At 43.8% G+C, this 72,089-nt stretch overlaps 5 protein-coding genes and 2 long non-coding RNA genes across 7 annotated transcripts; 2 read left to right on the top strand and 5 right to left on the bottom strand.

Annotated features, from left to right (window-relative positions):
* Nucleotides 1-2,511: 2,511 nt before the first annotated feature.
* On the bottom strand, nt 2,512-4,097 carry LOC107279016 (U-box domain-containing protein 21-like). The gene has a single exon (XM_015757893.3). The coding sequence runs from the start codon at nt 4,040-4,042 to the stop codon at nt 2,660-2,662; it is 1,383 nt and encodes a 460-aa protein (XP_015613379.1). The 5' UTR covers nt 4,043-4,097; the 3' UTR covers nt 2,512-2,659.
* A 10,082-nt stretch (nt 4,098-14,179) lies between these two features.
* Nucleotides 14,180-14,725, bottom strand: LOC136353801 (uncharacterized). Its single transcript, XR_010737237.1, has 2 exons — nt 14,671-14,725; nt 14,180-14,551 (listed from the first exon to the last, which is right to left on the bottom strand). It is a non-coding gene; the product is annotated as an uncharacterized lncRNA (long non-coding RNA).
* A 4,052-nt stretch (nt 14,726-18,777) lies between these two features.
* On the top strand, nt 18,778-25,392 carry LOC4348005 (phosphatidylinositol/phosphatidylcholine transfer protein SFH3). Its single transcript, XM_015757518.3, has 15 exons — nt 18,778-18,927; nt 21,404-21,471; nt 21,744-22,026; nt 22,111-22,210; nt 22,328-22,594; nt 22,677-22,754; nt 22,849-22,950; nt 23,037-23,086; nt 23,170-23,263; nt 23,363-23,464; nt 23,576-23,692; nt 24,127-24,232; nt 24,319-24,677; nt 24,871-24,945; nt 25,193-25,392. Exons 2-15 carry the CDS (start codon nt 21,426-21,428, stop codon nt 25,208-25,210), a joined length of 1,797 nt encoding a protein of 598 aa, XP_015613004.1. The 5' UTR covers nt 18,778-18,927; nt 21,404-21,425; the 3' UTR covers nt 25,211-25,392.
* Nucleotides 25,393-27,426: 2,034 nt separating this feature from the next.
* Nucleotides 27,427-28,825, bottom strand: LOC4348004 (acyl transferase 15-like). Its single transcript, XM_015758269.3, has one exon. It carries the CDS (start codon nt 28,772-28,774, stop codon nt 27,506-27,508), a length of 1,269 nt encoding a protein of 422 aa, XP_015613755.1. The 5' UTR covers nt 28,775-28,825; the 3' UTR covers nt 27,427-27,505.
* A 6,450-nt stretch (nt 28,826-35,275) lies between these two features.
* Nucleotides 35,276-36,927, top strand: LOC107279170 (uncharacterized). Its single transcript, XR_010737155.1, has 3 exons — nt 35,276-36,042; nt 36,134-36,274; nt 36,852-36,927. It is a non-coding gene; the product is annotated as an uncharacterized lncRNA (long non-coding RNA).
* Nucleotides 36,928-40,408: 3,481 nt separating this feature from the next.
* LOC107275489 (acyl transferase 15) lies at nt 40,409-41,674 on the bottom strand. The gene has a single exon (XM_015758012.3). It carries the CDS (start codon nt 41,672-41,674, stop codon nt 40,409-40,411), a length of 1,266 nt encoding a protein of 421 aa, XP_015613498.1.
* A 23,631-nt stretch (nt 41,675-65,305) lies between these two features.
* On the bottom strand, nt 65,306-67,394 carry LOC4348003 (UDP-glycosyltransferase 91C1). Its single transcript, XM_015757856.3, has one exon. The coding sequence runs from the start codon at nt 67,301-67,303 to the stop codon at nt 65,825-65,827; it is 1,479 nt and encodes a 492-aa protein (XP_015613342.1). The 5' UTR covers nt 67,304-67,394; the 3' UTR covers nt 65,306-65,824.
* Nucleotides 67,395-72,089: the final 4,695 nt, after the last annotated feature.

Genomic DNA, 72,089 nt, shown 5'->3' with positions numbered 1-72,089 from the left:
AATTTTCATAATATAGGTTAAAAATATTACTATTTTTTTACAAAATTAGTTAAACTTAGAGTATTTTGACTTTGACCAAAGTCAAAACGTCTTATAATCTAAAACGGAGGGAGTATAAGAGCAGGTACAATAGCAGGCTATAAGCCAGCTGCAAACGTATTTTAAGGAGATAAATGAGGAGAGAGAGGTGCAGCGGGCTACAGATTTGTAGCCAGCTATAGTACGGACTCCAAGACGCAGTGTGTGTATGACAGGTGGGACCAGTTATTGATAGTGTAGTATGTAACTATTGTATGAATGAGTTATTAGATTGGCTATAGATAAAATGGAACTAGTAGTTGGCTATAATATTGAACTTGCTCTAAAGCAACATTCCAGTGGTAACTCGGTAAGTAGTATTAATTGTTTTCCACTTCAAAGATTTTAGCAATCATCCTTAAAAGTACCAACATGTAGCATATAGCATTCACAAAATGCATTGCCCCTACTTTTGAAGCAAACAATATATCTCTTAGGGGAATTAAGCAGAGTTTAGTTGTCCTCCTAAATGATATAAAGTACCGACATATCATACATAAACTTGGAACTCAGACGCTTTACAGTCAAAAGAATTCAGTTATGTTGTGACTTTATTTGGCTTTGAGCCTACCACATTGGTAGGAAGAACAGTTATCCTGCTTTGTTGGCTCTTTCCAAGTGGTTTTTTGCAGAAGCATGCAGCACCAGTGTTTTGACTACTACTATTATGTGCTTCTAGATCCTGATCTTGATCTGTCATGACAAGATAAATGCAGCTCACGTTGTATTGAGTTTTTCTTCCTCGTGGTGAGCTAATGCATCAATTATATCATTCAGAAGTTTTGGGATGATCTGAATCATCTGCTGCACTTTCGCGATGCGAGTTAGAATAGAAGCCTACTAAGTTGGATTATTCTGAAGAGAGGAATGATGCATGTCTGGTTCTCTGCAACTTGTCTAGTATTTTGTAATTCAAACATGGTGATGGCTGGAGCAGCACTCAGCTATTGAATTATTCAGAGAGTGAATAAACAGTCCGTCCTTTAGATAAACATAAGAGATAAATCATGTTCAGCTGACTAGTTAAGATTATTATTTTGTTCCCCTGATGATGTTGTCATTGACTAGATGTCTGGATTGAAAGATTAATCAAAGTGCAATAGTTTGAACGATGAACGATCGCTATCATATTCCACAATTTTGAATGCATAAGATAGATCATGGACAATAGAACGATCATGTTTAATGGAAGACATTGAAAGGATGGAAAGGAAGCTGACAAACACACAAGCTCACAGTGATAATGGGCAAATGGACACTAGACTGAGCTCGAAGCATACTCAGACTGAACTCTCTGTGTGCAGAAAAATGGGAATATACTTTGACGAAATGTTGTTGATCATTGTTGATATGTATGAGGAGAAACTAACAACATGTCAATATCTTTGGTCCCATATATGATTAAGACTAAAATACGTCCTTAAACATGGATCAGAATGCTGCTTAGGTCCATAATCTTGCAAATTGCTCATTTAGGTATATAATTGGTTTAATGTATCATCCAAGGTCTAAACACCCTTTGACGAGTCTGTGGCGCTTAGATGGTTGTGCACGGTGAGGCTAAAATGCAAAATGGTTGCCACCCAAGACTAGTAAAAGGTGCTTTGGACCTTAGTGATACAGTAAATCAAGATTACATATCTAAATATGCAATTTATAAGATTATAGACCTAAGTGACCACGATCTAAGTTTAAGGACTGGACATTGATTTTACTCTATGTTTAGTTACCTACAATATAAGACTGATAGCAATTAGGCAATAGAAGTTGGTGTGCCAAAAATAAGAAACCTAGAGCATCCTGGCATGAAGCGTAGCCATAATACGGTGCCTAATTCTTGATGTAGGATTTTGGCTCACTGTTGGATGAGCAATTTGCAAGATAATCATAACTCTTGTAGAGAAGCTGTATCATAACTTTTTTGGCAATCAACACATGACTTGCTCGATTCTGGCCACTAAGTTTGAATCAAAAGATTTATTTTTAGTTCTTTAGATAATGAAGATTTTTTTTTTCATAAATCCCTCCAAACGTTCAACTCAAACTTGTACGAAATTTGGAAAGTCGTATTTGTTCAGACTACCTAAACAAATAAGAAGTTAACTTCAAGCTAGCACATCAAAATTTTTCAGGAGTGACGAATTCTTGATGTAAGATTTTGGCTCACTTTTGGATATGTAATTGATGCATAAATCATTCAAAGCTGGCAGCTATATCATAACTCTTGTAGCGAAGCTGTATCATAACTTTATGATCTACGATGTCCCTAGTCCCTTTGAAATCAAGAAGTCACATGCTCGACTCTGGCCACTGATTTTGGAATCAAAGTTTTTTTTTCACACAGCGCTACAAATGTTAAACTCAAACTTGTATGAAATTTGGAAACTCGTATATGTTCAGACAAACAAGAAGTTACCTTCAAGCACATCAAAATTTCACAAGTTACCAATTTGATCCATAACTCATTTGCTGGACAAAAGACAAAAGATTTAAAACTTTTGTACATTTCCTAGCTAAAAACCCTCTCATGATGTAACTAATCTAAGTCATATTATCATAATTACAAGTTAGTTTTTAAGATTCAAGAAACCCTCTTGAGCCCTCTGAAATCCATGGCGTCAATGCAGTGAGCTCCTCCTCTAGTTTCATACTTGATCATCAGCTTGAGCAGCTCAGTCGCCTTCTCCTTGGTTGCATCCCTGCACCCAACCTGCAGCAGCATCATCACCTTCTGGAACGCGCCCACCTGCACCGCCTCCACGACGGCGCTCCGCCTCGCCGCCGGCGACCCCACCTCGTCGTCATCACCGTCGTGCCATTTCTTGCAGATGCGGTGGAGCGCCGAGACGACGAGCTCGGTGGCCGTGTCGGACACGCGGAACATCTTCTTGACGAGCACCGGCACGGCGAGCGCGTCGGCTTGGGCGCGCGCCCTGCCGGCCTCGGACGCCAGCGTCGCGTCGAGCGCGGCGAGCGCTTTCTCGGCCGTGCTCCGGTCGCCGTCGATGAGGAGCTCGACGAGGGACGGCACGAGGCCGGCCTCCGCGAGGCGCGCCGCAGCGTGGCCGTCGGCGAGCGCGAGGTGGTACGCGGCGACGAGGGAGGCCTTGGTGGCCTGAGGGGAGATCGGGTCCCGGATCGTGTTCACCAACACCTCGATGATCCCGTCAAGGTTGTCGCTGAGATCAATGGCGGTGGCGGCGCCGCCGTTGCGTGAGCAGCAGGAGGACAACGCGACGATCTCCCTGATGACGACCACCGCCTGGAGCCTCCTCTGCAGGTCGCCGTGCTTGGCGACGTTGGCGAGCAGCGCCACCGACGCGGCCGACGAGCCGATGGCCACGATGGCCTCCTCGTCGAGCGGCATGACGAGCACCAGCGCCGCCAGGACGTCGTCGAGCAGGACCGACGACGCCGACGCCGAGTCACTCGCCGCGGGGAACGACGCGACCGCCGCGGCGAGCGCGCGCGCCGCGCCGGCGGACGCGAGGCACCGGCGGTCCCGGTCGGACTCCCGCGCGAGGCGCCCCACCTCGCGCACCGCCGCGACGCACCTCGCCGCGTCGCCCGCCCGCGCGGCGGCCTCGACCTCGCCCAGCACCTCGCCCGCCTGCGCCGGCGTGACGGGCACCCGCGGCGTGGGGATCCGCTCGACGCCACGGCAGCGGTTGGCGACGCACCACGCCTGGATGACGCGGCGGAGGGCGTGGTTGGGGACGAGGTCGTCGGCGCGGAGGTCACCTTTGGTAACCGGGCACGTCGACGACGCCGCCGCCGTCTTCCCCGCTCCGGCGGCGAGCAGCCACGCCTCGATGCCGGCACGGTCGTAGGTGATGCCGGTTGGCCCCACGACGGGGTCGCGCATCAGCTCTAGCGATATCGGGCACCGGAACTCCGGCGGGACAGGCAGCTCCAGCTCCGCCGTACTCCGACGAGACAGCAGCGACGGCGAGGACGACGACATGGATGGATCGGGGAGAGATTGTTGAGTTGCTTGAAGAGGAGGAGATCGATTCAATGGAGGAAGAAGAAGAGAGGTGAGGTTTTATATAGGGTTGGAAGGCAACACGGCATGCAAGGAATGGAATTGAATGTTTGACCGTTGAATGGAGAAGGCCAGCTTTGAAAGCGCGGGAAAGATAAAGAAATGGCATTATTTATCTTTTATGGCCGGTAATTAATGGCAGTTACGCTGATTCGGGTAGGTAATTAATGGAAAGATAAATATTGGAGCCATCATTTCCCTTATTCGTGCAATAAGCAAAACGACATATTCGCAAGCAAAAAGTAATTTTTGAGTAAAATTTTTATATACGTGTTCTTAGCGATCTAAAAGCAAATGCTGAAAAATAAACTTCGATAAAAAACCTCAAAATCAGCTTCAAATTTAAGGTTGAAAATTTAAATTTTAGCTGATAAGTATAAACATAAGTGAAAATATTAGGCCCTATTACCCCTAAGCTTCGGATAGAACGAAAATGTTTCTTAATGTTTTTTTAATGGAGTTATTTAATTTTGAGAAATTTCGTGGGGATTGAATTGATTCGTACGAAAAATCCCTACTTTTCAATACAACTATTATTTAAATTGTGCATACATGCATTTGTTAAGCCGTTGTTATGCCCCTATATGTGAAATGAGTTTGTGGGATCAACAAACAGATTTTTTACTAAAAAAAAGGATAAAATATTTGAACATGGTAACTGCGAGTAATGCACCACTACTCCATCTACTTTCCCAATACTATTTCCATATCTACATAAATATCACAACAGGCTAACCATAATTGTACATTGTATTAGAGAATAAAAAAAATTAAGAGCCAGCGTCTTGTAGATGTAGATATGGAAAATGTGTTTCGGGAAACACGGGTGGTATGATGGTTGGAAGCTAACTTTTTTTACGACCACCTAACTTGCCAAAAGCATGAGAATGCTAATTCGCGCGCGCGTTGTCGGCGCGTATTTCCAGCCCACACAGCCTACGCACGCGTGCGCACGTTTCTTTTCTCTTTTTTCTTTTTTTTTTGCGCAGTTTGCTACCGCCGTTTCTTCTTTTTTCCTTTTTTTTTCGCAGTTCGCTGCCGCAAGGGTAGGAGAAAAATTCGTAATTAGTTTACTAGTGATTAGTTTCCTATTTTTACCAGTGATTAATTCACTAGTAATTTTTAAATATTTACTTAAAAATTTTCAAATCTCAAGTTGAAAGTTTTCAAAATTTTCAAATCTGGACTTGAAAGTTTTCGAATCTCGAGTTGAAAGTTTTCAAATCTCAAGTTGAAAGTTTTTTTTTCAAATTTGGACTTGAAAATTTTTAAATTTCAAGTTGAAAAGTTTTCGAATCTGAGTTGAAAGTTTTCAAATATCGAGTAGAAAGTTTTTTAAAATTTAAATCTGACTTTAAAATTTAAATCTTAAATCGAAAGTTTTCAAATCTAACTTAAAATTTTTTCGATCTGTTAGTAAAAAAATCTCAAAAAAAGAAAAATCTTCATAATCTTTCCTAATTACTGTCATGACTGTCAAGTGTTAACAAATAGAGGTAGTTAAGCAGGAGTGCGCGCTAGCGGCACGCGCCAGCTAACCACCTGACAAATCATACAAAGTGTAGCCAATTAATAAATGGCCTCATAGCAATATTTAGCTATAAAATGAGTCTGGCTATGCTTAGGGAAACTTACGATTATGAGAAACTGTTGGTGAGAGAAGCAAACTTATGAGAATATAAAAAGGCTGAGTTTCTTAGCTTCTGACAAAGTTGATTTTACAGAATACATAGCTATAGATTCTCATAATGTGGACGATAATCTAAACTGTTTGAGGAGCTTATGTTAATTGAAAATTGTGATAGAAGTTGCAGCTGCTAGAAGCTTTTTGAAAAGGACCTATGATATGCGGAGCAACGAGCTAGTAGAATGGGAGTTATCATACTTATAATAACGAACCAAACACTAACCTAACAAAATATGAAAGTGTGACGCATCTGGCATGTAACATGACAAACTGAACCAAACAATAAAAAAAAATTAGTAATAGTAGCAAGGGAGCATGCCACCGTGTAATACCAAAAAAAAAAGTTCGATAAGATTCATGACTGCTTAAACATTTTTTCTCGGATTCTAGAAATTCTGTTATCCATACAAATGCTACTCCCTCCATCCCATTTTAAGCGCAGTCATGAGTTGATCCGTATCTAAGTTTGATCGTCTGTCTTATTTGAAATTTGTATATAATTAATTTTTTTTGTTATTAGATGATAAAACATGAATAGTTCTTTATGCGTGATTTATGTTCTTTTATTTTTTAAAAAAAATATTTTTAAATAAAACGATAAATTAAAGTTGGACACGAAAGTCATGGTTGTGTTTAAAATAAGACAGATTGAGTAGCTTTTAGAGTGTACCTGCGAGTCATCAGTACATGACATGATCACAATATGTGTGGTGTGCAGTGCAGTGCAGGTAGGCACGTTCGTGCCTATGCGATGCCACCACGTCCAAATTAAAATCAAAAGTACTCTTAACTGACGACGACGCATCTCGTGTTAATTTGTTGATGAGGCCAAGCGCCATGCACGTGGAACGCGTGCCATTTCTTTTTCATTAACAATTCTCTCCTTTTTATTTTCCTTGTGCTAATTACGTACTCATTTATAAGCAAGTGTCGACCCAGAACAAAATACAGTACTTATCTTTTTTTTTTCTTATCTGACATCTATGGGAGAATATATAGTTTCTTAATTCTTAAAGATTTCGACTTAGGCACAAAAGACGATGAGCTGTAGCATGAAACGAGTGCAAAAGTTCAAGTCTACGCAACGACCAGACGCTGATCATACCAGCAGACTTGCCGAAATCAACAAATTCTGTTTGAAAGAAACAGGAGCTCCTCCTGTGCTGTTATACCGTAATTTGCAACTGTACGATAAGAAGATGAACTTGTAGTTATAGAGCTTAAGATTAACATCCTAAGGAAAATGTTATGCAACGGTGCAAGAAAAAAAATGCTTATATCTTTATGACTGTCACTAATTTGTCACTAGCATGCTAGCCTATGTGAAAGTTTTTACAAGTTATGCGACCCCCAGATTTAATTTTACAAGACAAAAACAGTAATAACAATATACTATATCACAAGTACCCTCGTGATCATCAGCTGATTTTATTGTCCCTGGACAACTCCCAAAATTTGATGACCAGTACTTAGAGTGCAATATATAATGCAGTAGTTGAATATATCAAGGTAAGTCCTGTACAGTGTTACCAATAATTTCAGCTGATTTTCACGTGTATCAGTATAAAACGTCATGCCAATCAACAACATGCCAACATTAATGGCCACCTCAGTATCTTTTCAAAAAAAAAAGAAGAAAAAGGCCACCTGAGTTTGCTCATTACATCAACTGGAAATATGTTTAGAAAGTGATACCATTGCTACTGTTTCAGTGCAAAAGGAAGCGTTGCGTTTCTAAGATTTTTACACGTATGGGGAACACCAGGGCTACAAAATTTGTGACAAATTAAGTAATTGTATTGAAGCTTTGCTACGTGAATCCGAGAAAAAGAATGGAGATACTGTAGTTGACGTACGTACCCAATATGCCAGTGCAAGGCCCAGCAGATCTCAGAGTATATATGTGCTGATATCATCCACCGCTGGTGGTGGAGAGGAGATGGTGCTAACAAGATGTCTCCTGTGGCGTCGTCGAAGCCCATCGACGCCGGCGGCCGCGTGGAGCCGAAGCCAGAGCCGCCGTTCTGCCCGTAGCCTCGTGCTCGTCCGCCGATGAGCCGGACGGACACCACCAAACACGAGAAGCCCATGTCGGCGCTCGCATTCAGCCATTCACCAACCCCACGCTGACGTACGACGATGAGTCCATGACGCCGCCATCTCCGTCCCAGCAGCTTCCACCCAAGATCCATCTCTCCCCACCGCAGGCACAGCCACAAGTGACCACCGCCACCGCCTCCTCCGCTTCCCCGCCCACCCGCCACCGCCATCGCCACGCCTCAACACCGCCGGCAAGGTTTGGGCTGACACCGGCGGTTGTCGCCACGGCCGCGACAGCGGCGGAGGTGGCATCGAGAGCTCCTACTCATGCGTCGCCTCCGTCCTCAACGTCCTCGTCTGCTCCCTCCGCAGCTCCCGCTGGAAGACATGGGGAGAGAGAGAGAGAGAGAGGGGAGGAAGAAAGCACCTACAACTGATATATGGTCCTACGATGATTCAATTTGTTATATCAGCTAAAACCGGACATAATACAGCCTAGGATTTAAAATAAATAGGAGTGATCCTATTTGTAAATTGAGGGATTCGTTATCTCGTATTTCGGTTAGGAGTGACTTTCAGACTTGACAAATTCAGGGACCTATAAAGTGAATTATTCGTTTATATAGCTCAGCCAATCACACGATCTCCAACTCTGGGCAGGATCTCGGCCATCAGGCCCAATAATACCGGCCTCTTGGGCCTCCTACTTCAGGCCTTGTCATGACAAGCACGTAGTTCAACTATAGGCTGCGTTGTTGCCCTGGCTTGGTAACTAATCCAACCTACACATAAAACAAAGCGACTATTAATTAAAAATTAAATATTTTTTAAAAAATAGATTAATATGATTTTTCTAAAGTAACTTAAAAAATAGTAGTTTGAAAAGCGTGCGCGTGAAAAATAAGGGGTGAGTTGAGAAATACAACAAACAAACTCAGCCTAAGGATGAACGTGGACTGATGCCTATCCAATTCAACTTTAGAAGTTAATTCTTTTTAGAATGGAGGATATAGACATGTGATGCATATGATATTTGGAAGTGGATCGTCTGACGTTACGCGTGCAACGTCTGAGGGACGTCGGGCGTCGCTCCTTCGTTCATTCGCATCACACGGAGCTACTGGGGTGGCCACCAGCGGAAGAGGCAGCGGGTGCTGTGGCATCAGCTGTGGTGTAGGGAGGTGGCGGGAGGGACACAAGTGTGCCATCATGTGCTGCTTCTCATTCTCCGTCATTGTCGTCACCTCTGTTTGCGTGCTCGTGGCATCGTATGTAGGGATGGCACCGCCGTCGCCGCCTGGACACCAGGAATTTGATGGACAAGCTTGTCGCGCGGTACCCCTCCCCGAGGTCGCTGGCCACCTTGGCTGTTAAGGTCAAGAAGAAGGATTGGAAGTTGGTGACCGTCGCGGTCCACGGAGGGGACTAAGGAAGAGGGAGTATGCTGCCGGCGGTGGCTGCGGCTGCGACGTGATGTAGCAGCTATTAAAGGAGTTGGAGCAAGCACCACTAGTGCCGTCGTTTGAGGAGATGATGACATAGGGGGAGCTGCGCCGACGGTGGACGTCGAGGTGGTGGTAGTGCTGCTGCTACTGTCATTGCTCGAGTCAGTCTTGCTCGGCCTCAGAGCAGTCGCCTCCCCTCCCCTCTCCCTACCAAAGCAGGCCACTAAATTTGGTCGTGCGGGCGAGCCCTCTACGACGGTGACAAAGTAGGTGACGCCGTGGTGGTGGATGTGGTCGACCGCGACACAAGGCCAAAACTACGTGGGGAGTACGGTATGAGTGGAGAGGAGGGAGTTGACCGGCGGACGGTGCCCTTGTCGATTTCCTCCAATGCCCTCCTCGAGCGACCCCTGGTTCGCCCATATCCGTGGGGGCAGGTACGCCGAGTGGTTGGGGACGTCATCGAGCTCGGTGCCTCGGTGGAGCGTCCTTCCTCTCCGCCTTACCTCACCGCGCTTGCTCCTTCCCCTTGACGCTTGAGCTTCTCCTTCCCTCGGCCCTCGCCACCGCCAGTGTCCCGCCACGTTCCTCTCCGCCTCACCTCACGGCTACCGACTTGATCCTGCCACGTTCCTCTCCGCCCATATCCCCCTTCCTATGCTCGAGCTTGGGAGAGGCAACGTGGACACGGCACGGCTTGAGCATGCAGAGGAGATTGGACCGTCGACACTTTGCTCGCCCTCCTCCGGCTCTATCTTATTGCCGCGGCCTTTCCGGTCTCATCTCGCCGGCCGGGTAAGAGGTGGAAGGATGAGAGGATTGTATGCGGGCCCATTGTGTTTTTACTTTTTCCTCGAGGGATTTACATGTGGGCCTTGCCTATTTTTATTTTCTTTCCGATTGGGAAAATGCCATCTATGCTCCACATCACGTGGAAGACCGAGTCAAAGTGCCACTTAGACACCACATAGGACGAAACTACTGTCAAAACCACCTACAATTCTACAAAGAGGTAAATCGATCATGTGTCAGCAGTTGAGGTAAACCACATAGGATCCGGCTAGCACGCTGCTCGTCAATCCGCCCTTGCCAAAAAAACAAAAGAGCAATCCCTGGCGTGGGCGTGGGAGGAGCAGACCACCGAGGAGTCGAAGACTCCTCTGACGCCGTCCTCCTCTCCATCCCTCTCCCCCGTGCGAGAGCTTCCACTGCGGTGGCGTCCTCAACAACAACGGCTTCCACGGCGGCGGTACCACCACCCACGTCGGAGGAATGCCAGTAAGAAGCCGCACTAGCATGGGAGAAAGGCGCGACTGTTGCTGCCAAGGGAGGGAGGCGACCACCACCACAATCATAGCTTTCTGAATGAGGGCGACAACACCTGTTTGAGAAATTGGGATTGGAATTGTACAGATATGAAATGAGACCGAAAATTGATGTGAATTGGGACTCTGATTCAATACTGAATGTGATAAAAATACTGCCAAAATTTGATACTCTGATTTCTATGAGCATTTGAGAACATGAACAAGTTAATTGAGTCATTTTAAGACAAAATAAGATTAAGAGTTTCAGATTGCAATGGCAGAAAGTTGACAGGCTTGGACAGTGAACACTCAACATTAAAATGTGATCCTTGTTGCTGCATTGGACATCTAAAGCCTGAATATATTTTGTCCCCCAAGTTTTGCTTTCAACATAGCAAAAGAAAGCTAGACATATACATCATTGAGTGCTGCCAATTTAAGAGTAAGACTTTGACAGGATTGCCCCAAAACAGGAGTGCTTTCACCAGGATCTAGCCAAAACAAAATTAACCATAGACACAAAAGTTCTCCTGATTTTTTTTGCCCCCAGCTCCATCATACTTGTACTATCACATAATTGCATCCAAACTCAGGTTATTCTCCAGAACATGACTTCATTACTAAAATGCATCGTTGGCTAAAAGATCATCTTTTATCAGCACATGCAAAGTAAAAGAATAATCATTGGTAGTTTTTTATACATTTCCATAGCTATTTAACTGCATGTGTTACCGTCAAAAGCTGAATGAAGCTAGGTGCATGTATTTTCCAGGCTCCTCCTTGTCCAAAGCAACACTATCTCTTTCCACTTGTGTTGCTGCACCAACATGGAGTGTATTTTCCCTAGTTTTTGTTCCTTTCAACAAAATAATGAAAAAGGATGAAGAGAACACATGACTGAATAGTAACGTGGTATTGCAATATCTTTTTAGAACATACCTTAGACTTTTACCCTTTTTATAATTCGTAAAACCAAAAAGTTAATTTAGGGCTATCAAATGTCTGGTATTTATAGGTGTAGAATATTGGACTCTTTCTAGATAAGAAAATTCCATTTAATTTCTTTGTAAAGAAATATCTTTTTTTTAAAATTATGTTTTAAGGTTTGAACCTAGCTTCTACGTGTGCGCACTTAGCAGAAAAATGTTAAGTGTGGTGTATGTAATGGTTGAGTCTGAATCAAAGAGACACAAATTAAAGTGCTCTTATGTCCGAATCCAAGAATGTGCTTTCTATCATTCTTTGGGAAGATGGTTGTTTAGGCTGTACTGAGTTGTTTTGTTAATTGTTTTCCTTCTCCGTTTGCAAATTGTGAAGTAACTGGATGCAACAAAGTTACCTGTTTCGTCCTTTTCTTTTGATTTCATTTTTCTTATTGAAGTGGATTGCACGTACACGAGTAGTCGAGTACAATGCTTTGGAAGGAATCACTGTTCTTCTGTCCCCTGCTTTATAATGCACCCTTCATTTTTTTTGTCTTAAAAAAAGAGATGCACCATGCATTGGAACGAGATTATGGCAAGCAAACACTCCCACAGTAAACATGAAAAAGGTTGTCAAACATTATGGGAATAAAATCTTCTCCAATCTATATATTTGTGCAAAAGAAGACCAAATCCAACAGAAAAGGAGATACGGCATGATATATATTTGGGAAATAAGGCCAGCATGTTCATTGCTAACAGATGGTGGAAGGCTGTCAACATTTTATAATTTGGTGAATATCCAGATGTATACACTATTAATTTGTTGCACGTACTCAAGCTAAGGTCAACTGTAGAACTGATCCCCTTTTTATGCTTTGCCGTTTTATATTTTTATGTTACTCTTCGGTGGTACCATCAAAGAAAACAAACCCAATATATTATATATATATTGATCATTTAATCTACGAATGTTTATGACATGCTTGCATGACATTAATAAAGGAAACACAGATAGTGAGATGGTGTTAATTTTAGGGGCATTTGCAAATTACCACTGTTTTTTTCAATATTGCAAGGATGTCACTCGAATGATAGTTCTAGTGGTATTTTTGCAATTTTTTAGTGGCAGTCTTGCAATAACGATTCAAAGTAGTGGTAAATTTGCAATTGCCCCTAATTTTATCGATAGCTGGGGTTATCTGAATTCTTGAGGATTCCATTTACCGAAATTAATTTTATCTTGAGAAACTTAAAATCTCTTTTCTAAAAAAAAAAGGAAAACTCATAAATTTTTTTTATTTGCCAACCAGGTACAAATGTGCAGTGGCCTTTTCAAAAGTAATTTCGTTGTCAATGAAATATATATTTTTTTTGAAACATAGTAGAAACTAGATGATACCCCGCGCGTTGCTGCGGAATATTTGTGTTGAAATAGAATTTGAAAGATCCATGTTCACTTTGAGATAAACAAAAGAACTAAGAGAAGGGAAACCAAGGCAATACAGAATACATTCTGAAATTCTGGATATTTTAGTAACTTTTGCAAGGAAATAAACTTATGGCAGTGTTGCACTTCTGAGTGCATTGAGACTTCCTCATGTAAAACAACCACGACAGTGCCTGACAGAAAATAGAAGCACAATTAAGCATGATTGAAGTGCATGACAGAAACAGAAGCACAATTAAGCATGCTTGACTAATAGGATAAGGTTAATGGTATAGAGCAAGCTTGTTACTCCTCGCAGAGGCAACAATTGAATGGTTGTATAGTATATATATTATGATTTTCTGGACTGTTGTAGGATTAACTATTCCCAGACAGAACACATTATTATTGATCAAAGTTTAGGTTCCAAATCTATTGGGCAAGAAGAACAATGTTGAAAATACTCGATACTTCCCTATTATATATGTGTATCACAGATGGAAGTCTCAAGAACACCATCATTTCTAAAAAAACAAACAGGAATATTGGTCAATAAACATAATAGATGAATCAATATATATAAACTTAAGGTAAATAAACAGTAATTAATTCAAGAATTTTGAGATCATACTATTATTACTGAAATTGTGAACCCAGGTCAGATAATATTGGTAATGAAAATCAAAGGAGACAGTGACCTAAAAAACTGTAACTTTCCATTATTGATCGTTATATAAAGAATTAGCAAAGTCTGAAGGATCATAAAGTAACATCTATATGAGAACACCGTGTTGCATATGATAAAAAAAAATTCATCCCAATCATTACTTCACTGAATCACACAGCTGACTAAAGGATCACCAACCATTTGATAAATTGGGAATAATCTGCAGTCATTTTCATGTCATCGAGATAGATCATGCATGTTTACAAATGAGCTGCGGATAAAAAGAGTTTCCAGCGCTACATTATCGAATACAAAAACTAACATAAAAATATAAAGTTGTTTGACAGATGCAAAGGTGACCTGAATGATTACAAAATGAATTAAAAAGGGGAAAAACAAAGGAGCGTAATATAGAAATTGTATAATTAGCAATAAAAAAGGATTCTAGTGTTATGTATTACCATCAAAGAAATTTCCCCCAATAGTAGTACAATCCAATAACAATTAAACCCATGGCAAAATCAAAGCAATTAATTAATCTGTGAAGATATTGAAGGGAGTGATTATAGTATGCTAATTCAAACTGACGTAAAGGGGAAAAGGAGCAGACAGATCTAGGATACTGAAATTGGTTGGAAATTGATAATTGAATAGTGAAGAAATTGGAATGCCTACTGCTGGATGAGGGAAATAGCCTGCACTTAACAACTGAGATCGGCAAGCAGCGGAACAACCTCTTTGTTGGCCCGACAGATCAATCTAGGGGTGTGCTTGTATGGAGGATCAGTCCAGAGACATGCTTCTATGGAGGGGAGGAGAAGCTGCTTGTTGGCCGAGCAGATCGATCCACGGATGTTCTTGTCAGGATCTGGAGGAGAAGCTGAAGATCACTTGTTTTCACACATCGTAGTACAGGATTAGTACCAAACCCTGTCATGCGTATCGCCATACATAAAGAAGATTGGAAGGAGGCCCTAATGATGCTAATCGCTGGTTACAAAAGATGACGGTTTCCACACCGAGGATGCGAACAGGCTGGAAGGACCCACCTGGAGAAGCGGTGGCTGGTGGCAGAGTGCGCGAGGGATGGGGAATGGCGTGGATGCGGTGGGGGGGGGGGGGGCGGCGCGAGATGCGGGAGAGGGGAGTCCATGCGCATGGGGCCCGCGAAGCAGCGCGATGCGGGAGAGGCAGAGGAGAGGAGGGGAGGGGAGCGTGGGGCCGGCGAAGCAGCGAGATGCGGTAGAGGAGAGGAGCGATGCGGGAGGAAGCGCTCGATGCGGATCCAACGGTGGAAACAAAAAGGGGTGACGTGGAAACACCAGGAAGCAGAGAATTCTAGCAGTGAGAATGATTTGTATAGGTATATAGGATGTAGGCGCTCAAACATGCGCATATATACACCCTATAAATGTACACCGCAAACCATATTTTTACGAATATATACTTTCTATATAGTTGGTGCCCACTAACAATTATTAGAAGCTAAAGCTCAACATGCAAGCATGCCATGTCATCACCCACTAGCAATTACTATTCTAGCCCATTTAAAAACCCATTCAAACATGCCACATCTTCACTCACTAGCAATTACTATTCTAGCCTATTTTAAATCCCATACAAGCATAACACATCATCTATAATATAATATTATAGAGATTGACAACTATATGTCGAATCATCTTCCTCACATTATTTTCTCAACATTTCAACATTCATCATTTCGACAATAATTAACATAGGAATAAGTCCACTTTAACTCCCTTAAAAGTGACTCGAATCTAATCCATAAACCTCAAGACGACTCCCCGAACTATTGAAACCAGTGCAATTTGACTCCCTCGGCGGTTTTGGATGGCGGTTTTGCTGATGTGGCGCTGACGTGGCAATGTTGACCTAGTTTTCATCCCACGTAGCGCTTACGTGGCATTAGAATTAAAAAAATATATGTGGGACCCATATATGATTAAAAAAAAATTGTGGCCCCACTAATATGTGGGGCCCACATGTCATCCTCTCTATCTTCCTCTTCCTCCTCCCTCTCTCTCCCTTACCTCTCTTTCTCTCCCCCTCTTCTCTTCACCTTCTCTCTCGTGGAGCAATCAACGGGCAGGGGCAGCGACGAGAGCCCGAGCAGCGGCCGCGGCGGGGCGGGAGGGCTGGCGTGCAGGCGCTGGAGTGTGCGGCCGGCGTGGATGCTGCCCCCTGCGGCGGCGGAGTAGCGTGTCCGAGGCGGGAGGAGGCGCGAGCACCCGGTCACGCACGATGACGAGCATCCGGACGGCGGTGACGACGTAGCCGACATATGGAACGCGCCGCACTTGCCGCCGCCGCCGCCGCACTTGGGGTTCTCGCAGGAGAGCGACTCGGGGTTCGGGTCCTGGTCCACCGGAAACCTCACCCGCAGGTTGGCCATGATGAACATGACCATGCCCGTGATGATCCTGCCGGAGATGATGTTGCTCGAGACGTTTAGCACGACGAGCGGCAACTGGCTGATCTCCGGCGGCAAGTGACCCGTGAGCTGGTTGTTGTCGAGGTGGAGCAAGCTGAGGTTCCGCATTGCGCCGATCTGAGAAGGTATCTCACCGGAAAGCTTGTTGCCGGAGAGCTGCACGTAGCCGGAGATCGTGTTGGACCTCACCGGCGACGAGGAGTTGGTGCAAATCGGGATGATTCCGTAGCCCTTGAGAAGGCGAACCCATATGCTGCGGCAATTCTCCCGCATCATCACCGTGTACACAAAGTTGAACGGCGGGTAGGTCGCCGGAATCCCACCGGAGAAGTTATTCGCCAGGAGCATCACATACTTGAGGCTCTTCATGTTGACCACCTCGAGAGGGAGCTCGCCGGAGAACTGGTTGAAGCTGAGGTCGAGCCTTGCGAGCAGCGGCAGCCGGAGCACGTTGGAGGAGACGATGCTGCCGGTGTAGTCGTTGTGATGCAACACGAGGTATTTCAACGCCACGAACTTGCCAAGAATCTCCTGCATGTTGCCGCCTAACGTGTTGGTGCTCATGTCCAAGAACTGCAGCGACGTGCAGTTCGTTAGATCCGGCGGAATCCGACGATCGAATCGGTTCTTAGCTCCGACGCGCAGTTTGTTAGCTCCAGCCCGTGCTCCCCGCGGCCGGCCGTAGGAGAGAGAACAGAAAGAGAAAGAAAGAGATAAGAGAGGAAGAAGAAAGAGAGAGGATGACATGTGGGGTCCACATGTCAGTGGGCCCCACAATTTTTTTTAATATGTGTGAATGACAAACGGGTCCCATATATATGTTTTTAATTCAAATGCCAGTTAAGCGCCACGTCAACCCCACATACTAGGTAACACCGCCACGTCAGCGCCACGTCAGCGAAACCACCCTCCAAAACCACAAGGGAGTCAAATTGCACTGATTTCAATAGTTCGGGGGTCAAGATATCCGGTTTTACGGTTTAGGGCCATGGATTAGATTCGGGTCATTTTTAAGGGAGTCAAAGTGGACTTATTCCTTTAACATATACTCATACATAAATCCCGCAGCAAATTCAAAGTGGGCTTATTCCTTTAACGTATACTCATACATGAATCCCGCAGCAAAACGCAGAGTATCACCTAGTATCTTTCAAAAACTGGGCCGATATATTTTGAGATTGATGAAGTCGATCATCGTAGACATCTTATTGTTGATAGATACGTTACTGAAGGAATAATTGCACTCATGCGTCTAGTAGTTGAATCAGATGGGTAAGTTCCAACCATAAGTAAAAGTGCCGTGAAAAAGGGCCTTAGCAGCCTTTAAGTCGACCACATATTTTGGTAAAAAAAAAAAGTAGACTACATATACAAATACGGTGGGAAAATTGTTTATGAACATAAAAACTTCGCTTTTAGCATTTAGTCGACCGTTTTACGTTTAATTGTCCATATGTTGCACTTGACGATGATACAAAGTAACAAATTTATCTTCTAGATCTTGTTGAACATGTTTTATGTTCTGTTACCTCTTTTTTTTGTTTTATCTATCTAATATGAACCAAACTTTCGCTTCACTATTTGGTACGAAGTGAACGTACCTCAATTGGTTACGTTTCGTGTGGTGGAACTAGCCCACCGGATTAAAGTTCTAGATTTGACATAAGTTCTCGCATTTAGCTAATTTCTTCGGTGATCAACGACATACCCGCTGGCAGCGAGACACCTATAGTGACTTCATCAATTTAAGATTTGTTGGCCTATCTTTCAAATGTGCTCATAGGAGCAGGATGTGTGGGCATTTATATGAGTGAGTATGCATGCGTGTTGTGAGCGTCTACGTTTGTATATTTTTTAATATTTTCACTATTTAGTATATAAGCGTGAGTGTGAGAATTTATATTTTGAGATAATGTCAAGATATAGTCGTATATATGCATTTAAATATCCAAATAACGACATAATATTAAACGTTAAATTTTCAAGCCAGCCAGCCTGCGGTGCTGTCCGGCTCAGCGTTTGAATCAAAGAACTAAAACCCGTGGTTAGCGATCTACTACCTCCGTATCAAAATATAGCAATTTTTTGCTATGAATCTGGACACATAGTTATCCAGATTAATAGCTAAAAATACTTATATTTTAGAATGGAGGGAGTATTTAAGTACATATTACGTGATTAGTTTCGTTATTTTCTTTTCTTTTGCAATAATTAAGTCGTGTTATGAGCACTATCCACTTTTCTCCGCTTTCTTTCCTTATAAAACTTTTCAAACTAAATTTAAGACTTTCAAATATATTTTTTTAAAAAAAACTCTACCTAAAATTTGAAACTTTTAACTCCAAATTAAAATTTTTTAACTCACGGTTTAAAACTTTCAACTCAAATCTGAAAATTTTCAAGCCAAATTTTAAACTTTGGAATCAAATTTGAAAAATATTCGACTTAAATTTTAAAAATTTCAAGTTAAATTCAAAACTTTCAATTGAAAATTTAAAAACTTCTAACTTAAACTGTAAATACTTTTAACTCTTATATGAAATCTTGATTTTGATTTCTGTGTTTAAATCAACAAACGATATGAAGAATCCAGGAGAAAAGACTGAAGGCACAAACAAACCCACAGGAGCAAATGGAGTCGGAGAGAGGCTCCTTCGTGCGCGCCACTTATTTCTCTGGCGCCTACTCGTGGGCGCGCACTAGGAAACCAAAGGAAAACCCCCTACTTATTTAGTATATCCTCCCGTCTCGTCGTCTCCTCCGCTCCTAGCGCCAAGACGAGTCGCGGCTCAACAGGGGAGGGCCGCCGCCGATCTCCATCGAGCAGAGCAGGGGAGAGCAGGGGATCCTGGTGAGCATCCACATCCTCTTTCTTTCTGATTCATCTCTCTCTCTCTCTTTCTCTTTCTGGGGATCTGGAATTCGCTTGCGTTCGTTAACCCTTGTTCCCACCTGACAATGTACATGCTCAGGAAAATATATAGGAGACCATCTCTGCACTTGTTATTATCGATTTTGTTATAATTGTGTCCACAAATCTTCTTCGTTTGTTTAGCCCCTTGGATTTCCTTTCAGATTTGTGCAAGCGTTAGTTTGTATGGATTTCTTCTCTTTCGCCGTTCGCCCGCTGCTCGTAGAGCCGTAGTCCAAACTCAGAGAGACTTTATGATGAGAGACACATACCTCCGAGAGAGAGGCTCACCTGGCACCTATATATAGATTTATGCACATCTTTTTTTGGCTTATGAGGAACCATCAAGTAACAGTATAGTGATTAGAGATATGAATATGATTGTTAGTGATTAGGGTTTGTGGGTGGAGTTGGCGGCGGCAGCGAACCTCGTGTCTTGTGCCGCCCCGGTCTCCACCCTCTGTTTTATATGGCGCAGGGTGACAGGGGCCCACCAGCCAATGGGCTGGGCACGGTCAAGGTCCGTTGTGCCGTTGAGTCCGACGGGTGGGAGATCTATCTAACACATTAATGAAGTCAAATTGATATAAATATGATTATTAGCTAGAGCGTAGTTACTTTTTGTTCATTACTTAAAAAAATAACTCCTATTGGCTTTATGAATGGATTTTTTTCCCAACTGAATTTACACTGTAAATACGATGATCTTGTAACTTTGAATTTTTACCGTGTAAATATTATGTTTTTACACCTGTTTTTGGAATCATTTTGTTTTCTGTTTTTCAAGAAAATTGATTTTGTTTTCAAAATGTTTTTTAATTATTTTGTTCCAAAATAAACAATCATGCTATATTGTTATCCCAGTTTGTTTTCTTTGAGGGTAACACACCAAAACTAGTCACTCGGACTTTTACAGTCATCTACTAATAAATAAGAAATAAAACGGGGAGGGGGAGGGGGACCGAAACCTAAGTCGAGATACAATTTTTCGAAACACCTTCTTTCGCTAGTCTGTGTGCTACTATGTTTGCCAAACGACATACCCACCGCAGGTTCAAATCCTGGAAGTCCATCAAAATGGCTTTGAGATTTTGAATCATCACTCCATGGACCAACCTGTTGAACTCCCTTTGTTTCATAATCTTGACAACCTCCAATAAATCAATATATCTCAATTACCAACTTTGCAACTCTGCTGCCCAACCCAATCACTCGCTTACACGCAAAGATTTTTGCGCACGTCGTATCCCCGATTGCTCTGTAAACACGAGCAGCAGCTGCCACCATAAAATCTCCCTAATCATCTCTCATTACCACAGCTGCAGCCCCTCTATTTTCATTTCCTAAGAAAGTTTCATCCGTATTCACTTTCACCCACCCCTCTTCTGGTTTTCCCAATACTTTGTCAGACGGGCTACAGTGCCCATCTTATTTTCTTGGACATTCGCTTATTCCTCTATGTGTGCCACAATTCTCACAGCTACTCATGTTGGATTCTCTGGCATCTGAGCATGGCGTCGATCATTTCGAGCAGCCCATAAGCTACATAGAGTCACAAAGACTGTAGGTGTTACATGGTATGCTTGATCCATAAGTCTGTCCAACAACCAAAAGGCAAACATTTATAGTTGTTGCATTCATCATTTAGCACCAGGAAATCGACACCTAGCTTGTCTTCCACCTTACTCCAAACATTTTATAGTCGAAGGCTGTCGCTTGTTTATATTTTGGATTCTTTGGGTGGCTGGCCAGGGATTGTCAAGGGGATCTAGGATTATTTTTTTTTGAAATTGAAGGGGATCCAGGATTTTTGGTACATTCTTGGTTCATTGTGGTTTTCTAGGCCTTTATAATTTCTTCATTTGATTTTTGATGCTTCTGGTTGTGTTGCATGTCATGACTTAGCATTATTCAAATTGTTCCGGATCATAACACCTATCTTCCCCTTAGATTGATTTCCTGCTATTTTTGAGCGAAATTTATTTTATTTTCTGTTATTCAAGTGTTCATGTGAATTTTGGGCATGGTTGTAAATTAATGCGTTTAATTTGTGTCTTCTAGTGCAATTTCAGGCTCCTGTAGGTTTTCATCATCTGGTATCTCAATGTTATCATTAATTTATGTGTAATTTATAATCTTTTCATTAATTTGGAAAAAGGAACAAATGCTACTAAACTTATAATTATACTGATGGACTATGATATATTACCTTGAGATGAGGCCAATTAGTGTCTAACATGCCCACTGCTGAAAGCATTAAAAAACTCCTTGCAAACTGATTATTTTACACTGCATCATACTGCCAAGCAATACTTTAGGATATCAAGATATTCAGGAAATTGTTCGTTTTCTCCTTTATTATATATTGAGACATAGCCTGTGATATAAGCAAATAATAACATGCATTATTATTCAGGTCTAGATAGGGCGGAACAGTCATGACAGAAGTCCTGTCGAGACCGCTCGAACACCGTCTAAGCTCTGGTAAGTAAAGCAAATAATGGTCACAACCATTTCTTATTGTTTAAAGTGGATTATTAAGCTCTAATACTATCTTTTTTTTTATTAAAAACTCATTATATTCCCTTATGTCTCAAAGTATAAACATTATTTTCAGATGAAGTGTATGCCTTTTCCCCAATGACATTCTTCTACTTCACTATCACAGAATTAATTTCTAACTTAACTGTTCAGAAAATATTTAGAATTTGGTATATTACAATATACATGACTGACTAACATACACGATGTGTCAGCAACCTTAGACGGTCACTATGAAGAGAAGAGGAAATCCAATGTTGAATACTCAGAGGATGAGAAGAAAGCCAAAATCATGTCACTGAAGAAGAAGGCAATGAGTTCTTCACAAAAATTAAGGCATTCAATGAAGAAGGGGAGGAGGAGTAGCAAGGTCATGTCCATCTCAATTGCCGATGAACGTGATCCTGAAGAGGTGCAGGCTGTAGATGCCTTCCGTCAGCTCCTTATACTTGAAGAGTTGCTACCATCTCAGCATGATGATTACCACATGATGCTAAGGTGTATAATCTGAAAATAGCACTTCATGTTGTTATTTAGTTTCAAATGTGAAAACAAGTATTACTAAAATTCGAGATTACACAGGTTTTTGAAGGCAAGAAAGTTTGATGTTGAGAAGGCAAAGCAAATGTGGGCTGACATGTTGCGGTGGAGAAAGGAATTTGGTGCAGATACCATTCTTGAGGTAATTGCATCTATCAAATAGGTTAAGGTTAAACTATATTTGGACTAATCCTTTTATGGTTGATACATACCTTTGTTTATAAGCAGTTGACACATTTTTCATCAAATTCTATCTCAGGATTTTGAATTTGAAGAAGCTGGCAAGGTGGCAGAATGCTATCCTCAAGGTTATCATGGGGTTGATAAGGAAGGAAGGCCTGTCTACATTGAACGACTTGGACAGATCGATGTCAATAGGCTAATGCAGGTCACCACAATGGATCGTTTTATCAAGAACCATGTTAGGGAGTTTGAGAAGAACTTTGCTGTTAAGTTCCCAGCTTGCTCAATTGCTACCAAGTGCCACATTGATCAGAGCACAACAATTCTTGATGTGCAAGGGGTGGTATGTATGTGCGATATTTGGATAATTCATTAAATTATTGCACTTTTACTATTTATAATCTAAGAGAAAAATGCATTTTTAGGGGATGAAACAATTCAGCAAAGCTGCAAGAGACCTTATTGGTCAGCTTCAAAAGATTGATGGTGATAACTACCCTGAGGTAATGCCCTCAATGTAAAATATATTGGTTGTAATTCTGCAAAAATTTGTACTAGATTTATTAATATTCTTACTTCATGTAATTGTTTGCCTAGACACTGTGTCGAATGTTCATCATTAATGCTGGGCCGGGATTCCGACTTCTTTGGAGCACAGTGAAGAGTTTCCTTGACCCAAAGACCACAGCAAAGATTCATGTTAGTGTTCTTCCAATACATTGTCTAGGAGTGCTCAACTTGAAGATTGATTATTGATAATCTGTGACTTCTGTGCATTTCTTTAGGTGTTGGGCAACAAGTACCAGAGCAAGCTTCTTGAGGTGATTGATGCTAGGTAGAACACCCGATGCTCTAAGTTAACCATCATATTTGAAGACAATGTTCACCATTTTAATGTTATTAATTTCCGTTGTCCAGTGAGCTGCCGGAGTTTTTTGGTGGAACTTGCCAATGTGAAGGTGGTTGTATGAAGGCTGACAAGGGCCCCTGGAAGGATGATGAAGTCATGAAGGTGACTGCTCCAATCTGATCCTTTATCCTTGAACAAATTCTTAAATTACAGTTGATAAGGGAAAAGGAACTCAAAATTTCTATGCTATATTATGTTTAGATGGTTCAAAGCGGGGTTGGGTGGTGTGGAAATCTCAATTTGAATCATCTAGAGGCTGAGGAGAAAATGATGATTTGTGAAGATGACACCATGTACACCAAGGTAGCAAAGATATTACCCGCTCTTTGCAGTAACACATTCATATTTAAGTATTTCTAAATGCATTGGATCATAATACTTAGACATCTGTTATTTTATTTGTGTAAAATAAAGAAGCAGGAGTCTTTCAAAGATGAAGGGCGCACTTTGTCAAGAAAAATATCTCGTGCCCGAATTGAACATCCTACACTGTCGCCTGTTTGTGAGGAACTTCCTCCTATGATGCTTCCTGTGAGTTACGCTTTATCTCCGATGAATTTCCACTATTGTTCTAGAAAAAGAAATGCCACTATTGTCCTACTAACAATGACATCTTTGTACTTTAACAAATTTGTAGTGTTTTTTCTTTGCGCAAACAAAATTGTAGTTAGTGTTGAACCATACGGCTAAAAGGATTTCTCATGCCTTGTGGATGAAACACCAGAATGAAAAAAAATGAGTCTTAACTTATAAGCTTAAGCGGGTTCGTCACTTGATAATGCAGTTGATAAGCACGAACAAGTAACTTCATGATGATATTTCATTTCCAGGGAAACTGTAAAACCTCAATTTTTCCCAAGATTAGTCATCATATAAATTTTCATTCTTGTGGTGTATTGGTTCACATATTTCTTTTATAAATTCCTAAGCTTAGTCCTAATATAGAAGGAGTTTTTGTAATGCAGACCCCAGGATCACCTTATTCTTGTGATGTTCCAATGGTAGAGAAGGCCATAGATGCCATTTGCCAGAGTAAGGGATCACGAGATGAGAATGTCGCAATAACCAAAGGTTAACCATTAAACAATCTTGTGACCTAATATTATTACTCTTTTGTTAGTCTTTAACTGACAGATTGGACAATCCTTTTCTTGTAGCCATTGTAAATGCCTCTAACGGATCCAACCCTCCACTCTTTGGGGGTGTCATGGCTCTTGTCATGAGCATTGCAACAATGCTCCGTGTTAGCCGCAACATGCCAAAGAAGGTACTTGGTGCTACCCTTGGGGCACAAAGTACATCCAAAATCCAAGCACAACAGCTATCCAAGATATCAATGGAGGCTGTGTCAGCAGCTGAATATGCTTCTTCTACAAAGCGCCTATCTGATATCGAGGAGAAGGTCATTGCGATTCTCACCAAGCCTGCAGAAATGCCAGCTGATAAGGAGGAGATGCTAAAGACTGCCGTCAGCCGTGTTAGTGCATTGGAGGAGGAGCTTGCCGCGACCAAGAAGGTGAGTTTGTTTGCACCTTACTGATGATAAGAACATTATTATTACATTACCAAAGTTTATGTTTTAATTCCTGTGTATACATCTTAATCCCATAGATCGGTATTATTAAATGTGTTGAGACTAACAAATTATATGTTGTTCTACTATTCTTACTAAACCATTTCTAAAACACGCCTGTTATATGTTCTTTTAGGCCTTGCAGGAGACTCTTGAGCGACAAGAGGAGATCATGGCATACATTGAGAAGAAAAAGAAGAAGAAAAGCAAGGTAACCCAAAAAAAGGGAAAGTAAAAGGCATCCTTTTGCTGTAGTATTGTTGTGACCCTTAATTACTAAACATTTTTCCCCTTGTCACTGACCCATGCACTAAAATATACGAGATTTCCACCAAATAATTTGTGTTGCTTGTTCTCTTTATGAACTCATCTACTAAATATTTATGCTCAAAAAAAGTTTTCCCTTCCTATTCTTTGATTTCATAAAGTTAACATTGCCACTGAAATTTCACTTGCAGCGTTTGTTTCGTTGGTAATATGCAAAGAACAAATGCCATGGGTTTGATGAAGAGGTGATGTTTTCATCGTTGGCAAAGGACGATTCCAAGTGTAACACATAATGTTCATTTATTCTTTCTCCTATGTTGCTACAATTGATTGATCTGAGCTTCTTGGCCTTAATATAAATTTTTGCACAGTGTGGGTGCGGTGATGCCAATTTGCTTTTTGATGTTGTCATATTATGGATGAACCTTATGAGTGTTAAGAAACTTTATAGATTTAAAACTCTTCAATATATTCTAATTGATACATCAACCATTAATTTGAAGAAGACAAACGCTGAGATGAGTAGATTATTTGGTTATTTTACAAACATTTCCCTTCTTAATACGTACATAGATAAATCCGTAAACGCACGGATACCGCTGTAGCATTTTACCCGTGAGTATTCTAAAGAGTATCGTATTTATATTTTCGTAGGGAAGACAGCGTTGTAACGATATAGTAGGAGGGAGGAATCTCTTCTAGCGGGGATTTCCGGCGCCGTTGGCAGTTTTCGGGGCTTGCAAGGGCCATTGGCAGTTTTTGGTACCTGTCCAACTTGGGGTGGCACATTGGGGGGTTCGCATCCTCTGCCTTTGTGGCAAAAGGCAAAGTTTGCCTTTGCTTTCATCCACGCCATCCCTCATTCAATCAACCGCTTCCATCAATCGTGACTAACTAGCAGCATTTAATTAGAGAAATTGAAGAAAACAATCTCAAGCGGCCGGTAAACCAGGAAAAAAAGACAGCAAAAAAAAATATATATTTGATATCCACTCATTTAGAAACATGAAGAAAATAATTATCCCACCTCCATATTAAACAACCCACAACTGTCTCGCTAACATTTATTTAGGAAAAAAAATGTTTCAGTTGTACATGAGTATATTTTTTCTATAATTCTTATAGTCAAATCAAATGTTGAGAACTTTATTCGTAAAAGTATTGTAAGGCTTTTTTTATATAAATATATTTAGCAATGCTAATGATTAGTTGTGTTTTAAATCGATCTAATTAACACAACTGATTGTATCAATTAATTGACTGTTATTTGTCCATGACGTGGGAGAAAGACATGCATCCATTGATTTAAAGATGAATGGGCAGGATAGAAGCAACGGCAAACTGTGACGTCGGCTTCAAAGGCAGGGGATGCGAACCCCACATTGGGGCGGGGATGCGTCACTTGTCGGTGGGGAGGCGACCGGGTGAGCTTGTTCATGTATAGTACCGTAGGGAGGAAAATAGGAGAAGATAGGTTGATAAATAGTTTTAAAAAAAAGATTGGTGCAGAAATCATGCATGACCTGAACCGTCCTAGAGTATAGATGGCCATAAGGCCCGCCCGGCCAGGGGCAGAGCTACAGTAACAGGGTCGGTGTCAGGCGACACCAATGATTTTCGACAAAACATATAGCAAAGCTGCTTATCCATATGCTATAACACCATAATCTAAGTGTAATTAGTATACTATGACACTGATAGACACGTTATGACACCAACGAATCGATTTTCTAGATCCGCCACTGCGCCCGGCCCAAGCATAGCTAGGCATGGCCCACCAGCGATTGGGCCGGTACGGCTCGGTCGGCACTTTGTGCCGGGCTATGCCGGCCCATGGGCTGCACCTCCGGCCCAGGCACGGCCCACCAATAGTCAGGTCATGCCATGCCGGCCTAAAGGCACGGGTGGCTTATCGTGACTTTTTTAAAATAAGTTTATTTTTCTTCCCTCCTCTGTGACATATATATATATATATATATATATATATATATATATATATATATATATATATATATATATATATATATATATATATATATATATATATATATATATATATATATATATATATATGTGTGTGTGTGTGTGTGTGTGTGTGTGGTGTGTGTATGTATATGTACATATATACAGCTAAAATAAGTCTATTTTACGTCTCTTTTCTTTAGACCGTGACATATAATAGGTCTATTTTTACTCATTATTTGTGTGCCGGGCCTAGCCTGCGCGGCCAGCGTACCGGTGGGGAAGCCCAGGCACGGCCCGGTGATCGGGCCGGGCCAGCACGGGCACGACCCCCGTTGGGCCTCGGGTCTTATGACCATCGATATAAATATACCAACATCGTGTGCATGTAAGTTCCACGAATGAAATGAATTACTTAAGTAGCAAATAATTAACAACACGATTAATTAATTAACAGCATGTGTAACAAAGTTGATAAAATTATTATATGGTGGCACATATATAAGTGCATTATAAAGTACATATTTGGAGATCGATCGAGATCAGAGCGTAGCTATTTCACGGAGAAAAGCATCGGCATGGTGAGGCGTTACACAGCCGGACAGCACCCTGGCTCCTTCATCTTCCTCCCCTTGCCATGGCAGACAAACCACGCACAGCGGCCGCACCCCACTCTGCTCGTACGTCGTCATCACCCTCGCCGTCCTCCCGCCGCCGAAATCCACCGCCTCGAAGCCGATGTTTCGCCAGCACGTCACCAGCAGCACGCTCTCGTACCCACTCAGCTGCCCCTTGCTGAGCTCGGCGATGGCGTCTCCCTTCTTCAACCGCTCCGGTATCTCCTCCTTAGCGCGCCTTATCGTCCTCACCACCTCCATCATATCGCCGTCCGCCACCACGCCGCTCCTCGCCACGGCCATCTGCATGGTGGCGCAGTTGCCGTAGTACCCGTCCTTGACGCCCACGTACTTGCGAGAGTTCACCGTGATGGCGAGCACGGTGGGGGCGTCGGGGTCGGACATCACCACGCGGGTGCGGCAGCGCCACATCACGGCCGCCACCGCCTCGAACACGGTGCACGTCGGAGTCGGACCTCGGACGCCGTTGATCACCCTCGCAGGGATGGTGATGCTGTGCAGGGCGAGCGTCGTCGGCTTGACGCCGAACATGAATTGCTTGGCGGCCATGACGGTGGAAGAAGACATGGCCTGTAACGACTTGTCCGACCTGACTGGTATGACGGACGTGGTCGGCAGCCCGCGGGCGAGCTCACCGACGGCTTGCAGGAACTGCGCGATCCCGAAACCGTCAGCCGCGCCATGGTTCCATGTCACCCCGATGACGAAGCCACCGCAGGTGAAGGTGGTGACCTGCATCAGAATGAGAGGGTCAGCGCGGCCGAAGCCGTAGGCCGGGTTGTCGTCCACGATGAGCTCCCGTTGAACCGCCGTTGAGGGGTCAGGTAATCGGCCGTCGATGTCGCGCATGAGCTGCTTGACGGTGCAGTTGGCAGACGCGGCGACGATGGTCACGCCTTCGCCGGTGCAGTCGATGTGCACGTCGTCGTAATCGTCACCGGCGAGGCGGCCGGCGAGAGGGTAGTAGTGGACCAGTGCATGGGAGAGGCCCCTCCTGATGGTCTCCACGGGCTCATGGATCGGATGCTCGAACACCTGCAACACTACCACCGGTACGGTGGCAAGAGGCTTGTCGAAAGGCGAGAAAATGATCTTGCCGGTCGCCGCCGTCGTCGTCACCGGCTCCGATGGCCGGACGATCTCCGGCGGCGACTTGGTCACCACGATGCACATTCTCGATTCTCTATGCTTTAGCCTGCAACTCTCTGCGAGCTGATCGATGTAGCACGTAGAAATCCATGGATTTTCATTTATAAGTAGATGATGGTGCAAATTGGGATTTTTTTTATCGAGTAAAAATTATTGCCGGGACGTGTATTATATATACTCCAGAAATATAAAATATATACAGAAGTCTAAAACCCAGCTTCCGAGGCACACGCATCGATTCTAGGGAGGTTCTAACCACCAAACACCACCAACTCAAATAAGATTAATACGAGTCAATCCTGCAATGTGTATGAAGGTTAATAATCAGCTGTAAAGTGGACTGATAAAAACACAAGCCACTCGCGCAATTTGCATAAGGTCAGCTCTAAAGTGTTTTTTTTAATGATACTTGATATATAATAGTTTGTGTGCAAGTCTAGAAGAGATTGCGCTGATAAACATACTACTCACTATGTACTGTTAATTGTTATCCTACACAGCGCTGCAGCACCCAAAGATCAAACTACTGGCAATTGGCAAAGCTACAACATCATCAACTACATCAGGTTATCAGGCCCGACGATCTCCATGACGATCCACACTCCCCTAGAGTTCGACACCTAGAGGGAATCCACTCTCCTCTTTATCCGCGCGCACGCTTTTCAAAATGTTAAACGGTACGTTTTTTAAAAAACAAGTTGCTTAAAAAAATCATATAGATTCATTTTTCAAAACACTATTAAAAAAGACGCATACAAGTCGGCATTATTGTTGCCGGAATAGCTAAAACCGGCACTTATAGTGCTTTTCTCCTTCAAAAGATAAAAAACAAAATAAAACCGACACCATGTATATACTATAGGTGTGAGAGGGAGAGAGAGACATGATGGGGAGTGGATGGAAAACGCGATGGAGTGGCATGGATCCAATTTCCCTAAATTTTAGTGGCACCCAGCCGATATCGCGAATAGTAGTGATTTTTTCTAATTTGGCATATTTGTAGTGGCATGGATCCAATTAACCCTAAAAACAATAGCTAGCCATCACAACTCTACAAGAGCTTAGGCCTTCTATGACTAATTAATTGTCATTGTACCCTTTCTATGACACACTAGTGACAAAATAACTATAGTCATTGAATCCCTGTCATTATCCTCCTTCTATGACTAATAAACCCAATTGTCATTAATCATAGTGACAATTGCATGCTTGTCACTGGTCTATGACAATGGTATTTGTCACTATATTTGTCATAATACATTAGATGGGATGCTGACAAGTGTCTAGTCATCTGATGTGGCATATGACGTGGCGTGTGACATGGCATGTGGAGTATGACAAAAATAATTGTCACAAAAACAAATTTGGCCCATTTATAACATGAGCTGGTTTTAAAATTATAAATCAAATAAGCCTAACTAGCCTATGGGCCAGCCAACCAATTTTGGCCCATTTCTCAACAGCCTTTTTATTTTTTTCATGTAAGCCCAGTACTATTTCAGCCGCCCATTTTACTGCTGATATTGTAGCCCAAGCTCATTTAAGGAATCATCATAAGTAATAAACAACTTACAATTTTATAACAAAAATAATTAGACATCCAAATAGATCATGTCCTCCAAAATTAATGGTTCATACAGCCATATAATTGTACACACATAGTTCCAAACATTCACCATCCATACAAATGAATCACAACAAAATACGTCCATCAAAGTCCTACAAGTCCAACAGATCACCAAGTCACTAATAAATAATACCAAACATAAATCCATCAAAATCATTCTAGTCAAGGCAACAGCAAATGGCAACTTCCAATCATCGCCCGTTCACCAACTGCAGCAACCACTCCACTTAGAGTTTCAGTCATGGCAACAATAGCATACACAAAGTTTTTGTCATCACGAGATCACTAACAGAAACAACCACACTCCAGTCCAGTCATGCCAAAAGCAAAACACGTGGTGTCAAACTCCAGTCACAGTCACACCAAACTCCATTCACAGATCACCAAAATGAGTCCAACAGCCTGCAAAGAACAGTGTTTTAGGAGGTAACACTTGTAAGAAATAAACACAAGCTCAAGAATCTAGTAGTCCCTAGGAGCAGCAACCTTTCGGAAATTATATTTGCCAATGGTTTTATTTATTCAGCCTCATGAGTCCTGGAACTATAGAAAGTCATTGTAGTAGAGATTTTGATTCCAAACAGTACCTAAGTTCATTTGATTCCAGTATCTAACTATATCATACAATACTACTGATAGTATCAAAAAAAATGAGAGGTCTAAGAACAAGAAATAGAAACTGCATTATGTCAGAAGAAGCATATTACAAGATGAAGATGTGTACCTAAGCGCAGCCAAGTCAAGGAGGAGTGGTCTGATGAGTGACCTGAGTCTGTTCAAATGCTATCATCTCTCGAATGAGGTTTTGAGTATCTGCTGCTGCCTTCTGAGTATCTATTATTGCCTTCTTTAGGTTCTCAATCTCCTCACCTTGTTTTTGAGCTTTTGTCTTGAACTATTGTCACAAAGAATGGGAAAGGCACATGGTGACATTTGTTTATGACTAAATTATAACTTAGTCACAAACGCTTGTCATCCAAAGAAAAATTGTCATAAACGCATCAATACTGTGACTAAAATGTGTTTTGTCATATGAAATTTGTCATAGAAGGCCAAATTTCTTGTAGTGGTATTCTCGCAATTTGCATGAGGTCAGCTCTAAAGTTGGTTTTCTTAATCAGTACTTGATAATAGTCTGTGTGCAAGTCTTGAAGATCTAAGCTACTATGTGTTGTATTTCTTAACGACATTACTAGAAATATAATTCCCAGAAATGGTGTAGAAACACTCTTGGTATATTATGGTTATAGACTTCATCCACATGCGCACGGATATACCATTGTAGCATTTTATCCGAGAATATTCCAAGGGTATCGTATTTATTTAATCCCGTGGGAAGATTATAATAGAGAGAACTATACTAATAATTTATATATTACTTGTAATAATCAAAGTCTAAGCAGGGGTTAAGATTATGAATAGGGTAGAATGACACGCAACAAGAGAATTATATACTCTCATGATAAATTATCTAAGCTAAGTGGGAAGAGAATAGAACGAATCTATTCCTATACTTCTAATATACATACATATTATACATACATCCAAGTTATATGATTACTTAGCTAATACCCTCTTTCCAATACCCTCCTGGTGCTTCGAGAAGCCACCCCTGATTGCCTGGTGTCATAAAGATGTAAGCACTAATCCCAAGAACGCAAGCTGCCATAACAAGCTTTACCTTTTCGTCGGAGATCGAAACCGATGCAGCCCAACTCGAAAGCAAGAACTCGTCGAAACAATGAAAATAGAAAATGGTGGCGATGCGCCGAAAATGTTATTGAACTGATATTGTTTATTTACAGGGTCCCGGGTCATATTTATACCCAAAATACATGATATGTCCTTGCCGAACACGACTCTATCTCTATTACAACTCAAAAATACGAACAAGTCCCTCAGGCGGACTCTTACCGAAAATATCTATAATGAAACTACTAGAATATCCTAATTAATAGATTCAATTGCTTTCTCTGGCCACAATCCATGCTTGGCAATACTTGCACGGCACTTGAACTGCCGTCGGTAATGATCCCATGATTGTCTTGCCAGGATCGGCTACATCGGCTCCTCCTTGTCTGATCTGGTAACAGCCGATGAAGGCGGTAGCCGATACAACTCGTAGCCGATGCGGGTTCTGTTTCTGAGGCTACAGATCTTCTCCAAATCCGTTTCGGTTCTGACATCGGATCCAATCTATGATTTATGAATTTTGGTCGTTAACACAAGGGTATCGTATTTATTTAATCCCATGGGAAGATTATAATAGAGAGAACTATACTAATAATTTATATATTACTTGTAATAATCAAAGTCTAAGCAGGTGTTAAGATTTTTTTTTTTAGAGGGAAACAGGTGTTAAGATTATGAATAGGGTAGAATGACACACAACAAGAGAATTATATACTCTCATAATAAATTATCTAAGCTAAGTGCGAAGAGAATAGAAAGAATCTATTCCTATACTTCTAATATACATACATCCAAGTAAAGTTATATGATTACTTAGCTAACACTCTCTTTCCAATGCCCTCTTGGTGCTTCGAGAAGTCACCCCTGATTGTCGAGTTTCTTATGATAATCCGCCCTGACCATCTAACCGGGGCTAAATACGGAGGAGTACCCTCCCCAGGAAAGTAACTTAGGACTATATACACGCGCGGAGGAATACCCGTATTGAGCTGTCACCATCAGCGGCCCACCTCAACGTATTCGCAGTATATAACCCCAAATAACGATATCCAGTAATCTAAACACCACGCTTAAATTACGAAATACTACTCTAATATCATCGTCATGACATAGAACAATGGTATGCACGATCATTATACCCACACCATTGCATTTACCAGATAAGCTAGCATCATAATCAATATAGTTTGAATGTATGATAAAGTTGGTACTCATATATTCTACGAGAGTAGTATAAAGAAGAATATTCTAATAAAAGTATAAGTATTACAAAAGAAAGTAAAGCTACTAGAGTCATACCCGAATTCCTCCGAAGACTTCTCGGACTAAGACTCCTATTTTATTCCTACTCCACTAGCTTGAGAGCACTACTAAACTAGAGAGAAAGCTTGATTCTTCTTGCTTGAGGTGTGTGAAGAAATGGAGGGAGTGAGGGGTTTATATAGGCTGGTAATGACGGTTATGACGGTTAGAAAGGTCAGTAATACCCTCCAACTGTCATTGGGGATCAATCCCAACCATCCAGCGAAACCCTGCATCCATCGGCGCTGCGGCTGGTTCGGCCGAACCCTAGGCTGGCCCAACCAGCCCAGTTCTTGGCAGGTGGCCTCCCCGTTTGCTCCTCTCCGCAAACTTGTGAATTTTGGGCTTGTTGGATCTTGTGAAAATGGTGTTCTCAACCCATTTGTCCATAAGTCTGTTTCTTGATAGTGTCTGATTGATTGATCGTATGTTTTGCTGTCACTTATCCTTCATTTATGATCATTCTCTCCAAAAGGTTAGAAAACCTAGTGCTAATGGAATATATTTTATTTTGACATGAATATGCATTGTAAGCATAACTAGTTTTCCTTTATTTTAATAATATTGATGGGCGAAACTGATCGCTAACAACCGTCAACACTATGTTGTTTGGTTGGAGGAAATCAAATCGTCTAGTGTTGGATGGGTGATCTATATGTCGTGTAATCATTTTGCAAATTAGGGCCCAGTTGTCATCACTGCTCTTTTTCCTCTCCCCCTTCGCTGCCCTCTCTCGGTGAGCGGAGGCGGCGAGGGCCAATTGGAATTGGGAGGGGAGGGAGGGAGCTCCATGAGCTTGGCTAGCTGTTGATGCTACCGCCGCCAGCAGGCCTTCTCCTTCGCCATCGCGCAAGCGCACCCTGGCCATGCCCAACAGCGCCCTCGCCACAGCTGCAGCGAATACGGAGGTAGAGCTCACAGGGAGGCGTTGGTGGAAGAGCTCGCACGAAGGTGGTGATGACACCTTAGGGCGAAGTCGTGGGGATGGGAAGACGAGAAGGTGGAGGCAATGCTCAGACTGTGCCTTAGGAGCTCCTAGCTAGCAACCGCAACGGTGGCCCCTACATGCTTCACAAACAGGAGAAGGCAGCGGGAGAGCTTCTGGACTATGGCCCAGAAGGTCCAGAAGCTCCCCCAAACAATCCAACTTTTTATCCAGATTCTGAGAAACTGTAGTTGTAGAATCTGGAAAATGAACTAGAAGCCAGAAGCTGGGTTTCACAGCTTCTCCAGATTCTCACCAGCTAACTTCTCAGCACCTGCTTCTCAGAATATTAAGCTTCTCCAAACAGGCCCTATAGCAACCAGTGCTCCGCTTCATCCCATGTTGGCACGTGGCTTGACCTCCTCCCATGCCGGCACAGACATGGCCTGATTGCCTTCGCCTTTCCTTTGGATATGAGGCCGCTGCTAACCTGGGATTCTCCTATCGACCACGCTCCACCACCGGCGCCCTGAGGGACCAGTTGTAACGCCCCGATTTTCGTTCGGGATTAAAAATCATTAAATAATATATTTTCTAGAAATTAAATAAAAGTTAAATCAATTTAATCAACTGAATTATTGAGGGGATTAAAAATTTCCTTTAAAAATCATTGGCCGGGAATATTTTGTAATATTCTTTATGCCTTAATTTACTCACCGGATTTTTTTGTAAATTTTCGGAGCTCAAGAAGTATTTATAAACACACAAAGAACATTCAATAAATTTAAATAAAAACAAAAGCAAATAAATTCCACTTCCTTCCTTTCGGGCTCGGCCCAAGTCCTCCCCTCCCTCAGCCCGCTCAGCCCCCTTTCCCCCCAAAGTCTATTTCCTCTCCCTCAACCGGCCTCCCCTCTCCCTCTCGCCGGTCCCACCTGTCATCCCCTTCCTCCAGCCTGGGCCGGCAACCGCCATGGCCGCCCGAGCCACCCCACGAAGCCGCTTCCCCCGCCCACCTCCTCCACCCCGCGCGCTCCCGCCTGGCATAGGCACGACCCCCTCCATGTCCCCCACCTCCTCCCCTACTTCCCCCGCAAGAACCGGCGCCGAACCGTCGCCACCACCCCGCGTCGCCGGCGCCCCACTCCATCGCCGGTTGCCGCCTCCCCCGTGCTCGATCCCGCCTTTCCGAGCCTATAAAAGACTCCCCGCACCTTGCTCTCCCTTTTTCCCCATTTTCCCGAGCCCTCCCGTGCCCCAAAACCACCCACCCGCGCCGCTACCCATCGCCACCGTTCGCCGGCGACCCTCGGTCGTGCGCTGCCGCCGCCCTAGCCACCGCCGGGCCGCGCCGCCACCACCCTCGGCTTCGCCCCGCTGAGCTCCACCCCGGCCTCCACTCCGTTTTCCTTTTCCACCCCCGAAAAGCTGCTCCCACCACCAACCTGAGCTCCACCACCACATTGCCGACTTCAGCCGGCCACCACCGCCGCCCTAACCACCACCATGCCGCGCCACCGCCACTGTCGGCTTCAGCGCTCCAAGCCAAGCACCGGCCACCGCCTCGTTCCTCCAATCGGCCACCAAGCCGCCCTCTCCACTGCCAACCTGAGCCGCCACCGTCCGTGCTGCCTCGGCCACCGTCGCGACACGCCGGCTTCGCCGTGTCACGTTCTTCCCTGGCCGACGCCTGAACGCCGTCTTCCGCCGCCGGGAGCCACCGTAACCGTCTCCCCTCGCTCACCGGTGAGTCCCGCCGCAAACGCCGTGCTCACCGGTGTTCCTCGCCGTGCCGCGACGCCTATCCCTCCTCTAACCCCTCCTCTTAGCTCCCCAGGTCCCGCTGGCCCTCGGCCGCACCTCTGCCGCGGTCGGGAGTCGCCGAAGCGCCGTCCCCGACCCCAACCCGAGAAACGCCGCCGCCAATCCTCGTCGTCAGTCGCCTTCCCGTCTTTGCCTCACCATCCCCGTCCTCTTGGTGAGCCCCCTCTCCCTTCCACGCCGCCTCCCGTGTGTGTCGCCGCCGCCCACCACCGGCGACCATATGGCTGAGCGCCGCCGCCTTCTGGCCGGCTGCCGCTGCCCTGCTCGCCCCTGGCCACCTGGCCCCTTGCCGTGCCGCACTTGCCCGTGGCCGCCCGATCGGCTGCTCTGGCCGATCTGGGTCGTCCACGTGTTGCCCCACGAAGGTGCCCTCGTGGCGCCACGTCGGCGCCACCTCGCCCTCCCCGTCCGCCGTGGCCGCCATGTGGCTGCCACGTAGTGCGCCCGCGGACAAGTGCACGCGTGGACCCGGTCCACCATGCACCTGCCTCCCTTCAGCCACCGACAGGTGGGGCCCGCTTGTCGGCGCCACCCCTTCCCCCTTGTGACATCATAAATCAGTTTAATTGCGCAATAATTTCGGTTAATAATTTTATAAATTCATTTAATGGCTCAAAATTGGGCCATTCAACTTGCAAAATTCATCTAAAATTGAGATCTACATGTTTGTTTACTTTTTATGTACTGTTTCCTTGGTTTTTATTAGAGTTTTTCCTCGTTTTGCGTGCCAGCGTGTAGTTTCCATCGTTTCGGAAGTCCGCGGTCGCGAAGAAAAGAGTTCAAAAGATCGTTTGAAGAAGAAAGGCAAGTCATCCACTCCTCTTGAGCATTTTGATCCTACTTTACAAATGTTTTACCGTTTGCAAATAAATATGCATGTTTTCCTAATTACATGGGATCCGGGTATTACCTATCTGCTCGCTTATGCCATATTACTTGATATCTGTCCTTTGTCAACCGTGGGTAATAAATCGCCTAGCTTGTGTTACTTATGATGACCTAGCTAGAACTATATGCTTAGCCATGCTTAATTCCCACTAGCTCAGTCGATGGGATAATTGCAGTATTACACCTTTTTAGTATCAGAACGAGCTACATGCTCATGACACCAGACCATGTTTCATTGGTCGTAATCATCCAACTAAAATGTGACTGAATGGTGGGCCATGAGTGCATGGTTTTACTGGTCGCACCTATGGCAATTAAGGACCGGTTCGCGGGATGCACTAGAAGACTTACAGCGCTTGCCACAAGAGGGAATGGGTAACTGCCTGACTTGAAGTATAGTTTTTCTCTGGCTGACGCATCCAGGCAAGGGTGGGCGTGATGGAGCGGGATGGGTCCTGCGACGGCCTTTGTCGCTTCCGGATTCACCTAGGCATGAGGGGGGATTGCCCGCTGCCTGTGAGGAGTGGGGGTGAAACCTGAGGTGTGGTGCGATTGGTCAGAGGGGTTATATGAAGGGTCTTGTCACAATCACTCGACATGGTGACGTGTTCATCATGGGTGCATGATGACGCGGTGACATGCCGGTGGATTGTGTCTTCTGGGTACAGTTGTGCACCACTGGCCAGAGTAAAACTATTCGAATAGCCGTGCCCGCAGTTATGGGCGATCGACCAGATTCACTGTGATTAGTCTCACACTTAATAAATCGACTAAATGCACTGTAGTTCAGGTGGGTTGGTTGGGCCTATTCAACGTGGTGTAGCGTTGATCAGTGGAGATTTAATGCTACCTTAATTAATCAACAGTTTTACTTTTTTGCTCAATAAAATGTTTTACAACTGCCTTTATGCAAATAGCCACAAACCATCCTTATATTCTCTTGCACGTCTGCATCGTTGGTGTGGCTTGTTGAGTACGGTGGTTGTACTCAGTCTTGCTATTGTTCCTCCTTTTCAAAAATGTAGTGCTTCTGAACTAATGAAGAAGTTAGAGGACCAAGGCTCAGACCCCAATTGAGTTTTGCCTGCGGAGTGGAGCTGAAGCCCCGCTAGGATCGCCTTTTCCACTACTGTTACTTTCTTTTCGGTGTGAGGACTAAGTGCCTTTTCTGTAAGTATTTACGCTTTATTTACATTTGGATCTGCATATTAATTTGTCGTTTTGTATGCCCTGGCTGGTCCTGGACAGGGATTTAATACACAGAATAGTTTGAAAATTTGGGCTAAATTTCTGGGCGTGACACCAGTCTCCACCACCACCCTAGACTTCTTCGACCGCTTTGACTGTCGACCACCGCAACTAGCCTGAGCCTTCAGGTGCCTCCTCCCAACACATCGGACCTGAGCTTATAGCCGCCTCCACCAAAGAGAGAGAGAGAGAGAGCTCCTCACTGATAAGCTCGATCCCCTCCTCCGCTATCGCTGCCACCCTGCTTTGTTTCAAGGGTAGAGATAGAAATGGATGGGAAGGAAGTAGAAGAGAATATGGGAGGAGATATGGAGCACTGATTGGTGGCCCATTATTTTTTAAAATTTCTTTTTGCCACACTGGAATGTCATGTTATCCAGCCTAGCCCAAAACCGTCCAAAATAGTGCTCGGAGGGGTAGAGAATGAGATAAAATTCAGTGAAAACTCATGGATACATACAAAATTTTGTCATTATTTGTACACCCTTATCTAATACGGGTCGAGAAATACCAATATAAATAGGTTATGAGGCACCTAGAAAAGGGTTTCTTCACTAGTGATAAAGAAAATGAATTTTGCATAATTTTGTAAGACAGAAAAAGAAGGTTTGTTTTTTTACTGTGTACTTGACATTTGACAGAAAACATTCTCTACAATCCTACAAATTCTAAACTATTATTTGATTTGAGATTTGTGTCGGAACTCCACCAGATCTCTCCCCTACCACCACCCGGCCTCACCACCATCATCTCGGCTCGCTGCGTGGTTGGCCAGCAGCGCAAAGACGGGGGATTGGGTGGAGCGGGTCTGCGGTGGCTAGGTTTTCGCCCACGAGCTGCCATTGCAGGGGCGACTTTGCGCAGGGTTCAAAAGAAAATAAACAGTTCAATCTGGCTGAAACTTGAACCATTAATAATTATTGGAGTAAACAATACATGGGGACAAGGAAGATCGAGCGATGTAAAGGGTAGAGTAACCCCACGCCTTCTTTACATCAACATGTGATGCGCGTAGCCATTACGATAACATCAATTACAGTAACAGAGACAAAATATAGTCTCAGCTAGAACTGGAAGGAACTCGGGCAGCAGTGTTGCAGCTGCTATCCGCGACGTGAGAAACAAGCTGCTGTATAAACTCGTCGATGTACCTCTCATGGAGTTCCTTGTCAGCTACAATATTTTAGATCCTAAGGGCATAGATGGCCATAAGGCCCATCCCACGGCACGATATTTTGGTCCGGCCCAAACACGGCACGGCCCGATAGGGGTCGGGCCCGTGCTGGCCCGGCCCGACCACCGGGCCGTGTCTGGGCTTCCCCACCGATACGTTGGGCCGGCAAGCCAGGCCCGGCACACAAGGAATAGGGAGTAAAAATAGACACATTATATGTCACGTTCCAAAGAATAGGGACGTAAAATAGACTTATTTAGCGCTCTCTCTATATGTATATATATATATATATGTCATCCCAAAGAGGAGGGAGGGAAATAGACTTATTTAAAATAGGGCACGATAGACCACCCGTGCCTTCGGGCCGGCACGGCACGGCCCGACTGCTGGTGGGCCGTGCCTGGGCGGAGGTGCAGCACATGGGCCGGCACAGCTCGGCACGTAATGTCGACCGGGCCGTGCCTGGGCCAGACTATGACGGGCGGGTTTTATGGCCATCTATACCTTAGGGCGTTTGCTACGAACACCCTCCGGTTTCTTCCTCAACCATGACGGCCCGGAAGATAGGTGCAGAAATCAGGGCATGATCTGAACCGTCATAGAATAATTGAAATTTCAGTACTCATACGTGACTGAATATACCAACATCGTATATATAACAAATTAACAGCATATAATTAATAACAACGATTAATTAACAGCATATATAACAAATAAATTGATAAAATTATTACTCTCCTTCTCCGTTTAATATTATAGTCGTTTGAAATTTTTGCTAGTCAAGTTCGACCAAGTTTATAAAAAAATTTAGCAACAACTCAAATATCAAATTAGTTTGAGAAAATCTAATATTGAGTATATTTTGATAATATGTTTGTTTTGTGTGCAAAATATTAATATATTTTTTTATAAATTTGGTTAAACTTGGTCAAGGAAAAAAGTAAAACGACTTATAAGAGTGTATCATTTATGTGCAGATCAGAGCGTAGCTATTTCACGGAGAAATGCGTCGGCATGGTGAGGCGTGACACAGCCGGACAGCACCCGGGCTCCTTCCTCTTCCTCCCCTTGCCATGGCAAACACACCACGCACATCGGCCGCACCCGGCCCTGCTCGTACGTCGTCATCACCCTCGCCGTCCTCCCGCCGCCGTAGTCCACCGCCTCGAACCCGATATTCCTCCAGCACGTCACCAGCAGCACGCTCTCGTACCCACCCAGCTGCTCCTTGCTCAGCTCGCCGATCACGTCCCCCTTCTTCAACCTCTCCGGTATCTCCTCCTTGGCGCGCCGTATCGCCCTCACCGCCTCCGTCATGTCGCCGCCCGCCACCGCGCCGCTCCTCGCCACCGCCATGTGCACGGTGGCGCAGTTGCCGTAGTACCCGTCCTTGACGCCGACGTGCTTGCGAGAGTTCACCGTGATGGCGAGCACGGTGGGGGCGTCGGGGTCGGACATCACCACGCGGGTGCGGCACCGCCACAGCGCCGCCGCCACCGCCTCGAACATCGTGCACGCCGTGGCACCTCGGACGCCGTCGATCGTCCTCGCCGGGATGGTGATGCTGTGCAGGGCGAGCCTCGTCGGCGCCTTGACGCCGAACATGAACCGCTTGGACGCCATGACCGTGGAAGGGGCCACCGCCTGCGCCCACCCGTCCCACCTCACCGGCGTAACGGCCGGCGTCGGTAGCCCGCGGGCGAGCTCACCGACGGCTTGGAGAAACTGCGCGATCCCGAAACCATCGGCCGCGCCGTGGTTCCACGTCACGCCGACGACGAAGCCACCGCAGGCGAAGGCGGTGACCTGCATTAGGACGAGAGGGTCGGCGCGGCCGAAGCCATTCGCCGGGTAGTCGACGATGAGCTCCCGTATAACCGCCTTCGCGGCGTCGGGTGACCGGCAGTCGATGTCGCGGACGAGCTCCTTGACGGTGCAGTCGGCGTTTGCGGCAACGAAGGTCACGCCTTCGCCGGTGCAGTCGATGTGCACGTCGTCGTAGTCGTCGCCGGCGAGGCGGCCGGCGAGAGGGTAGTAGTGGACCAGTGCTCGGGAGAGCCCCCTCCTTATGGTCTCCACGGGCTCGTGGATCGGATGCTCGAACACCTGCAACACTACGATCGGTACGATGGCGAGAGGCCTGTCCAAGGGTGAGAAGATGACCTTGCTGGTCGCCGCCGTCGTCGTCACCGGCTCCGATGGCCGGACGATCTCCGGCGGCGACTTGGTCACCACTGTGCACATTCTCGATTCTCTCTGTCTGTTTTAGCCTGAGACTCTGCGAGCTGATGCAGTTCGTGCAAATCCATGGATGTTAATTCATTTATATGTAGTTGCTGGTGTGTGAGATACACACAGTAAACTACTCCCTCCGTCCGTTTCATCATATTATAAGCAGGGAAGAAGGTTCTAGCTTTATCTAATTTATTTAGACCTATAGCTATTTTTATCTAAATCCACACAGATTATAAGTTACTTTGATTTTTTTCCCAATCAAACTTTTAAAGTTTGACTCAATTTATAAAAGAATACAGCAACATCTGTAACATAAAACAAGCGTATTATCAAAATATTTATATTTAATGCAGCTAATTTCATGTTAAGAAGTTACTAATTTTTTCTTTAAATTTGATTAAACTTAAAAAAGTTAAACTTAAAAAAAAAAGTTCAAAGCGACTTATAAGTATAAAGGCTCTGTTTAGATTCTAACTTTTTTTCTTCAAACTTTCAACTTTTTCGTCACATTGAATTTTTCTACACACACAAACTTTCAACTTTTCCATCACATCGTTCCAATTTCTTCAAACTTTCAATTTTGGCGTGGAACTAAACACAGCCAAAATAGATGTAGTGCTAATTAAACTGTCTTATAATATAGTGCAAATTGGGATTTTTTTTTTATTGAGGAGAAATTGTTGCCGGGACATGCATTATACTCCATATATAAAATACGTACAGAAGTCTAAAAACAGCTTCCGAGGCACATTGATTCTACGGATACTTCCAATCAACACTACCAACTCCGACCGAAATACGAGTCAATCATGCAAATTGGTACGAGGTTAATTAATATAATCAGCTGTAAAGTGGACTGATAAAAACAATAGCTAACCATTCGCGCAATTTGCATGAGGTCAGCTCTAAGTAAGTTGGTTTTCTTAATCAGTAGGAGTACTTGATAATAGTCTGTGTGCAAGTCTAGAAGATCTAAGCTATAGGATGTTTGGCTGGAGGAAATCAAATCGTCTAGTGTAGGATGGGTGATCTATATATTAGGTGGAATGACTATTATTTTTCATTTCTTCACTGAATATGTACTTTTGAGGGATGCATATGAGATCAATTATGATGAACAAATATAGTACTCCCTCCATTTCACAATATAAGTCATTATAGCATTTCCCACATTCATATTAATGTTAATGAATCTAGACATATATATCTATCTAGATTCATTAACATCAATATGAATATGGAAAATGTTAGAATGACTTACATTATGAAACGGAGGAAGTAGTACATTCTTAAAAAACAAACAAACTATTTAGTATCAAGTACGTGGTCCATTGACTATCTAGAGTTTTTATTTTAAAGAACAATTGACTATCTAGAGATGATGTCAGTCCTCAACCAAACAAGTTTATGTGCCAGCCTGCCGGCCGGCCCATTCGATCACATTGCGAACTATAGTCGTGCATCGGAGATATGCTGGACTGCTGACCGGTTGAGATACCGCACCCAGGAAGCTGTGTCTTTTGTGATCAAGCCGAAGAGACCGTTGATCACATTCTGATGCAATGCCCTGAGTGGCTTCATCTTTGCTGGACGATTCTCAGCCGTGTGTGTTTTATTTTTCCCTTTTGTTTGCCTTACTTTGATTTGCCTTTGTAAATAAACCCCAATGCTTTATACAAAGATGCACAAATCTTATGTGTATTAAAATAACATTACAAACCATATTTTATTACATAAATAAGAACGATTTTACTAGATTACTGTTGATAGATAAAAGTGGAGAAAAATACATTACAAACCATATTTAATTTCATAAAAAAGAACGGTTTTGTAGATTATTGTCGACAGATGATAGGGGAGAAAACTTTCATTTTTCGACGGTGGGATATACATCAAGATTCGTGCTATCAATAGAGATGGGAGAAAATCATCGACAGATAATACGGGAGAAAAAAAACATTACAAAACATATTTAATTACATAAAAAAGGAACGGTTTTGCTAGATTACTGTCGATAGATAATTAATAAGGGAGAAAACTTTTATTTTTCAACGGTCAGATATGCATCAAGATTCGTGCTATCAATAGAGATGGGCTATCAATGGAGATGGGAGAAAATAGTGTGACTTTATCAGATGCGGCTGGCAAAGGGATCACCTGCGACCCTCCGCTCGAGGGGTAGCTGCGCTAGCCACTTGTACTCATAAATTTTTTCGACAGTTACATACCACTTACATAGTCCTTATATAGTAGGGTTTTAATTTTTTTTGAAAATATATAGTTGTTGCATAGTACTTATATAGTAGTTACGATATAATGGTATTAGAGTTATATCTGAAAGTCCTAAAAAAAACTTTCGAATGTTACATAGGTACACTCCTTGTATTATTGACCTTGCTCTAATGTTCTGAATGTCCTTGAAATATTCTGTGCCATCGCTGGTTAGTTGTCTAAGTATCCCCATCCCCCTACAGCTGCAGAGTGACCAGCGTCGTGGTTTCTGACCTTGAAGTTGAAGGTGACGATGACAGCCATGCATGCTGCTATGACAATGCATATGCCTTTGCTGGCGAGAGCGCGCGCAATTCCCTTCCTAGGGGCTATATCATTATATACAAGGATATAAGTTCATTTTACGTCCCCTCAAACTTCAAAACCAGATAACTTCCCCCCTCAACTCTTAAACCGTTTTACTAATTCACCCCCTTTGGGTCTAAACTAGGCTGGTTTTTTACCTAGATGGATATCCAGTCAGCAAACAAAATTATTTAAAAATGATGGACCCATCCGTCAGTGACTAGCCACGTCTTCTTCTAACTCCGTTTCTTCCCCCCCTCGCTTGCATCGTGGGTCAGCCTGGTTCCCTCATATACAGAAATCAAATTTGATGCCTTGCAAAGGTAAAAAATCAAATCAGTTTAACTAGTATAGAATCAAATTTGATGCCTTGCAAAGGAAAAAAATCAAATCAGTTTAACTAGTATAAAAGCTCACAGGCTGTTCGCTCGAGCTCGGTATATAATTAACAGCATAATCAGTATAGTCAGCGTAATTGTTAGAGTGCACAGTTCAGCCCACCAATCGTAGGTCACTCAGGTTACATTGGACCTGCTCTACCACAGACCCAACCAGAATCACAACTTTAGATCCTAAGCCTACACAACTCAAAAGACTACCCACATTTTAAGTCATGCTTCTCCATCATCAATTACTGATGTGGGACTAAACGCGACAGTAATTATATGCATGCGTAGTATAGTTGTATGCATTTGAATGATTTTTGCTGAAAAAAACTGTCACCAGATTTGTAGATAGCCCCATAATACAAACAGCTAATGCATCCATATTCACCTCATTTTGCAGCAACGCAGCTAGCTAGTACAATAGATTGTCGTCTATCTATCGTGTTGGCTATATCTCATTAGTCAAATAATTAATTTTATATGGATATATCAATCTATATGATCAGAAGTAAGCCTATCCTTGCGTGTTGCCCCATGAACAAAAGTCATAACACACGGGATAATTCACCAACCATAGAAAAAACTGCCGACCACCTGCATCTTCAGTAGTTCTGTACATGCATTTGACGGACTTGACAAGAGAAAAAACAGAAAATGAAAAGGAGATTTGATGATGCCAAGCCAAATTAAGAAGCTGTTTGTTGCTCTCATCGACGACCAGATCCAAAGTGAAAGATGGCTACTTTTTCACACCCGTGTTTAATTTCACGAGCGCCGGTGTTTTTGTGTGTATGGGTGGAGAGATTGGCCGGGTGGACGAAGCACACGAGGTGCGAACGTGACCATGGAGAGTAGATGAGGCTGGAAGGGAAAGCGAAGATAAACCGTAGGAGATCCAATAGATTTTGGTTGTTGGACCCACAAAATGTGTTTTTAATTAATCAACTCCACTTTCTAGCTTCCCTTGATTTGATTAAAATCCAACACGTGTTTAGCATGTGGGCCAATTCTAGAGCCGTCCATCCACTATGCGAGGATTACAATAAATTTTTATTAAACTTATATTATATAATAGCTCTAAATAATACAACTGGGCTAATCTAACGAGCGCACTACAGGTGCGCTGATTTTCTACTTAATTCTGAGCTGGTTTGGTTTGAGGCCTAAATTCGGCTTACCAATATTTATTAATTTCAATAGTGTTTAGTGTCTATTTGGTTTGAAGCTAAATTTTGGCATGCATAAGAAAATAGGCCATTTCAATAGTTAACTTAGGCTATTTTGGCTTCAATCCAAACATAACTTTGCATTTTCAAAATTAGTCGTGTCAAAACTTGTCAAAATTTGATATTGTTAAAAATTGGTAAGGCCAATTTAGATTACGAACCAAACCAGCCCTCTAGACCTGACGACGGATGTCTTAATTTGCACCGTGATGCTGCAAACTAGACGTTTGTTGTCTTTGTTCTTGATAAAGCCAAACCAAAAGTAGGAGAGCTCTACCGCTCAGGAGCTGCTCTATTTTGTCAATCAAGAAAAAAGAAACTACTTCATCATTGGTTTGGCTTTATCAAGAACAGCGGACAAACTATATATAACCTCAAGACCGAGCACAACTTGGTATTTATTAATTCCAATCTTCTAAATTAATTAAGGAAAAGATACTAAATTGAGACTATGATGAAATGAATACACAGTCGATACACATGCACTCAAAATTTTGAAATTCATAATATACACTAGTATAGAAACATTAATAGTAGTCGGTTCATATAAAACTGGCATCTATTGGCTGTATCTTATCTCTATGGGAAGAAAAAAAAACTGACACTTTCAAGAACTTATAGGTATCGCTTCTAGATAAAAACTGGTACCTATACTATTTGTATTTTTATTAAAAAAAGATACATATACGGTTCTTTAAAAAACCAACAACTATATAATTAATAAAAGGCTATCCGCTCTATCTAGTCGAACCTAGGGGTGAAAATAGACGGGTACGGTTGGATTATGACATTCGCATATCCTAACCCATATTTTTTTTTAAATTTGGAGCCAGGTACGGGTAGTGCCGGATAATATATCACTCATCCTATATCCTATCTCATATTATTTCCTTCGAATCGGAATTGGGAACGGATATCTATTTGTATCTCTAATTCATAGATATTAAATATAATAAGGTAATTAAAGTATTAAAAGAGATAAACCAAGAGAAAAATTCTATAATATTACATGTGAGCTCGTAAAATAGTGATTAACCAATCATTTATCATGTTTGTACGTGGATTTATAATATATTTTCATACATATTTTAATATGAGACATACAGGCGGATACATGTCTTTCCGTATCTTAACACATATTTTATAGCGAATTCGGTTTCAAACTCGGATAGCATCACGTATCCCTTTTTTCGCCCATATTCCTCCCGCATGCCTTTGGTCGGGCGGGCAATGGGAAAATTGTTGGGATACGCGTAGGCTACGATAGCATAAATCAAAATTTTTCTACCGCGTAAACTAGGAACCATGCAAGTATTAGATCATAGATCGTTACCACTCGACGCGCTGCGCAGCGGAAGAAGACGCTAAGAAGTCGAAGGAACTCTCGCGAAGTAGCGCGCGTCGATGTAGAGGAAGTAGTTGATCGCACCGGCTCAACCTTCTCCTCCTCGTGCGTTCTCCTCGCCGTACTCCCACGCCGATCAGCACCACAAATCAGCGGCGCCTCTACCGGTATCCACACGTATAGGGACGGAACGCCATGCGCAGATGTGCTAGCACCCGCGTGCGGCTAGGGTTTTGCTCGGGAAGGGAGTGGCGGCTAGGGTTTCTCATGTGATGCAATACCACCGCCGATCACTCCCCTCACGAATATATCTAATCCATGACTCGGGCCTCCAAGGCCCGTAGGACTCCTATTCGGATCCCTATCCGAATTAAGCTCATATTGGATCTCCATCCAATCCCCTTATTCCGGCCCATTAAGCGTGCAACCCTGTAGGTTCTTGTACACTCGGTTGTAACCCGAAAACTCCTTTTCGGTCCACGTGTCAACAGCGGTCCCTAGCATAACGTATTGATCCACCGGGCATACATAAAGATCCTATCGGCCGAACCTCTAATGTATACTTGTATGAACCCCTTTGCCTCACGATATCGATTAAGCTCAAGGCTAGATATGTGCCATCCTCTAATAGCTCAATCATTCACTCAAACCTGTGATAGATTATTTAACTTGTGATTGACTCCACAATCACATTTGGTATGGCCATGCACTTCCATAATCTACAACATCGAGGGACCCAGAGATATCTCTCCATAGGAGAGGCAAATCCCATCTTGATTATTCATATCCCACTACATGTTTCACAGCATACCTGAAAACTACTTTTATAACTACCCAATTACGGAGTAGCGTTTAGCAATCCCTAAGTAAGCTACTACACATGTTGGGAACCATGATAATTTCAGGTCTAAGGATTCAACACCAACACTAAATGAAACCACTGATGGCACAACACATATGGCTCTTGCAGTGTCTCATGTTGGGTCTATCCAACAACATGTTCCCCAACATGTGTTCACATTATTAATTTGGTATCTCTATACCATGATCCATGAGACATGATCATCAATTAATACATGTGCTGATAATCTAAACATATTTGTTCCACATATGATATTTGATCAGGGATCCTTTAGAAATAGTAACAAACAACATAAAGAGTCTCATGAAAGAATCACATATTCATTAACCAATAATGAGTTATCTATTTCAAGGAACAAAGTCGGATAAATATGTAAACATAGTATGTGATACAATTATCTCTATGATTGCCTCTAGGGTATATCACTAACAGTCTCCCACTTGCACAAGAGTCATTCATGAATATATATTATACCCATTGCCCTAATGTGTGCCTCATGTTTAGGCTGAGGGAGTGGCTTTGTCAACGGATCTGCATCATTTAAATCCGTATGTATTTTGCATATCTTCACATCTCCTCTACCCACTATCTCGCGAATGAGGTGATACCGCCGTAAAATGTGTTCGGACTTTTGATGCGATCTAGGCTCCTTGGCTTGCGCAATGGCACCACTAATATCGCAATAGAGGTCCAAACAGCCTCCTTTGCTGCTTCAGAAGCGGCAATGTATTCGGCTTCTGTTGTAGGATCAGCGACTGTATCTTGCTTGGAAATCTTCCAACTCACAGCGCCTCCATTCAGGCAGAACAAAAATCCAGACTGTGATCTAAAATCATCTTTGTCGGTTTGGAAGCTTGCGTCAGTGTAACCATTTAAAACGAGCTCTTCCTATCCTCCATAGACTAGGAACATATCCTTAGTTCTTCTCAAGTACTTCAGGATATTCTTTACAGCTATCCAGTGACTCTCACCTGGATCTGATTAGTATCGGCTTGTTGCACTAAGTGCATATGAAACATCTGGACGTGTACATAGCATAGCATACATGATGGATCCAATTGCCAAAGCATATGGAATCACACTCATCTTGCTTCGCTCATCAGTCATTTGAGGACACCGATTCTTGCCAAGATTAATGCCATGTGACATCGATAAGAAACCTTTCTTAGAATCTTGCATGTTGAACCTCTTCAACACCTTGTCAATGTATGTACTCTGGCTTAATCCAATTAGCCTCTTTGATCTATCTCTATAGATCCTTATGCCCAGAATATATGCTGCTTCCCCTAAGTCCTTCACAGAAAAACTATTTTTCAACGATGTCTTAACGGATTCAAGCATAGGAATATCATTCCCAATCAACAATATGTCATCTACATATAGGATTAGAAACACCAGTGCGTTCCCACTAATCTTCTTGTATACACGAGGCTCTTCTTCGTTTTTGACAAAACCCAACGCCTTGACTACTTCGTCAAAACGAATATCCCAACTCCAAGATGCTTGCTTCAACCCATAAATGGATTTATGCAACTTGCATATCTTTTTAGCTGATTGAGGATCACCAAATCCCTTAGGTTGTGTCATGTACACATCCTCATTGAGATCTCCATTGAGGAAAGCTATTTTGACATTCACTAGCCATATCTCATAATTGAAATAGGCAGCAATCGCTAAAACAATCTGAATAGATTTTAGCATGGTGACTGGTGAGAAAGTTTCATCATAGTCAACACCTTGAATTTGTCTGAAACCTTTCGCCACCAATCGTGTCTTGTAGATTTGAATATTTCCATCTACATCTGTCTTTTTCTTAAAGACCCATTTGCACTCAATGGCTTTTACACCATCAGGTGGATCAAGCAAGTTCCAAACTTGATTGACATGCATGGATTCTATTTCGGATTTCATGGCTCAAAGCCATTTCTCAGAGTCTGGTCCCACCATTGCTTCCTCATAGGTAGTAGGTTCATCGTTGTATAATAACAATATATCACGTTGTCCTGTAGTTAACAACGCATACCTCGCAGGTATACGCCGTATCCTTTCGGACCTTCGTGAAGCCGGTGCTTTCACAACTGGTTCAACAACAACTTGTTCAACCTGTTGACCAACATCTTGCTCGACTTGTTGTGGTTGTGTGGATGTTGAAGTATTTTCCGGTGTTTCCTGAATTTCTTCAAGATGCTCCCACTATCCTTTCTTGAAATAAACTCTTTATTACCCTTCCTTCTCTTCTAGCATATTGTGCAGGTGTGGGATCTGGTTGGGGACGGAATCGAAGAGGACAAAATGGCAAGCACTGTGATTTTTTAGTGATTGTGATTGTGATTTAGTGAATTTGTTTGGTCAATTTTGATTTCTAATATGGTTGGATGGTGAATCTTTCTCTTAGTGATTGTGATTTAATTAGTGAATTTTTTTATGGATTTAGTGATTTGAATCCGCTCTGCTCGGGTTGGCTTTTTTTCCTCTTGTTCATCCCTATAGGCATCGCTTCTTAGCTAAAATCAGCACCTATATAATATTATAGACATTGGTTGTACAACCGGTAACGATGACCGAAGTTATCAGTGTTGTTTGCTAGGTGCTGATTGGGAAATTCAACACCAATGTTCTTTTATGTAGTAGTGATAAACAAGAACATTATCATGAATTCTATATATAATTTTGATCACTTATTTTTTCCTGAACTACTAATAAAATAAAATTACTTTATCATTACAATTTTCAAAACATTGTTTAGTATATAACTTTCCAAAGAAATTAATAAGAATGTACTCCCCTCGTTCCAAAATATAAGCATTTCTATAAGAGTTCCTTTCAGTCATAGTAGTGGTTAAATTTTGATTTTTGACGTTCTTAGATTACTCTTCCAAACACCTGATTGGTTGACAACGTTTTGATTTTAGAGCATTGGACATTAGTGCCCCTGAAATTCGTATATTGTGCTACAAATTTTGAATCCTATTTTGGAAAAAGAGAGAGTATTTAACAAAGAATTAAACTTTTACTACACATGTCTATCTCTACTATTATCAAAATTAAAGATATTTTTGCCGGTATTTTGGTATGTCATCCGTGTATGAGTCGGTTTTTAATTTCGTTTACTTTTGAAAATACATATCCGTATTTGAGTCGGTTTTTAAGATTGTTCACTTTTTGGTAATACAGATGGAATCATATAAGAAATATGTTTAAAAAAACTCGCATGCTAACTTGAGACGATCCTACTCATAACTGTAGCTCATGATTTTATATATATATATATATATATATATATATATATATATATATATATATATATATATATATATATATATATATATATATATATATATATATATATATATATATATATATATATATATATATATATATATATATATATATATATATATATATATATATATATCCAAGTGAACTCCCACAGTGAAATTTATCTTAACTAAACTATATAACAATAATAAAATTAAAATAGATTTCACCCGTTGCAACGTATGGGCATTTTTCTATAGTATAAATAATAATAGCCTGCATAACGTATGTGTTGGTAATTAAGTACATAAGGGATAAAATACCAACAGTCCTAATATGAAAAGATAAGTTCTACTATGAAACTAATTAATTCAAATATATTAGGAAAATAACTAATTTGAATATATTGTATGCTGAAATCCGGATCACATACTTCGTTATAAAATGTAGGTATTTTCTTAGGCTTCCACAGGAATTTAAAAAGCAGGTGGGATTGAATGTCTGAAGGTTTTGATTGGTTGGAAAAAGAAAGTATGTAGAAAAATTAAATGAATGATCGTTGTAATTGTTAAGATGAAGAGGTAGACCGAGAAATAGCTATATTTAAGATGAATTTAAATTCTAGATATAGCTGCATCTGGTGACGGAGTTACATTATCAAATATGAACACGTCAACCCTCACCCAACCAACATTGAACATTAATCTGAACTCCCATCAGCAGCCTAGCTATTCCGCACGTCGCAATAATCAGCCTAGCTATGCAAAAATCCTGGGCAAAGGGTCCAAACGCGAAACGCCAACCCCTCATTGCTGTTGCAAAAAAATGACACATCACTGACCATCGCTGTGTAGAACTATAGATACACAGCGTCTTAAGTTGAGAAAAGGAGAATCCTGTAGAACTACTATATTACGTTAAAAAATAACAGTAAACACAACGTTTATGACTTTATTCTATCAAACTTTTGAAACTTCGACGTAAACAATACGTAGAATCCGCATGAAAACCAGTGCTACCATTTTATTATAAACTTATTATTGAACTTACTCTAATATAAAATTGATAAAATTTGATGGAATCTTGTAAAACACGTGAAATACTTATGACTAAAGGAATCACAATTTAATCAGTAGGATTCCCTCCGTCTCAAAATAAACCAATTTAGGATTGAATCTGAACAGTTGATTTATTTTGGATGGAGAGAGTATGGAACAATAGATCAGTTTATTGGTTATATATATGTGGCGGAACAGTTTGTATGGAACATTACATGAAATTGTTTGGGTGAAGGATTATAGATTGTTAAATAGGAGAGATGTATGCCTGGTTGCAGAAGCCATGCTCATATTTGAAAAATAGAATATCATGGATCGCCCATGTAAATACAATAATTTTCAGAGGAGGCTGTATTAGGTGCCCTGCTACAAAACAGGTTTTGTCTGGGAACCAAAACAATTTTTTTCTAGCGGATAGTGCCGTCAGTGACCTAAAGCCAGTGAAAATAGTAAATTTTCACTTGCGGGTGGGTGGCCACCAGTGAAAATTAACTTTCGCAGTTGGCCAAACTAAGAAGGCCACCAGCAAAAAAAAATGATTTTCATCGACTATACCTAAAAAGATCCGCTAGCGAAAATGTTTGGGAGAAAAAAAAATAAAAATCAAGATCCACAATCACTGTGACAAATCCCAAATCATAATCACAGTCACAATCACAAATCCCAAATCCCAAATCCCGGCTAGATCCGTCGTACCCCGTTATGCAATTGAGGTCTACATAGTTGTCGCCAGCGTCATCACACTCAAGGTTGTCGTCGTGGTCGAGGTCGATTCGAGGTCATCATGATCGCTGTGAACTCAGGACTCAGGGTCATTGTTGTCACACTTGAGCACTGCGCCCCCGGCACGTGCTCGAGGTCCCGAGCGCCGCTAATGCTAGATCTGCCTCCCCTGAGCACGGCCGACGATGTCTCTCTTCTCCGGGAGTCCCCACTGCCGGATCCACCACCCACACGAGTTGTTGCAACTGGTCACTGCTGTCGCCCCTCCCCTTCACTGCTGCCGAAGTCGCCGTCGGTGGGGAGGGAGGAGGAGAGGGGTGTGTTGGTGGGTGAGGGAGGTGCCGCCAGTGAGGGAGGAGGGGTGGATCTGGATAGAAGGAGGAGGGGCGATGGTGGATCTGGAGAGGAGGAGGAGATGTGTGTAGTGGTTTTTTAATGTGGCCGATTTTTTAAAGTGGCGATGCTTTTCAAAGCTAGTGCTCTTTGGTCGCTAACGAAAATCCGATTTTCACTGGCTGTCACTTAAGAGATCTGCTTCCAAAAACATGCAAGTTGATCTCTTAAGTGACAACAAGAGAATTGATTTTCGCTACGGTTGGTGACCTGAAATCTTCTCAAATATATTTTCATCCGCCCTATGCTTATTAATTTCGTGAATTGACTGTTTGTTGACCATTAGATTTATTATAAAATATCAATATTATCCTTATCTCTTACTTATATGCTAGTAGATTGGAAAAAAAGACGGACCTCAACATAAAAATTGGTTCATTTATAAAATCAAGAGAGACATAAAAAAATTTGAAAACTAAAATTTAAATTATTTAAATAAATTTCAAATCAGATTTCATCAGATTTGTTCAAAATTTTGCTGAAATTTAAACTCAAATAAAAAAAATTTGGTATTTCAATTTTCCCATTGAAACCTATGTGTGGATTTCATCATTTAAATTTTGTTTGAAAATCTGGTGTCAAATTATTCTGCCCCTTTTGATATCATTGTAGATTAAGTTTGTTCTCACATTGAGAATTCATTGTACAAGCAGAGGGCAATATAGTTATTTCTAAAAAATCTAACAGTTAATTCACAATCAACTAATGGCATGGGTATAGAGATGATCAAAATAAAACTTAAGGCATATAGAAAACGGAAATGTCCAAATCACCCATTGAAACTATTGTGGTAGAACGATTTACCTCCCTCAACTGCAATACCGAACATTTGACACCGCAACCTCTTAAATCCGGACAAATTACTCCTAACTTGATCCATAGCGGTTTTCAGCCTAGGTGGCACACACGTGATGATACAGTGCGAAAACAAATAAAAACCGGTAGGGCCCAGTTGTCAGCACTGCTTTTTTTTCCTCTCCCCCTTCTCTGCCCTCTATAGGTGAGCAGAGGTGGCGAGGGCCAATTCGAATGGGGAGGGGAGAAAGGGGGCTCCATGAGCTTGGATAGCTGTTGATGTTGCCATCGCCAGCGGGCCTTCTCCTCCGCCATCGCGCAAGTGCACATCGGCTATACCCAACAGCGCCCTTGCCATGGCTGTAGTGACTACAGAGGAAGAGCTCACATGGAGGCGGTGACTCGAGCAAATGCGGTGATGACACCTCAGGGCAAAGTCGTGGTGATGGAAAGACGAGGAGGTGGAGGCAACGCTTAGACCGTGCCTTAGGAGCTCCCAGCTAGCAACCGCAACGGTGGCCCCTCCATGCTTCACGAACATGAGAAGGTGGCAGCGGGAGAGCTTGTGCAGTCCGCCTTGACTATTGACCACCGCAACCAGCCTGAGCCTCCAGCTGCCTCCTCCCAACAGATCGGCCCTGAGCTTACTGCCGCCTCTGCCAAAAGGGGGGGTGGGGGGGGAGGAGAGAGCTCCTCACTGATAAGCTCGATCCCCTCGTCCGCTACTGCTGCAAACCTGCTCTGTTTGAAGGGTAGAGTCGTAGAGATAGAAATGAATAGGAAGGAGGAAGTAGAAGAGAACATGGGAGGAGATATGGAGCACTGATAGGTGGCCCATTATTATTTTTATTATTATTATTTTGCCACGCTGGAATACCATGTTATCTAGCCTAGCCCAAAACCGCCCAAAATAGTGCTAGGAGGGGTACGACCTCGGAGGGGTACGACCTTTTCCTGTAGAGAATGAGATAAAATTCAGGAGGACAATTGACTGAAAACTCATGGATACATATAGACTTTAATTTACGGTAGCTTCCCGCTCCCTAGTAGTGTTTGTCATTATTTGTACAACCTCATCTAATACGGATCGAGAAACACCAATGTAAATAGGTTATGAGGCACCTAGAAAAGTGTTTCTGCACTAGTGATAAAGAAAATTAAAATTTTGCATAATTTTGTAATGCAGAAAAAGAAGGCTTGTTTGTTTTACTGTCTACTTGACATTTGTCAGAACTATTATATGATCTCTAAAATCCTACAAATTCTAAAGTATTATATGATTTGAGATTTGTGCCGGAACTCCACCAGATCTCTCCCACCTCACCACCGTCATCTCGGCTCACTGCGTTGTTGGCCAGCGGCAGAAAGACGGATTGGGTGGAGCGGGGCTGCAGTGGCTAGGTTTTCGCCCAGGAGATGCCATTGCACGGGCGACTTTGGACAGGGTTCACAAGAAAGATAAACAGTTCAATTTGAGTGAAACTTGAAAAGTTAATAATTATTGGAGTAAACAATGCATGGGACAAGGAAGATAGAGTGATGTAAAGGGTAGTGTTACCCACATTCTTTACATCAACATGAGGTGCGCGTAGCCATTACGACAAGAATTACAGCAACAGAGAACACTACTACAAAAATCGTTTTTCTGTACGAGGGGGTCGGTAGGTTCCATGCGGGCCGCTTGTGGCGGCGCCTGCAAAAACCGCCCCCCCGGGGGCGGGTTGATTAGCCGCATGCGAAGATCCATTATCGCATGCGGCTGGTTAAGACAGCCGCATGCGATAATAGGTCTATTTTCGCATGCGGCCGTCTTAAGGGGCCGCATGTATTAGGGCATGCGGCTCCTTAAGACGGCCGCATGCGAAAATAGGCCCATTATCGCATGCGGCTGTCCTAAGAAGCCGCATGCGATAATGGATCTTCGCATGCGGCTGGCTTAAGGGACCTCATGCGATGATCGGCCATATATGCTCCTCCAGGCCCGAGCTTGACCATTTGAAAACGAAGCTTTCTCTCTCCTAAAGCAAGCACCAATTAGGGGGGAGGTTTTCAACTCGAAATTTTTACTTGAACTCTATACGAAAGGTGAAGAACTCTCTATCCTGCTTCATTTGGCTCCATTTTTGTTATATTTCGTTGGTGGAAAGTGGAGTTTTTTTAATATTTTGACAAGGTTTGTTCTAACTATTTTTTTGCAAAATATAGCTTCAAAATATATGTTTTGATGGGCAAATTTTGCATGTAATCAATTGTACATACTAGTTACATGTATTGTTGTATTTTTTTTTGGGAGACAAATGCATTTAAACTTTTGTATGAAATACCTGCGGTCTATTTTTTTTATCTGTAACTTTTTTGCCTTTATATAATTAGATGGATCGGTCGTCATGGATGTATGAGATGCGGAGAACGCAGCCGATATTTATTAAGGAAGCATCTAAATTTATTGATCAGGCTAAGGAGCATGCTTTGAGGGAGAATATGACAAAGATCTTTTGTCCGTGCCGTCATTGCAAGAATCAGAAATTGTTGGTAGATCCTGGTGAAATATTGGGTCACATAATGGAGTACGGATTCACCGCCAACTACAAGGTTTGGACCTATCACGGGGAATTCGCCAATCCGGAAGATGACGATGAAGAGTTAAGTTTCGAGATGAATGAGGCAGAGAATTTTATAATCGAAGACATGTCGCGTGAAAGAATGGTTGTCGATGTTTCCACCGATAGTGATGATTTCGATGGTGGTTTTGATTTAGAGGATATGCTACGCCATGTTGAACCAGAGGTGCTAGCGGGCAGGTCACGAGGATTGGAGAATTGGCAAGCATTAGAGAAGGCATCGAAGGATCTTCTTTACGATGAAACGAAGGGATGTGATAAGGATTTCACAGTCTTGCGTTCAGTGCTTGAACTTCTGAGATTGAAGGCTAAACATGGATGGTCGGACACAAGTTTTAATGATCTGATGAGTTTGTTGCGTGTGTTGCTTCCTAAGCCTAACTTTGTACCATCGAACACGTATCAAGCGAAGAAACTCATATGTCCTTTATCTCTTGGTGTAGAAAAGATTCATGCTTGTAAGAATCACTGCATATTATACCGTAAAGAATATGCGGAATTGGAATGTTGCCCAACGTGTGGCACAAGTCGGTATAAAACGGGGAATGGGCCCGTAGATTCAGAGTGTACCGATCCAGATTCTGATAAGGGTAAGCGCGGGAAGATTCCTTCAATGGTGATGTGGTACCTACCAATTAAGGACCGCCTGAAGCGTCTGTACTCAAACCCGACTGATGCTGAGTTGATGAGATGGCATCAAGAGAGCCGGAAAATAGATGGTATGATTCGACATCCCGCCGACGCTCGCCAGTGGAAGACATTTGATGCAAAACACCCAGAATTTGCTAAGGATCCTAGGAATGTAAGGTTTGCGTTGAGCACTGATGGAATGAACCCGTTTGGTGACTTAAGCAGCTCGCACAGCACATGGCCAGTCCTTCTCACAATGTATAATCTTCCAACATGGATATGTCAGAAACGAAAGTACATTCTACTCACTATCCTCATACAAGGTCCAAACCAACCTGGAATCGACATAGATGTTTTCCTTGAGCCTTTGATGGAGGACATGGAGGAGCTTTGGAAAGAGGGGTTACGACTATGGGATGAGTTTAAGCGGGAGCACTTCAATCTACGTGCGATCATATTCGTTACCATCAATGACCTACCTGCAAACTTTTCATTATCTGGGCAGATTAAAGGGAAGACTGGATGTCTGATATGTCTGGAGAAAACTTCATACAAATACCTGACGTCGTCTTTGAAGACAGTGTATATGCGACATCGACGGTTCCTACCACAAAGACATAGGTACCGTAAGATGGCTAGATTGTTCGATAATACAGTGGAGAATGACACTGCCCCAGTAGCAAGAGGTGGTACATACGTGTATGAGATAACAAAGAAGATTAAGGTTGTATATGGAAAGGGAAAGAAGAAGACAGTAAAGAGGAAGAAAGCTGATGGTGACAACGGTACTGCGTCGCCTTTCAAGAAGCACTCAATTTTCTTTACATACTTAGATTACTGGAAGGACCTAGAGATTCGACATGCAATTGATGTTATGCACCTCGAGAAGAACGTGTTTGATAGCACCGTTGGCACATTGCTGGACATCCCGAGTAAAACGAAGGATGGATTGAAGTCACGTAACGACCTTGTAGATTTGTCCATACGGCATGACCTTCACCCAGTACTGCTGCCAAATGGGAAGACCGAGATTCCTCCTGCTTGTTACTCGTTGACACTTGATGAGAAAAAAGCCTTCTGTAAATGTTTACAAGGGGTTAGAGTGCCTACTGGTTTCGCATCGAACATCAGGAAGCTAGTATCAATGAAGGATTTGTCCATTTCGGGATACAATGCGCATGACTGTCATAGGTTGCTAACGGTGTTCCTACCAATTGCTATAAGGGCAGTCAAACCAGTCCATACAAAGGTGGTTATAACAAAGTTGTGCTACTTTTTCAATCGAATTTCGCAGAAAGTATTTGATCCTTTGGAATTAGGTCCGCTTCAGACATTTGCCGTCGAGACTGTATGCCAGCTTGAGATGTATTTCCCACCATCATTTTTAGATATGATGGAGCATTTGATCGTTCACATCGTCCCTCAGATTATTGAACTTGGTCCATTATACTTACATCAGATGTGGGCCTATGAGCGTTACATGTCGATCCTCAAAGGCTATGTACGCAATCGCGCTCACCCGGAAGGATCAATGATAGAGGGATACACAACTGAAGAGGCAGTCGAGTGTTGTATGGACTACATAAAGGATGCTAATGCCATTGGCATTCCTGTTCATCGACATGAAGGTAGATTGTCTGGAAGGGGTACTGTTGGTAGGAAGCAGTTCTTCGATAATGATTACAAAAAGGTGTCCGCGGCACACAACAGCGTTCTTCAACAGCTCGCTATCGTTGAGCCATTCATTGAGCGACACCTAGAAGAAATCAAAGCCTGCTTCCCAGGGCGGTCCAATGATTGGATATCAAGAGAGCACAAGCGTCGCTTTCCTCTGTGGTTGAAAGATCTAAACCTGCCAGTTGGTGATTCTGTGGAGGAACTTACTTTACAAAGATTGGCATGTGGGCCTTCAAGTATTGTCAATTCATGGCAAGGTTACGACATCAATGGATTTACCTTGAGTACGACTACGAAGGACATGAAAAGCACCACACAAAACAGTGGGATCCGTGTCGAAGCAATTGACACGAGTGGAGAAAAGAGGTCGTATTATGGGACCATTCAAGAAATATGGGAACTGGACTATGGCCTAAACATCCAGATCCCTGTGCTCCGTTGTGAATGGGTTAAAGACACAATAGGGGTTTCCGTTGATGACTACGGGCTAACGATAGTCGATCACAGTAAAACAGGCCACAAGGATGATCCATGGGTTTTAGCAGAGCGTGTGGCTCAAGTGTTTTATGTGAAGGACCCTTCAGATGAAAGAAAAACTATTGTCATATCCGGAAAGCAACAGATCGTCGGCATCGACAACATCGAAGACCCCAATGATTACAACCAGTTCGACGATGTACCATTGTTTACTGATCTTCCTATGCGAATTAAGAAGGTTGAGAGAACAATCGATGAAGCAAATATGTCGTACGTTCGAGCAGATGGTGTTGCCAAGGTTATTAAGTCATAGTTATTTCGTAACCTTTAGTTCTCATTGTATTCCAAATGTACGTGCATGAATTTAGGTCCCCCTTATGTTGTAATCATTAGCAAATGTACGTGCATGAATTTAGGTCCCCCTTATGTTGTAATCATTAGCAAATGTAGCATCTAACATTTGATTACGAGTTTTGAGCAATTTTCATGAGTTTTCTTAGTGCCAAAAACATTTGGAATGTATAATTGTGGCGAAATATTGGGAAAAAAATATATATGGACAGTTTACTTAGAGAAAAAAAATATGAGTTTTTTTGGTAAAAAGATCTTTCTATGCGGCTGGCTTAACAGCCCGCATGGAAAGATCTTTTTCGCATGCGGCCGGCTTATGTCGACCGCATGGAAAGATCTTTTTCGCATGCGGCCGGCTTAACAGCCCGCATGGAAAGATCTTTTTCGCATGCGGCCGGCTTATGTCGACCGCATGGAAAGATATTTTTCCATGCGGTCCCTTAAGCCGCCCGCATGCGATGATCTGCGCCTATATATAGGGAGCGCGGGGAGCCAAAATTTTCTAAGTCCCGGCTCCCGCGAAACCCTAGCCGCCAGGCTGCCAAAATTTCCCAAGTCGCCGTCGCCGTCGTCCCGGCCACCGCCGGCTCCTCCCCAAAGTCGCCCCGCCCCACGCCGTCGCCGCCGCCGCCGTCAGGACCTCTCCCCCCTCGCCGTTGCCGTCGCCGCCGCCAGGACCTCTCCCCCCTCGCCGTCGCCGTCGCCGCCGCCAGGTCGCCGTCGCCACCGCACGGAACTCTCCCCCCTCGCCGTTGCCATCGCCGCCGCCAGGTCGTCCCCGCCGCCAAGTCGTCCCCGCTACCGCCGGCTCCTCCCCGAAGTCGCCCCGCCCCTCGCCGTCGCCGACGCCACTGCCAGGACCGTTGCCCTCGCCATCGCCGTCGCCGCCGCCAGGTCGCCGTCGCCGCCGCACGGACCTCTCCCCCCTCGCCGTTGCCATCGCCGCCGCCAGGTCGTCGCCGCCGCCAGGTCGTCCCCGCCGTCGCTCGGTAACATTTACTTTTTAGAAATGTGAAATGTGCAATTGTGGATTGTGGATTGTTTAATTGTGCATCGTGGATTGTGATATGTGCAATTGTGAATTGTTTAATTTTGAGAAGGTTTAATTGTGGATTGTTAAATGGAGATTTATGTTTAAATTGGGACTTATGTTTAAATTGGGACTTATGTTAAATTGGGATTTATGTATAATTGGGACTTATGTTAAATTGGCACCTATGTCAATTGGAGATTTCTGTTTAATTGTGACTTATGCTAAATTGGGACCTATGTTAAATTGGGACTTATGTGAAATTGGGACTTATGTTAAATTGGGACTTATGTGAAATTAAGTTATTGGGACTTATGTGAAAATAAGTTAAATTGTGACCTGTGTTAATTTGAGATTTATGTATAATTGTGACTTATGTTAAATTGAGATTTATGTATAATTGGGACTTATGTTAAATTGGGACTTATGTCAAATTGAGACTTATGTGAAATTGCGTTAAATTGGGACTTACGTAAAATTGGGACTTATGTCAAATTTTTTTACGTCAAGTTGGAAGATGTCGAACGAAAAGGTTCCATCGAACGCACCAATAGCGCCTCAAGAAAGTAACGCTCCTCAAATTTCCGGTAGCAATAAGCAGCTAGGCGCTTCTAGTGAAGAAACGTGGCGCACACCAAGTGACCCGTTTCCAATGGAAATAACACAAGTCGCCCCCCGCGATGATGATCCGGACTACATACCTATCGAACAGGCCGTAAGTGCTGAAAATCGTTAGCCATGTATTATTCCCTAACTATGATGTGACATGAACCTAATGGTGTATAGAGTTACCTATTCTGTGCAGATGGTAGTCCGACGCCGCTCGAAACGTAAAGCCGGGAGGAACAGGACAGAGCAAGAAGTTGAGATGGACACCGCTACATCTGCACCTGAACGTACGGAGACATCTACAAGTGCAGGCGGGAGTAGGAAAAAAAGACGTGGTGAGAGAAGCAAGAATAAATTACCCAAGGAAACTTACAACGTGATTGCTCTCGATCAGGATGGGAAGCCCATCGAGCCACCGATAGTGCGGTCCAAGTTCAGCAACGCCTGTGGCACTCTAGTTAGGACGCGTTGTCCCATTAATGTCAAGTTGTGGGAAACAGTGGACGACAACATCAAGACACTTCTCTGGAATGAGTTGCAGAAGTATTTTGTGTTCCCTCCTGGATCAGAGGTCAGGGGGAGAGATTACGCACTTAAAAAGATGGGAGATCGATGGCGACAGTGGAAGTCCGATCTAAATCGGGATTATGTTCAGAAGAATCTCCCACCGTTTACGGATTATGGACATATATCCCAGGCTGACTGGGACACGTTTGTTGCGGATCGTACAACAGCTGAAGCATTGGCTTTGAGGAAAAAAATGTCCGAGCTCGCGAAGAAGAACAGATATCCCCATAGATTGGGGTCGAGCGGATACGCTGGTCACGTCGATCAATGGCGGGAGATCGAGCAAAGATTTGCCGCGGCCGGTAAGCCCCTGCTGGTAGACCCCATGGTTGAACGTAGCAAGAACTGGGTTTGGGCGCGCAGCACAGGTCAAGTCTCGGATGAGGGAGACATACTATTCGAGACTCCAGACATAGAAGAAGTGACTACTAATTTGCAGCAGATAGTCAAGAAAGAAAGATCAGGACAGTTCGTCCCACGGAGGGAGCGAGATCAGCTTACTGCGGCGTTGGGGACGGCTGAACACTCTGGACGTGTAAGGGGTTTGTCCTCAAAGACAAGTTGGAAGGTCGGGTTTCCACAAGACGCACCAAGTTATAAGAAGAGAGACAAATACAAAGAACAACTATCGGACAAGATCTATGCGCAAGTGAAGGAACACTTCTACTCGTTGGCAGCTGAAAACCCGACAGCTTTTCCAAGGTTATTCCCTGATAGCCAGCAACCCACACAATCCGCACAGCAAACAACTAATGTACCCAGCAGTGTAGGCTCAGTGCAGACAAGTACCTTCCCTGTGGATAGTATAACTGGACCAACTCCGTGCAGTCTCGTCGTACCAATCGGCCGCGCTGGAAAGACTAAGGAGGTTGCAACGGGTTTAGCGATACCCGGACGTCAATTCCACAACACGGCAATCCCTGAGGATTACGCAAGGGTACAGGTCGCCAAGGTCCATAGCGACCACGTTTCCTTGGAACTAGACATACCAGCACCTGAGGGGATTGAACTTCTCGGTGATGCAGTGAATCAGTTTATCTTATGGCACCGCAGAGACATAATCCTGAGCGCGGCCGTTCTTGCAGCAGGATCTTCAACCCCATCCTCATCGCAGGCAATGACTGCTGCCGCTCCTGCACCACCGTCGCCTCCTGAACCACCGTCACCTCGACATCCGCCGTCACCACCACCGCTTAGGTCACCGCCTCGCCAACCTACACCACCACCCTCCCCTTCTCAACAACCGCCTCTCCCGACCCCGCAACCAGTTCAAGCCTCTCCCACCTCCCCAACTAAACAGCATGCTCCCCCGGCTCCGCCCTCAGTTCAAACCTCTCCACCTACACCCCAATCTGCTCTGGTAGAATAAGTGCACATACCAGATGGTACTACATCCGAACCAAAGTCTAATACTTTGGAACCTCGTCGTATAATTCCAAAGTTGATATCGACATACGACCCAAAGGAGATTGACAAGGATAAGGAGAAGTTCATGTTTTCAGCTTTCAGGAATTCTGAGAAGAGAAAAGAACTTGCTAACGTCTTGTCAGACTCCCAGAAGTCAGTACTAGCGGCCCAAGATGAAGTGCAATCCTGGTTATCTGCCGATGTGCCTGAAACTTATGAGTATGGCAAGCCATTCTTGCCAACTTATCTTATGAACAAGCTACCATGGGAAATGAGGGTAATGCACGAATGGTATATGAAGGCATCTAGGAAAGGTCTCGGTTTCATAAGCGTCGCCGTCCCGGAAGGCGCTTTCATGAGTGGTCCTAATGGGATATTTTTTATCTCTTTCCAAGACCTTTACGCCCTCTACAAGCTAGATAAAATGGACGTTAATCTCGTTGCGGCTTTCTGTCTGTAAGTCTGAACTCTTTATTACATGTTGCACGTTTCATTCGAAACAAATAAACCAAATCTCATTTCTTCTTTATTCATTGTACAGTATGCAATTCCACGAAGCTGATAGAACTAGAGCAAAGGTTGGATACGTCGATCCAACAAGAATATGCAAAACACAACACACCGTAGAGCTGAGACAGGACTGCGAGCAATTGGTTGGCAAGACCCCGGAAGAAAAGGAAGAATATGTGAAGACATTGCACAAGAGGAAGAAGCTAGAAGTAGCAACATACTTGGCAATAGCAATGTTGGCGCACGCCGACAAAGATGTCTTAATGGTCCCCTACCAGTTCACGTAAGCTCTCTCTTCTTTTTGTTTAATTAATTTATCTTCTTCGGAATTTTCTGTCTCCAATAAGCCTATCTTATATGTAGAGACCACTACATATTATTCCTTGTATATCCGAAAGACCAATTGATCATATCATTGGACCCCGCACACTATGACAAGGAGACATTTATGGAATTCCTCACTATTTTGAATTTGTAAGTGATAAACATTTCATTACTATAAATTGTTTAGGTCGATCACCAGTCTTCTAACTACTAATAAAATAATTGTTTCCTTCAAACAGAGCACACAAGTACTACCGCAAAAGAGGTGGACCAGTACATATTCCATCCCAGAAGAAGTTATCCGTCAGGACTGGCTGGCCGGTACTATCAAATTTATACCAATACAACTAATTATCGAACAGTACATATATACTAAATATATCTACTGAGATCGGTCCCCATAATTATATCGCAGTGCTACAAACAACCACCAGGAACCAACTTGTGTGGTTATTACGTGTGCGAGATGCTCAGAGTAAATGGGAGGTACAAAACAACCAGTAACCGAGTAGGTCATCGAACTCTTCTCTACAAAGAAACCCATCTCGCACACACTTCTCACTGAGTACCGTTTTATTTTCCTTTCTGTGTGCAGATCCCCGAAATCCCATATATTGCACAACGATTCAATCACACTACTATCTTGAACGTGGCCGCTGACCTCTGCCGATTCATCCGTCGCGATGTCTGCAACGCAAGAGGTCTCTTCTACGACAACCAGAGTGAACTCGCAATGGACGACAAATTTAAACCTCTCAGAGAGTGGGAGAAAGAACATATGCAATAACATGTACACTACTTATACATATGATGAAAAAACTGTGCCACTTGTATTATATATTTGTATGTAAATTACGATTGAATTAATGGTTATGTATTACATGTTTGTTACTGCGGCACTTGTCTTATCTTATATGCTTACTACTCCGAAATACGATAATAAATCCCTCAATAATTTAATATTAATTACGAATCACCAAAATGCTAGAATAAATATTATTTTAGCTATTCGGAAATTGAATTTCGCATGCGGTCTACTTAAGACGGCCGCACGCGAAAATAGATCTTCGCATGCGGTCTTCTTAGGTCGACCGCATGGGAAAATATATCTTCGCATGCGGCTTCTTATATGGACCGCATGCGAAGATCTATTTTCGCATGCGGCCGTCTTAAGTGACCGCATGCGAAGATCGATCTTCGCATGCGGCTGCGACGGCCGCATGCGCAAATGGTGATCTTTGCAGACCATTTCGCGCATGCGGGCCGGCCAACCGCATGTGAAGATCGATTCCGCCCGTATGCAAAAACGCTTTCTGTAGTAGTGGAAATAATCTCAGCTAGAACTGGAAGGAACTGGTGTGGCAATATTGCAGCTGCTATCCGCGACGTGAGAAACAAGCTGCTGTATAAAGTCGTCGATGTACCTCTCATGGAGTTCCTTGTCAGTGACAATCTTTTGCATCCTGAGGGCGTTTGCTACGAACACCCTCCTGGTTTCTTCCTCCACCATGACGGCCCGGACCGCGGCTGCGACGCCATGGCGGTCGAACGACCCGTCCGTGTCATCCCGCCTCACCTGCAACCCTACCTTGTTACCCTCCATGAGCCGCGCGTTCGGCCCTTGGTCCGTGAAGATGGGCAACATGATGAGAGGGTTCCCAAACATGAGCCCCTCGACGAGCGAGTTGCGGCCGCAGTGCGTCAAGAACGCGCCCACCGCGGCGTGCGCCAGTATGGCGATCTGCGGTACCCACCCCATGGCGACATGTCCATGGCCGTTCGTCCGTTCCCGGTAACCCGGAGGGAGCACGTCGTCGGCGGCATCCACGCCGGCGTGCTTCCTCAGCGCCCACAGAAACCGTGTCCCGGCGAGCTCCAGCCCGAGAGCCAGCTCGTGCACCTGCTCCAGTCGCAGCGGCACCTCGCTCCCCAGCGCCACGTACACCACCGACTTCGCCGGCTGCGCGTCCAGCCACTGCATAGTGGAGTTGTCCGTCGACATGCTGCCAGCACGGCGGCGGCCTCCGTCGGGCGACGGCGGCACGAGGCCGAGGGGGATGAGCGGCTTGTTCTTCTTCTTCAGGCCCGCCGCCACCTGCTGGAACGCCTCGGGCTCCCACTCCGGGCAGCTCCGCATGGCCGCCACCGTGCACCTCTCCATCGCCAAGGAGCAGCGCTTCATGATGGACATGCCCGACGCGCCATCGGCGACGAAAAGAGCTGCCTTCTGCTCCCACTCGTAGCATGGCATGTCCATCCGGCGTTCTTCTACGGCGCCGAGCACCTCGAACATGGAGGCGCCGGCTGGCTCCGACGACCGGATGGCCCATCCGACCATCATGGAGGCGCTCGGGAGAAGCATCGCGCATGGCACCTTGTGCTGTAGCGCGACGAGGGGCGCCCAGTGGTGGAACGTGTCGGCGATGATCCAATCAGGCCTCCTCTCGCCGTCGCCGGCGTCGCGGCACGCCGCGCCCAAGAACTCCGCGAACGGCGCGGCGAGGGCGTCGAAGGCCTTCCAGAGGAGGTCGAACTTGCCGGAGGGGACATCGTTGGTGCACTCGGCGCCGTCGGGGAGGCCGTCGACGCGCGGGAGCGGCAGCGCCACGAGGTCGACGCGCGCCGCGGCGGCGGGGCGCACCGGCGGGAGGCGCGCGATGTTGCGCGGCGTGGAGACGAAGGACACGCGGTGGCCGCGCGACGCCACGCGCTCCGCGAGCTCGAGGTAAGGGAGCAGGTGGCCGAACGCGAGCCATGGGAAGATCACAAGGTGCAGCGGCCCCGACGACGAGGATTTGGAGCCGGCATCCATGGCGAAGACGAGCTAGCTCTACACCTGGCAGCACAAGTTGGGGGAGATTATAATGAGTGATGAAGACTTGCAATTGAGGAGGATTTGGACCCGGCGTCCATGGCGAAGTTGACAGATACAGACAGATAGAGTGGACCTAGACTTGCCGGTGCTTGGCACAGTTAAAGCATTTTTTTTTTGAGCAAAGGGCAAGAGCCCTCCATTTCCATTAATAGAAATGAAAAAGTATCTACAACAGTTTAGAGAAAGAACGAGAAAACAAAAAAGAGAATCCACTGTCTGATGATGACTTGCCAGTGGCTAAATTTGGCTTGTTAGTTTGTTGCATGCCTTGAAAGGTAGTACTCTAAATTTTAAACACAACAATAAGTTTCTGCATTCAACTTTAATCATCCATCATATTTAAAAAAATAAAAAAACATAAGTCACGCGTAAAGTATTATTCATATTTTTATCATCTAATAATAATTAAAATACTAATCATAAAAAATTTTAAAAAAGATTGGCGATCAAAATTAGACACAGGACGCTTAAAATGAGACGGAAGTACTAACATTTTTAAAATCTGTCGGTTTGGTGTGGCAGTCGAGGTGGGTCCAAATTACTTCTTCCATCCCAAAATAAACCAATCTCATATAAAATATTTTACGAGGTTAATTTATTTTGAAACGGAGGGAATATGTAAGTAGGAATATATTGGGAGCAGGTGACTGAACGCGAGCCATGGAAAGATCACAAAGTGCAGCCTTGACGAGGATTTGGACCGGCCATGGCGAAGTTGCCAGATAGAGAGGAGCTAAACCTCAATCTCTCGCTTTCTCAGGAATAAACTGTTGGAAATATGGTCATATATCAGCATATTTTAATCCAAAATGTTAAGACAATAATTATGGCATGAACAGTGTAGAGTGATCTAGTGACAACATGTAACATAACCAGTAGCATGCTAATAGCATCATAGGCATCATGAAAATCAGGAACAGGAACATAGCAAGAACGCAAGTCACTTGCGACTAACAGGATTAACCGCGCTATGAACAGCGTTAACAACAGGAGCAGGAGAAGGATATACCCCGAGAATGGCCCTCCGCTGGATTGTGAGGCAGAATTGCCTCCGTTGGTGTCGACGTTCGCGGCACCGGCTCCAGGCGCGCCATCTCCTCCAGCAGCAGTAGCGGCGGCGCCGGCGGCAGCTCCGGCTCCAGGCGTAGACATGGTGGACGAGGACGAGCAGTCGTGCGGGAAGCACTACCCAAAAACCTGATCACCTGATCACCCGCCTACCCGGTGCAGATCTCAGGCGAAGGTGTGGTTCCGGAGGCCCTGCTCCTTCCGATCTCTCGTGCGCGCAAGCGATCAGAAGCGAGGAGGCGAGAGCAGCACAGGTGCGGAGGAGGAGGAACTAACACCCGGGAAAGAAGCAAGCGGATCGTTTTGATCGGAATCGCGGCCTCCTTATCTATCAGGAGAGAGGCAGTTGTGGGAACGTGGGATCGTGGACGCGCCGTTGCGGAGACAGTCGTGGGAACGTGGGTTCGTGGTTGCAAAAGAATAGCGACGTGATGCACGCACGCCAGCCAAGCCAAGCCACGCCTCGCCCACGCCCTCGGCCCCGCCCTGCCGGCCGCGCGCGCGCGTGTGGCTTTCCGACCCCCACCTCAACCAGTCAACAGGGAGCCTCCAATAACTCCCTATTTAGGTTGAGATATTCCTCGCTTAAATCCTAAGGTGATATTATTATCCTTAACACTTATTATGGGCCTTTGAGATTTAATAGGATAAATTGGGCCTAGCCCAATTATTCTAACAATCCCCACCAAATTTCAAGGCTCATAAGAAATGTTCTCAAGGTTGTGCCTGTTTGATATACCAGGGTTTTGGTGGAGACTGTTAAGTTGAACTTCCACCTAGGAAATGAGCTACATCAGACCACAACTGAACAATGGACTATGCTTTGAATTGTCAGTTTTGTGTGATCAGGTTTCACTCAGACCCTTGACTGGTACTGGGCTGCCGTTCGCGTCCCCTCTGTTTGGAGCATATAAGTCAAACTCCAGGCCTTTCATGAATATCTAGAGATCGCCCAAACCTCATAGACTGTGACTAGCAGTCGAACTCATATAGGTGTGTTCCTTCTGAGATGTTCTGCAGGTCAACATCTCTGCTTGGAAAAGCCACTCGGATCACATTAAGGCATGAGCCATCCTACCATGCAGGAAAGAAGATAAGTACATCATGAAAACGAGCCCTTTTCAAGGGTCTCTTCTCTCAGTCACACAATAGTTTGTTTCGCCATCCAAATTCACGGGATCTCCGATCACAATGGACAGGTTTCCACTATTGTGCAACCTTAGGTGGGTATCAAGCCCATTTCCCTCGATGCACTGTCTATCACATTACGTGGTAGCCCCTTGGTAAACTGATCTGCTAGATTTCTAACCGTTTGGATATAGTCCAAAGCTATCACTCCGGAGTTTTTCTGCTTTCTGACAGATTTCAGTCTTCTCTTGATATGCCTAGATGACTTCATGTTGTCCTTTGAACTGTTCACTTTAATAATCACTGTTTGATTATCACAGTTCATTAGGATAGCTGGCACTGGTTTTTCAACCACCGGCAAATCCATCAAGAGTTCATGAAGCTACTCGGCCTCAACTGTCGCAGTATCTAGTGCTGTAAGTTCTGCTTCCATTGTTGACCTCGTTAAGATGGTCTGCTTGCAAGACTTCCAGAAAACAGCGCCACCTGCAAGTGTGAACACATATCCACTTGTGGCTTTTATCTCATCAGCATCAGATATCCAGTTTGAGTCACTATACCCTTCTAGTACTTTTGGATACCCGGTATAGTGAATTCCATAGCTCATAGTGCCCTTTAGATAGCGCATTACTTTTTCCCGAGCCTACCAATGATCATCTCCCGGATTTGAGACAAACCGACTCAGCTTGCTTACAGCAAATGAGATGTCAGGCCTCGTTGCACTAGCCAGGTACATCAATGAACCAATGATTTGAGAGTATCTTAGTTGATCCCTTACTATTCTTCGGTTTTTCCTTAATAGCACGCTGGGATCATAAGGAGTAGGAGCTGGCTTGCAGTCACTATATCCAAAGCGACTCAAAACCTTGTCCACATAGTGGGATTGCACAAGTGTAATCCCACCCTCATCTCCTCTTTGTAGTTTGATGTTAAGAATAACATCAGCCTGTCCCAAATCCTTTATTTCAAAACTCTTGGACAGATAGTCTGTCACATCCTGATTTTTGTTTCAGGATTTATAAATTATTTAATAAATTATTATTAGAATTTATATTAAATGTTTATTAATTTACAAGTGAAGTTAAATGTGGGAAATAAAATTTCCTAAATATAAAGCATGGATGGATTTAATTTTTATTAAATTCTCCATGGTTAATTATACTCTCTGGAATTTTCTCGGATTTTTCGGAGCTCAATTCCTAAATGATACAAAGAACAGTTCAGTAATTATTTGATCAATAATGATCTAATTATAATTGTTAAGTGCTTTTCTTGTTTAAAATCCTTAAATTATAAATTGTTCTTTAAAAGGAATTATTAGAAATGATTTTAAAAGCTTAAAAGAGAAGATCTAATTTTAATTTGCTAAATCTCAATATAAAATTGGGCTAGATAAAATTTTATTAAATACTTTGCTTGTTCCTCTATTTTTCTAGAATTTTATGGGAATTGTTTGAGCAAGGGAAGTATTTTTAATAATTGAAACAACATTTCACCATTTATTTTAATTAAAAAGTTCCAAAACCCCTCCCTAAAGTTGTTGGGCCGTTTCCGGCCCAACTCTTCTCTTCCCGCGCGCGGCCAAGCCGGCTCAAGTCGGCCCAGCCGAGCCGCCCCGCCCCCTCCTCCTCTAGCCACCGACATGTGGGGCCCACATGTCGGGGTCACCTTCAACCTCCGGCCGGCTGTTGAGCCGAGCCCGAGTCGGCCACCGCGCCAACTTGCCGCGCCGATCCCGCACCCAATCCGGCCTCTCTTCTTCCGATTGTTTGAGGGTTTTTTATCCCCACATCCTGCTCTATCTTTCCCCTCAAGAATCGGAGCAAATGGTTGAGTATTTTATCCGAATCGAACTCGTTTTTCAGTTTATCTCCAAAACCGAGTTTTTGATTTCCCGGATCGATTTCTTGCGGGAGGAGTCCGATCTCTTCAATCCAAGGCTATAAATAGGACCCCCTAGTCCTCCTCTTTTGTTTGCCCCCTCTCCCGTCCTCTCCCGTGCTCTGTAGCGTCGCCGCCGCGCGTGTCAAGCCGCCGCCGCTGCCGGCCATCCTCCGGCCACGCTGCGCCGCCGCGTCCGCCGTCGTTGCCGCCTCTTGTTGCCGCCGTTAGGTGCGCACGGGAGCGGGGAAGCTCGGCCGCCCCTTCTCCGCCGTCGCCGGCCGTCGTAGCGCCATCACCGCCGTTCAACCGAGCCGCCGCCGCCTCTTGCGTCGTTGCCGGCCGCCGTCGGTCGTCGTTGGACGCATTGGTGAGTACCATCGGGTTCATCTCGTCGTCCTCTACGTGTACATATCCTCCAAAGTCGCAGCCGACCATCCAATCTCCGGCGAGGTCGCCAACCCGGGCCGGCCATTGATGATGTCATCATGACATCATCGGTTTTTCTTTTTCCCGTTTTTCTAATAGATTAAATCTTCTGAAAATCATAACTAAATAACCGTAGATCCGTTTCAGGTGGTTCAAGTTGCTAAATTTTTCTAAAATCAAGATCTACATGATAAAAATATTCACATGTACTGTTTAT

Source organism: Oryza sativa, chromosome 10, assembly GCF_034140825.1.
Source record: "Oryza sativa Japonica Group chromosome 10, ASM3414082v1".
Taxonomy (NCBI): Eukaryota; Viridiplantae; Streptophyta; class Magnoliopsida; order Poales; family Poaceae; genus Oryza; species Oryza sativa.
Note: the sequence above shows the minus strand (reverse complement) of the source record. Positions and strands in the feature narration are given on the sequence as shown.

Bases quoted from the DNA above. Each gene is read 5' to 3' on its own strand.
- LOC107279016 (XM_015757893.3), bottom strand. From the start codon at position 4,042: ATGTCGTCGTCCTCGCCGTCGCTGCTGTCTCGTCGGAGTACGGCGGAG.
- LOC4348005 (XM_015757518.3), top strand. From the start codon at position 21,426: ATGACAGAAGTCCTGTCGAGACCGCTCGAACACCGTCTAAGCTCTG. The intron at 22,211-22,327 runs GTAATTGCATCT...ATTCTATCTCAG, and splicing joins GTGCAGATACCATTCTTGAG to GATTTTGAATTTGAAGAAGC. The intron at 22,595-22,676 runs GTATGTATGTGC...ATGCATTTTTAG, and splicing joins TTCTTGATGTGCAAGGGGTG to GGGATGAAACAATTCAGCAA.
- LOC4348004 (XM_015758269.3), bottom strand. From the start codon at position 28,774: ATGTGCATCGTGGTGACCAAGTCGCCGCCGGAGATCGTCCGGCCATCG.
- LOC107275489 (XM_015758012.3), bottom strand. From the start codon at position 41,674: ATGTGCACAGTGGTGACCAAGTCGCCGCCGGAGATCGTCCGGCCATCG.
- LOC4348003 (XM_015757856.3), bottom strand. From the start codon at position 67,303: ATGGATGCCGGCTCCAAATCCTCGTCGTCGGGGCCGCTGCACCTTGTG.